The sequence below is a fragment of the Rhinolophus hipposideros genome (genome assembly GCF_964194185.1).
Source record: "Rhinolophus hipposideros genome assembly, chromosome: X".
NCBI classification, from domain to species: Eukaryota; Metazoa; Chordata; class Mammalia; order Chiroptera; family Rhinolophidae; genus Rhinolophus; species Rhinolophus hipposideros.
The window spans coordinates 117,868,808-117,940,896 of NC_138046.1; the positions used below are offsets into that span (position 1 = coordinate 117,868,808).

Consider the following 72,089-nt stretch of genomic DNA (forward strand, 5'->3'; position numbering starts at 1 on the left):
GTGCCTTTGTTTCCTGATCCAAACAAATTCTTGTTTTGTACTGTGCTAGAGTTACTGCATGAGACAAGTGAATACATCTATTAACTGTTGTGTATGTGAAGTATGTAATTACACTTTATCTCGTGAGCTATTTTAAGAGAAATTTGAATTTTGATTTCCTTTACAGAAACCGAGCTTCTCCCACCCCTTTTGTTGGAAGCAGCAGAAAGAATCACCTACATTGGTATGTTCCGATTTCTTTTTTGCTTTTTTTTTAAGATTTTTTTTTGGGGGGGAAGGGGAAAAGGACTTTATTGGGGAACAGTGTGTGCTTCCGGGACTTTTTCCAAGTCAAGTTGTTGTCCTTTTCAATCTTAGTTGTGGAAGGCACAGCTCAGCTCCAGGTCCAGTCGCCGTTGTTAGTTCCATGGGGCACAGCCCAGGGAATCAAACCAGCAATCTTGTGGTTGAGAGCCGGCCCTCCAGCCAACTGAGCCACCCGGGAGCTGAGAGGAAGCTCACTGACTTCATTCTAGTTGTGGAGGGCGCAGCTCGCTGGCCCATGTGGGAATTGAACCGGCAGCCCCATTGCCAAGAGCTTGTGCTCCAACCAGCTGAGCCACCCGTCCGCCCTGTTCTGATTTCTTACACCGAAACTTGTTTATGGCAAAGTCAAGGTATCATGGATCTGTGTTCACTTTTTAAAATTTATTTATTTTTTATTTTAAGGGTTTTATAAAATATAGCTAATACACAATATTATATTAGTTTCACGTGTACATTGTAGTTATTTAACAGTACCCACCTGGCAATGTAGATAGTTATTACCATATTATTGATTATATTCCCTATGCTAAAGAAGTGATCACCATAAGTCCAGCAACCATCTGACACTGTACACGCTGTCACAGTATTAGTGACTATATTTCCTATGCTGTACGTTACATCACCATGACTTGTTTGTTTTATATCTGGAATTTTGAACCTCTTATTCCCCTTTATCTTTTCACCCCCCCCTTTTTAAAATTAGTTTCAGGTGTACAAAACAATGTAATAGTTAGACGTTTATCATTTATATCCCTCACACTGTGTCAACCCCCCTTCCCCATCCACTATCCCTCTGACATTGCACAGAGCCATTGCATTTCCACTGTCTCTATTCCTAATGCTGTACTCCGCTTCTTGTAACCATATATATATATAAAAAAAACTTGTAGTTGACATTCATTATTGTTTAGCTTCAGCTTCAGGTCACTTTTGTGAAGTATTTTTAAAGGCTTCTCTATCCTTCTCTGCATTCCCAAAAGAATCTGGCTAGGTGTTACCATATTGTATCATCCTGTGGCTGGATTTTTTAAATACGAAATTCTGAAAACTGAATTCTATACAGAATTTGATTTCTATTCAACAGTACTTTGGGGAGTTGATTTTTCTTTATCCTTTCTGTTTGGCTATGGCTCAATGGTCAACTGGATGTGGGGTGTGTGTGTGAAAGGGGTGGCGATGTTTTGCCCGTTCGGACATGTGGCAGTGTCTGGAGACATTTCTGGTTGTTGCAACAGGATGGGAGTGAGGCATTGGCATTGAGTGTGTTGAGGTCAGGGATGTTGCTAGATATCCTACAGTGCTTTCAGACAGCCCCCCCACCACAGAGAATTATCTGGCTCAAAATGTCAATAGTTCTGAGGCTGAGTGACCCTGGTGCTGTAGATGATTTCATCTCTTGTAAAAGATACTGTGAATTAACTCCTTGCGTAGCTTTTTACATGCATCTCAGATGTAAAGATGGTCTCTCAGAGGTAGTATAGACATCCATTTGAAGCTTGAAAAAGTTGAGCGGCTCATGGCCAACTTTTCTGGTCTGTAAAGCAAAGTACAGCCAAGCCCTGTTTTAAATGAAAATCAAAGCCAAAACAAGATTGAATAATGTGATAATGATGCAGTGTACATCACCAGGCTGACATGAATAAATGATTGCCTTCTTAGAGTACAGTTGAAGAAAGAGACATGAAAAGAGCTAAAATACTTGTGTTCGTCCATGTATTTTCATACATTGGCACTCTACTAGGTAATCTCAACTTGGTAAAGTCAACCCTATATGTTAATATTTGTTCTTGAGAATGGAAATGACACGAGATCTTTATGGTTCTGTGACACTGAAATGATCTGCTGTGTATTGTGATTCAAAGCTGTATTCTCACGCATCAGCCTTTTAGCAGAGTATAGGTAAACAGTTCTTCTGTAGGTACTCATTCTAATTTGAGTGCTAGGAGAAGCTCCCATATTTTTGCATAAAGCAATTATTAAAGAAGATTTATTTAGTCTGCTCTTATAATTTTAATTTGGCTTGTCTTTTCTAACAGATTGTAGAAATTTAGAAAATCTCATAGAACGAAAAGAGGAAACCTAGTTTGCCTCCCTTAATTTTCCAAGGTGAGGAAAATTCAACATAAATTATTCTCACTTGTATTGGCCAGCTTGTTGAACAGTTAGGGTCACATCTAAGCAACTAGGGAAGGAATTGATGAATAGAATCTTCGGGCACTTCACCCAGAACCTAGGGTATCTTCTTCATCCATTTCATTATTACTCCCCCATGATCAAGGCTAGCCCACATTTTCCAGAAAGAGGCACCACCTTTCCTGACACTTGAAATGGGAAGTGAGCGATCAGGAGCTTTGCTGGGGACCTTGTCATGGATGAAATTATTACAGTAAGTGGTCGAATGCTTCTAGTCTGACACTTCTACTTGGAGAGGCTTCCAAGATGGGCCTTCTATTAAGCACTGCCTTCCTTCGAGTAAATGGTCTTTTTTAACTGGTAATATTTGAGATTTGGGTTTTGTCTCTCATAAACCTCCGAATGATGAAAAAATGAAATGTTCCAGGGGGTAGACTTCCCATCAGGAGCATAGGATGTATTTGTACCGATTTGTGTGAACTTCAGATAGCTTGTTTTGTCCCCATGGGATCTGAGACGTTTCCTCTTTCCAATCCTGCCTTCCAACATAACATAGCCAAAATTGGGATTCAGGAATAATAAAGGTTTGGATTTGAATCCCGTTTGTTAGATAGCACTGAGGAATGTAGGTCTAGGATTATTGGGTGTTTCTGGTTAGAAGGAAGTTTCTTTCGTTCATTTAACCTTGCTGTGAATGTCAGCAGCACATGCAGTCTCCAAATCCCAGTTAGCTTAGAACCTACACACTGAGTTCTCCGGAACAGGAGCCCTGAGAGCTAGAAGGTTTAAAATAGATGTCATATGATACCAATTATAACTCAGTGAAATTTTGCGGTCCCGAGAACCTGTACAGAGTACAAGCCAAAATGGAAGATGGTCCTGTTTTCTATGGCTTTAAAAACATTTTTATTACAATGTTTGCTACTTTTCTTTTCTTCAAGCTTTTAATTAAAGTTTTTTTGGCTCTCTTAACACATTTCTATATCGTCAAAGGAAATAGAAAAGAAGCGGCAAGGATAGCAGAAGAGATCTATGGTGGAATTTCAGGTAAAAATACATGAAGTTGTTCCCAATACATTTTTTTTAAAACCTCCTGGATAATTCATGTGAATATTTCTAGAAGGCAGATTTTATATATACTTTGGCTTTGAGTGGGTGGTTTAAAAAAAATTATTTAAAGTAGCAAATGGTATTGACTGCACCAATTTGTGAAGGATTTTCAGCCTTATTTTTTTTTTGCAAGTTAGTAGTTCTGTTAACATTTAAGAAGTAAATAAAGAAGTGGCTTTCTGAGACTATTCTGAGAAACCTCATTTTAGCTAACCAAAATATTACTTATGTAGGATTATTGTCTTTTACAATTTTTAATCAAATTTGAACAGTGCATTCTAACAAGACTGAGAATATCCTCAGGAAATAGAATGGCCAGTACATTTAATTTAAAGCAGCACACGTGGCATGCTATATTTATTTTTGTGCTGTCATTTGCAATTCAAATTGATTAGCCGCTTGTCACTGTTAGGAAAAACCCTTCACTAAACCCATTTGTACATGGCACCATGCAAAGCACTGCAAACAAAGGTTATTGTAATAAGAAATGCCAGCATTTGGGTAAAACATTTTAAAGTCTTATGCTTTGTAAATTTAGTCTCCATTTCTTTCAAGAAATGATTCACCTTAATTGCGGTGAGATGCTGCAAAACGAATTGAGTCAGATATCCTTGTCACTGCTGGGATTGTCACTTAATAGAGGAGTATTTATTCATAAACAGTTCAGAATTTCCCGATGTGTTTTTAATGTTCATAGTTGCTCCAGGATTACATCATTCTTTATCTGGTATCCATTTCAATTTGCATCCAGGATTCTCTTTCAAAATAAACTGATGCTATGTGATTCGAACACACTAGACGACTTTGAAGACACTAGATAACAGCAGTCTTATCCAAGGAAGTAAGACCTCCAAAGACGAAGCATCAGAATGCTTCAATTAACTGGGGAAAATGAGAAGAATCTTGACGTTTCAGGAAGTGTCAGAAGGCCCGGAGTGTGGAAAGAGGTTTCTTTTGGGGATTACATTTGTCACACATTTCAGGGAGGTATGTTGCTTAGACTGGTTAAAAAAACAAACAAACAACTTTTTTTTTAGTGTCAAGTTAAGCATGATCTGAAAAGCTGTTTTCTAATTTAATTTATAAATCTGGGCAGGGGCTTTTAAATGTTTCAGTAACACAGTTTTGTTGTTCTCATAGATACATTATGCTCATGGTTTATATTAGGTAAAGTCCAACAAACTCTATGTTGGCAAGAGTGTTAAAATGTTTTCTGTTGCTCGTGTGCATTATTTTTGTCTCTGTGGCCCTTAAGTTAAATACACTCTTAAAAAGGTTTTATAGTAGTCAAAATCCATGGTTTAAGTCTGGAGCCATAATACAAATCTCTTAAATGGAGCATTCATTCTTTAGCTCAAATATCTTTATTTGTTTATGCTCCTAGGATAATATTCATTTAATTTGCAAGTAGCATGGTATAATAAAGTAAAAAATGTGTTTTTCAGTTATTAACAGGAGGCAGCAGGGAGAATAGTGCATGTAATTTCTCAGTTTCATTTCCTTCCTATATATATGCACGTGTGTGTGTGTGTGTGTGTGTGTGCGTGTGTGCGGGTGTGTGTGTGTGTGTGTATTTGATATATAGGGCTTTCTGTAATAATGTAGGAAGTAACATGCCAGAAACAGTGGTTTTCACATGATTCTAGCAGTGTGTTTTCTTGTGATACTGTTAGGAGTTAGATACTATATACTTAAAGCCAGATGTATTAAAAATCAAGAACAAAATTTTGTGTAAGTGTTCAACTTAAACCAGAAATTACCTTTGCTGTTCATTGGTCAAATGTTTGTTGGGAAAATATGTGGCATTTAACCAGTAAGTTAGCTAATTGGCTTAGAAAAGTCTTAGCTCAAGGTTAAGTTTCTTGATTCCAATAACATATTATGTTCCTGTAAACTATCGTCAGCACTGTCCAAGACAAGGGGAGGGCAGTAAAAACTGACCCAAAGCAGAGTTTAGCCTGTCATTGGTCGTGGCATTGTTTCTTTTGGAAGCAGCACTTAGCATCTTATCCCTTATTAAGTATCATTTTCTGCCTGTAAAATCTTTTGGGAAAGATTTTTTTTTTCTGGGATTTCATATTCTGGAATGTATCATTCAATATGTGTTTGTGGTTTAAATTACTGCATTTGTAGAGAGCTCATCGGAATTGAGTTAAGCTGTGGTTGGCTTATTGTTATTTTGATTTTTTTCAGGCTGGTCTGTGTGGTTTGTCAATATTACACATGTATATTTTTAAGTTTGAAACATTGTTATTGGCCCTTGGCATTACATCTAGAGCACCCGACCGATCACTGGATCCCACCTTCAGCCCATAGATTTTTATGCAGGCGCTATCTCTCCTGAGAGATGTGGTGTGTGATTTTTCGACCTTTGCTAATTGGGCCAGAATTGGAGCTGTATTCAGTACAGTGACTTGGTTATCAAACGTGATAAAAATAAAGTGTAGCGACAGGTTGATAATCTGCTTTCACAACCCTTGGACCAGATGTGTTTCAGGATTCCGGAATTTGGGGGGATAGTAGTAAGATTACACAGGGTATATACTGTATATTACATTGCACTCCCAGCAGGACCCAGAGCTGCCTCCCAGAATCAAACATTTTGACATTTCTGTAGTGAACATAGAAATATTCACACTAAGCAAAAATACAAATTAAAAATAATAAATTGCTTAACCAGAATCCTGGCCATGGTTTGCTGCCAAAGGGGTTTGCATCAACCTTGGTGAAAAACTTGGTTTTCAGAATTTGGGGGATTTTACAATGGCAGATAGGAGATTGTGGAACTATTGTACCCCTCCCCACTTTTCTTTTTTCAAAAGGGCTATTTTAAGCTAAGTCTAAAAGATTGATTCTATTCTGAGTGTTATGCTTAAAATCCGTTGTCCTTGTTGCTCTGAATTCAAAGGACTGACCTTGATTTGATGGCCCCACCTCTGCCTGACTCATTGTCCTGACTCATTTTTCCTATCCTGCCCTTTTGGACAGATTTTCCTGCCTTTGGTACATTCTTGCCTAATCTTCTACCTAGCCTTCTACTCTTGTGCAGTTTTGCTGGTCGTTTCCTCAGCCTTGGCCCAACCATCCTCTGAGTGGTTACATATCAAAGGTGCCAGCTGGCTTTCCCGGGTTGGGACAACCACTCCTTAGTAGGGGCCCCATCTGTCACCTAGCTCAGCTCTCCTGCTCCTGATGGGTTCAAAGGAACCTTCTTTTTAATACATTACAAAAAGATGTTCATTGACTAGGTGGGGTTCATCTGACCAGAGCTGGGTGTTCTAGGGAGTATACATTTTAACTCAATTTTATTATAATATTTTAGATATCTCGGGAAATGGATTATAATGCGGTGTTTTACAATTACCTTTGTTGCTTAAAATATCATTAATTCTGCTAGACCCTTGATGGTGTTTTGGTTCAAAATTGAAATTCCTTTTGAATTTTCTTTTCTTTGATACGTGCTTCAAGAGAAGATATTGCTTTATATGATTTTAGAACTTGACTAAAGAGAATAACGATTGTTCCATGTGTACTAGAGATTAAAACCAGTTAGGTTGTTTTAAAAATAATAATAAACCTGTAATCTCGAATACTTGTTGGAATTAGGAAGGATAAAAATTGCAAAACAATTTAAAAATAATAATTGATTTTTATCTTGAATACTTGAAATTCAGACAGCTGTATTCCATCTGAACCAGTTTTGTTATTGAAATCTATGGTTTTCTAAGTTGTCATGAAATTGTTATTCAGAGATTCTGAGAAGTAGAGATATAAATCGTATTCTGAGAAAAAGTCAAAGGTGGGAATGAAAAAATACTTGAACATTTTCCGTACACCTCATCAGGAACAAGTAAACATATTTGTAGAGTAAACTATCTTTATAATGTGCTCGCGGCCCTGTGACACAGGCAGTCTGCCAAATAACTAAAAATAGACAGCCTTGGAAGAGACCGACTGATTCCTACTTAAGCATTCATTTATTTGGAGAGCTTGGTTGCATATTTCTTGAAAGAAATGGAAAAACTCCCTAGCTGCCAAATAACTTTTATCCTTAATTTCTCATAATTAGCTCCAATTTGCAAAACGAGAATGATAAAAGTGAGAGACTGCGTGTCAGGAATAAGAGTAGAAAAACAGGAGAGCCCACCTTCGCAGTTTTCTGGGAAAGGGTTTTGTGTGAAAGCTCTTCAAGGTCCTTCAAAGCAAGTTCTGGAAAACAGTGTGACTAGAAACAGTGTGACTCCTTCAGAGTGGTTTTGTTTCCAGTTGGGAAACAAAAATGATTTCTACATTTAAGGCGATACAATAGATTCATTTCACATTATCTATAGAGAGAAGGTAGATATAGCAAAGCACTCCAGACAAGTAAATCTAGCGTGAGGACCGGCAGAATTTAAACACCAGTAGTGCTTAAAACCAGAACAGCATGTGTTCTGAGGTCTCAAACCTTGGATTTCAGTTTTTTTCTGCCACGTCCTAGAAGTGAGATCTCTTCTTGTGGGGCGAGGGGGTTGTCATGCATTTGGGGGTATTCCAATTCATGAAGCAAGGCTCTTCCCCCTTCTCTTCAAAGCCAAGGGATGGGGGCTCCAGGAGAAATGCAAGTTTAGATAAGGGGCGCCTGAAAGGAGGGGACCCGGGATATTTCATTCTCACATTGGAAGCCTGCTTAGGCAACTTGCTGAACTGCCCCCTGCGCTACTCAGATAGAAAAGAGAATTGGAAAGCAGTGGGGTGGTGAGTGAGAGGCCCAGGACAACCCACCATTTCCTCTTTCTTGGCGGAATGGAAGATGGCCCCACAGGCTTGCTGCGACTTTAGAAGCATGGGGTGGGAGTAGGGGGCATCAGAGGATGCTGCATTGATGGGAGACACGAGGACAGGTGGTGAAATGCCAGTGCATAGGAAAGGGGCCCCGGAGTGACCCTGGTGTGAAGGGCAAGGCCACAGACCAGGAGGGAGATCTGCTGTGGAGCCGGACTGGTCTCCTTTCAGTTAACTGGGGAGACATCTTCCCTTTCCTCTCACTTCTCCCCACTCCCAAGGCACCAGAGGAGCTGGCACCTAGAAGGAAGTGGGGACATGTGTAAGAACACACCGCACTCCAGCCTCTAGCCACTCGGGTGGCAGAGAGGCCCCTACCCTGCCCTGGGAGTGGGCAGAGGAGTATAGATTACAGCTTTAAAGTGGACTGCCCAGCAGGCTACTAGTGTTTAAATCTCTGTATTGAAATCGGACGTAAACACAGACAAGTGCACACATCCTAAGCAACAGCTGGATTAATTTTCACAAAGCAGACACAGTCAGCTACCAGCTCCCAAGAAACTGCACGTTATCAGCATGGCCCCCACTGGGCCCCCTGCCAGTGAGCCCCTGCCCTTCCTCCAGGTACTTTGGACTCCTGACACCCAGTGTGAATTTGGGCCTTTTTGTACTTTATAGAAAGGAATCAGCACACACTCTTGTGCCTGGCTTCCTTCTCTCCACATTAGGTTGTGAGATCTCTCCAGGTTGTGTGTACAGAGCAGATCTTATGGGACTGATGAGTGATAGGAAATTACTAGGAAAAGGATGGAGATGTGGTTCCTGCTTCCCAGAAGGAAAGGGGACGTCACAGCTTACTTGGAGGCAAGTTAATTCTAAGTTCATAGCAAGTTACCACTTAAAGCTTTTTTTTTTTTTCTTTTTTTTTTTTTTTTTTTTTTTTTGTTGAGAGCCCACTGGCCCATGTGGGAATCGAACCGGCAGCCTTCGGAGTTAGGAGCATGGAGCTCTAACCGCCTGCGCCACCGGGCCGGCCCCAAAGCTTATATTTTTGAACGAAATACTTACAGTACCTTTAGGTGACTTGGAATGACTGGCTATTGTCAGAACAAAAGAATAACAAAGCCACGTTTGTGGGTTTGCTTCTTACGTTGATCAGGATGCTGAGTTGCCGTCTGTGGGTGAAGTCCGTCCTCGCAACCTGGGTACCTGCGTCCATTTCCAGGAGCAATTAGGCGAGACAGCAACATATGTGATGCAGGCTTCATATTAAATGAGATGGAGATGCACTGGAAGAAAACCAAAGCTGACGAGGACCACATGTATACATTATCTCATTATGCAAATTATAAATATCCAAGAGATTTACAAATACTCCACTCGCCAGCTTGTAACTGACTCAGGGACAAGTGGAGATACAAACACAGTGTACTTTCATCTTAAAGATTTTATCTGTTTCTCTTATAAAAGCATTGCACATTCATATTAGGAGGATGAAAACACTGGTGAAAACACGCATACAGTTTTTTATTTTGAAACTAATTTCACAATGACAGAAAAGTTACAAGAGTGGTACAAAGAATTCCTACTTCTCTTTGCCCACAGACTCTATTCATGTTTACCCAGCTGTCCTAATAATTTCCTTGATAGCAAAGGGATCCAATCCAGGGGCTCATGTTGCCTTTAGATGGTGTGTCTTGTCAGCTTCCTTCAGTCTGAAACAGTTCCTCAGTCCCTCTTTGAACTGGTTATAGGACAGTTATTTTGTGGAGGGGCCCTCAGCTTGAATTGGTTTGCAGTATCCTGATGACTAGATTCAGGTTATGCATTGTGAGCAGGAATATGACAGAAGCGATGGCGTGTTCTTTCCATTGCATTTCCGCCAATGGTACATGGTATTGCTCATGTATTCCATTAGATGGCACTCTGCCAGTTTGTTTCCATCACTTCTGATGTTATCTTTGATCCCCTGGGTAAGGTGGTGTCTACAATTTTGTTCCACTGTAAAATTACCTGTGTTCCCTTGATAACTAGTAATTATTTCGTGGGGAGATAATTTGAGTCAGATTCTATTTCTACATTTCTAAGTTGGAGTTCTACTCTAAGGAAGAGCTTTCTCTTCTCCCAGTTTATATAATATATTCATTTATATCAGTGAGGACTTTTATTTAATAGGAATTAAATTATTTAATCTCTTACCATCATTTATGTTGATGCTCAGATTGTCCCATATATGGCCAATGGAAACCCCTTCAAGCCAGCTTCCCTGTCTTTTTGATATTGCCCATCATTGTCCATCATTCATTGAACATTTCCTTACTTTCTGGCAAGGTGTTTGAGGCCCATCTTGTATTTTTCCTGGCCTAGTCCTGAAATCAGGCATTTCTCCAAGGAGCCCTGGTTTAGGTTTTCTCAGTGCACTCTGTGTGTGTGTGTGTTTGTGTGTGTGTATGTATGTATACGAGGAGTTCCAAAAAATGTACACGTTTTAAGAGATGTTATGTATGTATTACTTTTCGAAGTTGAATCAAATTACAGTAGCAATGTGTAACATGACGTTCAAAACTGAGTTTCAGTGTAAGAAGACAGCTTACTGAAATGTTTGTAGCCCTGGTTCTTATTAGTTGGGAAACTTCACACTCTCCTTGAGGCTTCAGGCTATTTCAAATCCACCTAATTCCATCTTTGGTGGGACTGTTTTTGCCAAGGTTGCGGTATGGGGACAACTGAATTCTTAATAACATCAGGATCACCTAAAAAAGGTTGGTTGTGTTAAATTCCAACTGTAGTACATGCTATTCAGTGTGTGAAGAGCACAGTTATAATTTGAAGAATGCTCAGATTTTGCAAACCAGAGTAGGTTTTCTTCCAAAATGGATGATTACCGTTTGGTGTGTTTGATAGAGGGTTACTTCTGAAATGTCCATTTAAGCTGGTTAGTCTTGTTTGCTGATGAGCATCTACAAGAAAAAATATGTTCCTAAGGCAATTCTGAGGTTGCTCCCTGGAACGCGCATAGACTTACTAAATGTACTTATTATTACACTTAATTGTATTGTACACCTACCATCATGGATGCGTTTTATTGGCCTCCTTAGAGACCCAAGCACTTGCTAAATACTAGATTGCTACTCTCTCATTTTGCAGATCAGGAAATTGAAGTTTAAGTAATTTTAGTAACTTGCCCATTTTTTTCAGAGAAAGTGGTCAAGGTGGCACTCGAACCGAGGCAGTGTGGCTTCACTGGCCCCGGGCTTAGCCATCACACTCAACTGCCCCCAACAAAGCTGTTTAGGGAGAAGCTTTTGGAGGATAATACCGTCTGAAAAACGACATTCTGCGTTTTGATAATAGCTATGCTTCTTTACCAAATTGAAACAGAGGCAATTACGTAGGGAATTTAGAACAAAATCATTTTCCCTAACCTACTAGAATCTCCTCCATGGTGCATAGGATGTTGAGTCTTTAGGGTAGGGGTCAGGGTGAGCGGCAGGGGAAAAATGAAAGTAGGGATGCTCATTGTCCAGCTTTGCCCTTCATTTTGCTTTATGTAGAGCTATGGATTCAAGCACTGGGCAGTATTTATATGAACTGCATCTATTGCTCATTAAAACTGCTCCAAAAAGCCAGAGACAGTCTGTGTGCTCTCTCCTCACCTACCACCAAGCTAATGGACTGCATACTTAGTGACTTGTCACCCTGAAAGGGGCTGACAAGAGAGCCTGATGCTTGTTAAAAGCTTCTCTCCTCTTCTTCCAAACCATCTCTCACACTGTGTGGGCAGCATGACCGAGCTGCTGAAGAAGACTTCAGACCTTGGCTCTGAGCTTGATTTGTGTTTCAGACTGCTGGGCTGATCGATCCCCACTTCATGAAGCTGCGGCCCAGGGGCGCTTACTGGCCCTTAAAACTTTAATTGCACAGGTAAGAAAACGGAAGACTTGATCCTTCGTGTTCATGATATAATCAAGCATCCTTCTTTATTAGCTTTGCCTGTAGCAGAGGTCTTGCTTGCTGGGCCCCAGTACGGCCATTCTAGGTGTATGTGTCCTCTTACAGCTCACTATTTGTTTCTCCTGCCTCTCCTTTCTTGGGAGACTGGCTCATTTTCTGCCCAGTCCCATCCTTCCCCTTCTGGGCCTTCCTTTATTTCATAGATAGTTTCCCTGTGGGTGTGGTGGGGGGGCGCCCTCAAATTTGTGTTACACTAAGTCACCTTAGACTCTCCCAGTGTGCCTTAGGTGCAGCAATCAGCTATTGCGATGTAACAAATCACCTCAAAACCTAGTGGCTGAAACACAACAAACACTTAGATTCTCATGGTTTCTGTGGGCCAAGGAACAGGTTAGCTGGGTAGCTCCGAGTCTCTTGCAAGCTGTGAAGTAATCAGCCAGGGCTGCAGTCATCTCCTACCTCGACTGGGGGAGGATCTACTTCCAACCTCACCCATGTGGTTGTTGGTCAACTTCGGTTACTTGCTACACGGGCCTCTGCACAGGGTGGCGCCTGCATCGTGAGATGGCATTTCATCCCCCAGAGAGAGCGTGAGAGTACTTAAGAAGGAAGTCTTAGTATAACCTAATCTCCAAAGTGACATCACTTCTGCCATATTCTCTTCATTAGCTATGAGTCAGTAAATCCACTCAAGGGGAGAGGAGAATACAAGTGAGCCAATACCAGCAATCAGGGCTCACAGGGAACCATCTTAGAGGCTGCCTTCCCCACTGATACAATATTGCAAGAGTGAATATAGGCTGACAAACAAGTAACCTTACTCCTTTGGGAAGACTTATTAAAGTCTTAGTTACTTTATTTTAATTTATGACTGTATCCCTGGCAGCTTGAACGATGAATGGCGGCCAAGTAAATATTTGTGAAGGAATGAAAGTGTACACACTCCATTTACTTTGTTTTAAAATCTATGTGTGGATAGAAGAGGTGAGTCATTGTATCTTTTTTCCACATCCTAGCTACCAGACGCTGGCTGACTTACTAGTTTCAATTTAAACAGCTGGGCACACTGCTCTTTATTTGTGTAGGTGTGCCTTTATTTTCTCTCCTTTATGAATTGTTAGTTCTCAAGAAAGTACAAACAAAACAAAAACATTGCTGCCAGACATTATCAAATAGGTTTTATCACTTGCTTATTTGTTTGTAAGCACTTTACATTTGTTTGGATTGTTTTCATATGTAATATATTCACATAATTCAAAAATTAAAATGATATAAAAAGGTCCACAGTGAAAAGTCTTGCTTCCACCTTCTCCCTCTCAGCCTCTCACCTCAGTCCTTTTATTAGTATTTTTAATAGGATTTTAATTTTGGAATGATTTTAAAGAAATGTTGTACAGATAGTACAGACTTCCCGTATACCCTTCACTCAGCTTCTCATAGTGTTAACATCTTACATAACTGCAGTTCTTCAGTCAAAAATAAGCAATTAACACTGGTACAATGCCATTAGCTAACCTCCAGACGATTGGGATTACACCAGTTTTCCCACTAGCCTCCATTTTCTCGTCCAGGGTTCAGTCCAGCGTTACACACATTACAGTGAGCACGTCTTTATTTTTAACTCTACTTCATATGCACACTGGTTTCTATAGTGTGCTTCAATGTATAAGGGGCATTCTTCATACAGAAGTTCAACTTTCCCTAAGTACACCCTCACTTCTTTGCCCTGACACAGTAGTCAAATGTATTCTATTTTATTGTTTACTTTGTTTCACCTTAAGATGAGGTGGTGTGCTGAGTAAAACATTACACTGAGGACCAGGAGCTCCTGATTATCACGCTACCTGTCACCGCCCCCTGGGGAGCCTCCAGTCTTATTAATAATTGGAATTTTCTGCTTCTCTGTTTTCTCACGCAACGTGAAGGGGATTCACTGTAGATGGCCTTTCAGGCTTGTGCAGCATCACATTTCTAAAATTCCAGGTATTCTGAAAGTTTGCGCGAATGGGTTTTTTCCCTAGCACAGTACTGCCATCTTGTGGACTAGCCCGTTTTTCTTTTCTTGAAAAGAAAATCAGATATGGGAAAAGAAAAACGGAAAGACTTTTCTGATTGTATTAGATATGCAACTTGAAATATATAGCACCGCTCTAGAGTAACGATGCCATATTCAGGACACGAAAATGGACAGAACTGAGGAGGCACAGAGAGACCCTAAGATGAAGGGACAGGGAACACCTCGAAGGTCTGGCAGGAGATGGTGGGTTACTTAGGTCGGAGTTTGGAGTTCCGGGTCATGCATTAGGTTTGGGAAGTTTCAGCAGGTGAATTACAAGGCAGGAATCAAAAACAACTCAGCTGGGAAGGATCAACCAGGGACCTAATCCCTTTCATAGATAGGAAGTGGAAATCATGGGGCAAAATGGTAAGGGCCGGGTTGTTAAAATCAGGGCATGAAGTCAGACATGGCCAGCAGCTGGGCTGCTCCTGTTGTCTGCCACCTGGACTCTAAGATGAGAAAGGTGGAGCACGGCAGTGTGGGGAGGGGGAGTGTGTTACTGTGTTTCCCTCGAAAATAAGGCCTAGCCGGACCATCAGCTCTAATGCGTCTTTTGGAGCAAAAATTAATATAAGACCCGGTATTACATTATATAAGACCTCGTGTTATATAATACAAGAGCGGGTATAATATTATATAGTACAATACAATATAACGTATAATATAAAATATAATACTGGGCCTGATATTAATTTTTGCTCCAAAAGACACATTACAGCTGATGATCCGGTTAGGTCTTATTTTCGGGGAAACATAGTAGCACTGGGCCCTGCTGCACCTGGGTAAGGAGATAGGGTTAGGAGAAGCCCCTGGTCCCAGACCCTGGTATGCAGACACCTCTGCACACAGTGGAGTTGTGGCCGACATCAACTCTGGGAGCACAACCTACTTTACTTTCTTCTCTTAAGCCTGGGGCGGGGAGGGGGTCATCCTTTTGTTCCCAATCTGATTACAGTACTTTAAATGTATTTTCTCTTATGATTTCCTTAATAACATTTTCTCTAGCTTACTGTATTGTAAGAATACAGTACGTAATACATGTAACATACAAAATATGTTAATTGACTGTTTATGTTATCAGTAAGGCTTCCCGTCAACAGTAGGCTGTTATGGTTAAGTTTTGGAGGAGTCCAAAGTTATAGATGGATTTTTGACTGCGTGGAGGGGGGGGCTTGGGGTCCCTAACCCCTGTATTGTTCAAGGTTTAACTGTACTTTTTTTTGCTTTACTAGCCTGACATTTTGTATGCTTTAGGCCTTAGCTAAATACTACCTCATTTGTGAAGTTTTTTCTTACTACCCAAGCCAGATTCAAGGATACCCCACGCTCCCAACTGAAATTTGAATATGTATAGGAGTATATTCCAGTATAGCAATGTATTCATGCTGTTCCCCTCCCGCCCCTCCCCCCCCCCCCCCCCCCCCGTTTCTGTTTCCCCACTAGGTTCTTAGAGGAGAGAGACCTATGTCATAAGCTTTGAAGACCCAAGTACTAACATTGCCTGGCCCAGAATGCTGAATAAGCATTTGGTAAATACATGAATTCAAGGCTCCCCACACCATATTTAGATTCCCCGGTCGTGGTCACTACTTTCTATGCGATTCCCACAGGCCGACAGGAACAGCTCGAACAGCGTTGCTTTCATTGATATTGTTAATGCAGTCTTTACCTTTAACTGACTTCTCTCCAAATTGTAGGGTGTCAATGTGAACCTCGTGACAATTAACCGGGTCTCTTCTCTCCATGAGGCATGCCTTGGAGGTCACGTGGCCTGCGCTAAAGCCTTGTTGGAAAATGGTGCACACGTGAGTACCGCCCCTGACCTGCAGGTCTGTCTGCCCAAGTGCAGCTGCTACCATCTAGAGAGACATGATCTTCCAGACTGGTTGCGTGCTGTAGGTAACACAGGTCTGGCCCCATCCACGTCCACATTCCTGAATGGTCTGGAAGACACTGCTGCTTGCTCCTCCCTGCAGGCTCCATGCCCACTTGTGAACATTCAGATGAGGTAATGCACAGAAATCTTTCAAAATTGTGATGCTAACTTTAAAAAAATCAGTTGAACTAAAGTAATTTGAAAACTGATCTTGGAAATTTTATTGTAAAACGTTAGAAAGAACACATTCTGAAAGAACAAAAAAACACTCTTAATTGAAAACCCAAAATGAAGAACTCTTTCTATTGAGCAAATTATTAAAGCAAATGAGCTTCTAATAAATAATTTTTATTATTTATTATTTGCTTAAATTATTAAAGCAAATGAGCTTCTAATTAATAACTTTGCAAAAACCTACAAAATTAACTTCATCTTATTTTTAAATTCTCTCCTTCAAGGAGTGACTGAGGTGCTGTATGTAATCAGATATCAGAATAACTTATAAAATTAAAACTTTTGAAAATCTCAATGACATTTATTTAGTTGCCAGATACTGTTTTGTTGCTAATTTTTTTCCCTCTCTCCCCCAACTCCGATTCAAGCCTCACACTGCAGCTCATACAGTCCTCTAGCTGCCCAGCTCCAGGTTGAGCCATTGTTCACAATCTTAGCTATAGAGGGCGCAGCTCATTGGCCCATGTGGGACTCGAACCCGTGGCCTTCTGCGTTAGGAGCACGGCACTCCAACCACCTGAGCCACTGAGCCGCTGTTTTTAAACTCAGTCTTTGCATTCTTTGTTTCATGAGCTACAGGGTATTTAAGGGCTTAATGAAGATTTTCTTTGCATTTTATATGGAAGTTGGGTTTCTACGTGTTGGACTGAATATCAGTCTTCTGTGGGCAAAGTGATTTTCCCGATGCCATCGTGGTTGTGTATTTTCATTAGGCAGTGCTTATTTAAGTTACAACTTAGTCAACTCACATGTAATGATGAGAGCAAGGTTGGGGGAGCGCCAATTCCTTTGGGGGGAGCACCATTTCCTTTCAAGCTAGATGACTGGAGTCACAGGCAGACTGTGAGTGGGAAATATCAGACAACATCAGGTTGTAGAGGAGTGTGCTGGTACAACTCTGGGACGTTTTCTGGGTACAAAGAGTGAGACATGGTCCCTTGTCTTTGGCAATTTTATGAGGGAACAGTCGATACATACGATATTATTTAACATTTACCTCAGAATGAGAGAAGAAACAAGAGGAAAGTTGGTCAATCAGTAGAACATTCCTCAAAATTGACGGTCTCATGGATACCTCAAACCCAGTGCATCCAAAACCGTGCTTATCATATTCTTCCCTCTGGGACTCCCAGCTCCTCTTGGATTCCCAGTCTCAGAAACCAGGTGAAACAGATTCCTGGTTTCCGAAACCCCAAACCTGGGATCATCCTATTTCTTCCATCTCCTCACCTAATTAATCACAACATTCTGCTAATTTTACTTCCTAAATGTTTCTTAAGTCTGTGCTCTCCTTTGGCCTGTTCCTATAGTGATCTAAAACATTTATTGTTATATCAAAATGATCTCTTCTTCTGTTTGTCTTTTCTGGTGGAATTCAACCTATTTAACCTATTCCATATGATTTCCTTAACATTTTCTTTCCTCTAGCTTTCTTTATTGTAAGAATACAGTGCATAATACATGTAACACACAAAATATGTGAATTGACTATTTGTTATCAGTGAGGCTTCCAGTCAACAGTAGGCTATTAGTAGTTAAGTTTTTGGGGAGTCCAAAGTTATAGATGGATTTTTGTTTGCCTGGGGGTTGTCTTATCCATCTTTGTTTGCAAAATTGGCACCTAATAGATGCTGAATAATGCTGAACTGAAGTGACAGAGAAACTTACAGGAAATCAAATTAGAAGACTTCCTGGACTGAGGAAGAGGATAATACTTAGTAAAAACAAATCAAACCAGTTCCACCAAATATTTTTTATGGCAAATATTTTATGGAAATAGGTTAGAAATCCCTAGAATGTATACATTTACACACATTTTTCCCTGTCCTTTCTGTCTCTGCCATCTTAGCATCTCATCTTTAGCTTTCCAATTTAATGGGGCTATCCTGGCACTGTGGAGAAATATCTTTTTCGTCTCTGAAAGAAGGAAATTTGGGGTCCTGATTATCACAAGCATATATCCTTAGTTGCTGAGGTGACACAGTTTGACATCAGGCCCAAATTGTCCCACATTTCAATCCAATCAGAACCTCCCCCCCAGAATGCCTTGTTCCTCCAACGTTCTTTCCAATCTATTGATAGTACTCAACGATGCCTCCCAGCCAGGCTTGTTCCTATAGCCTCTCATAGCCCTAGAAGGCACTGAGGATGGTTGGAGATACCATGTTGCTAACTGTTTTCTTTGTGCCTTTGGCTTGGTCACGATCTCTTTAGGAGTCACTGCTGGCATATGTAATTTGTATGGATTATAATAGTCCAGAAAGGAAATTTGTATCAAGAAAGGCAGAACATGGGGAACTGCCAAGGAAATTGTCTTCTAAGCACAGATTTGGGGACCTTAAGCTAGCTGGTTTCTCTAATACTTTTGGTTTCTGCCATGTTTGTTCATGATTGAGAGGGGCAGTCAGCTCCATATTAATGGAAATAATTGTTGCTCTAAATGTTTCTTGAGTGTCTACTGGGCACCAGGCAATGTTCTAAGTGTTTAACATATAGTAAAACACTTGATCCACTCAATAACCTCACAAGGTACATACATTCTTTTATGATCCTCACTTTACAGATATGGAAACCAAGGCACAAAGTTAGTATCCTAACCAAGATCTCTGAACAAATAAAAGAGAACGAGAGCTGGATTTGAATCCAAGCTAATGATTCCATAGGCCATGTTCTTAACCACCATAGAGGACTGCTCGTCAATGATTAGGAGGCTCCTAAGAAGCTCTGGAATACCCATGAATGCATTTGAAAAGCTTTGTCCGATTTTGCCCCATTTGAAATGTCATTTATAGGTGAGAGTTGATAGGCTACTGGTGCCCAAATAACATGGTGCTGTAATGATGTAGCGTTTCCTTGCTCATTCACCAGCATGGGAAATTTCTCCAGGCAGATATACAGGAATGCAACTTGGAGATGGTGACAAAGAATTAGCAAATCCTCTGCGTCTGTCTTTGCCCATCATTAGGTCAATGGAGTGACGGTTCATGGAGCCACGCCCCTCTTCAACGCTTGCTGCAGTGGCAGTGCAGCGTGTGTCAACGTGCTGCTGGAGTTTGGAGCCAAGGCCCAGCTCGAGGTGCACCTGGCTTCCCCCATCCATGAGGCAGTGAAGAGAGGTAAATGAGCCATGACATTACACAGAACGCTGGGGGACTCTCTCCAATCTGCATGAATCAGCGATACAGTGTTCACCATGCAAGGATCGCCCAGACCTTCTTCACCAGTAGACTACTGTGTGTGCCTTAGAAATCCCACAGCAGCAACTTCAGTTTGCCTAAATCTTCAGGAAATACCACTGGGGCACGAAACACCTCTTTCCATAACCTGGGAACGGCTTTGTGTCTCAGCTGTCCCATTTCCTGGGACAGTCTCTCAGCAGGCCGTTGTTGAGGCTCTTTGATGGTGTTTTGGTGGCAGCTGGTGCAGTCAAGACTGCAGAGGTGACTTCTATGAGTTGCACTGTGCTTATGTCACTGTCCTTACTAGAAAAGAATAGCTCATCCCCAAGCCCATAAAATATCAACCACTAACATAAAAATAAATTATGAAAATGTCTGAAAGCGAAGGCTGATAGTCTCTCTAATGAAAGATTAAACATAATTGTCCATAACAGGCAGTACACTCTAGATGAGCTGATGACTTCAGGGTCATTACATAGTTATTGGAAAAAAAAAAGGTGCAAATTTAAAAAGCATGGCACTGGAAACCTTGAAATTGACTCTAGTTTCCTGTGTTCTCAGTTACTTTTGAAATGAGGGAAAAGAGTAACATTAAGGAATTTAAAAATTATATGCATAGACTAGACATGAACAAGAAGGTGCCATTGCAAGGCCAAGGCCATTTGTCAAAGGTCATGCCTAAAGAGCAACATTTCTGTGTTACCCAGCTGGTATAATTGGGGATGAAAGTCTTTTTTTCAGAAGGCAATAGTGAAAGATTTGCCCCAGGTTATTAAACATGTCACTTGGTAATTTTTTTGGAATGGATTGCTTTAGACCCAAATCTCAATGTATCTATGGTTTTGATGTCTTATACATATTTAATAAACAATTATTGATTAATAACTGATGTTGGCCATTTCCCAAACTTCAAGTAAGTCTTTTAAGTTGTAGGGAAACAATCTACTTTGGAAATGATATAAAAGTCTTTAAAATTGTTTTAATATGGATTTGAAGTAATAATGAATCTATTATTTGCATTTCACCTGAACATTTAAAAATGGATGAATATTGGGAATGGCTTGAATTACCTGAGTAATTCTGTAGTGCTTGGATGGTTATATATGGAGTATTTGGTATCTGTGTGCCTACTATATATGTGTGTGTGTGTGTGTGTGTGTGTGTGTGTGTGTGTGTGTATGCACTTATCATAAACACATGAATTCGTGTGTCATTTCACATTTTTTTCTGTATCATCAAAGTGTGTTAGGGACCAGATATCACAGAATGGAAGTATGAATAGCAAATTCATTATTTTACATATTGTTACATTAGTGCTAATCATTTGACTTTTATATATTCTTTTTTAATTTTTAAAAATTTTATTTATTTTTTATATTAGTTTCAGGTATATATTCATTTTTTAAACTTCCTGAGAATACTTAAATTTAACTCAAACTAGGCTCAGTTTCTTCTGCCAAAAAGAAAAAAAGACAGGAGTTACTCACAAATATTTATTAGATACCTGTATTTGCTAGGAAGTTTTAGGTACTGATTAGATATTATTTCTAGATTCGTACAGCTTTCAACCTCTATGAGTAACCTGGGTCAGTCTGATCAATACTTTGACATATCGATGCTAAATCCAGGTAGAACATTTACTTATGTGAGCAAATAGTTTGAATCCACAGAATCCTTATTTGTACATTTTAATCAGAATTTGTGATAAATCAAGCAGGTTTGAGATGAAGCTTACTTTTATGCTGTCTATAAAGAAATGATTGGTTAAGTTCATCAGAAATGATAAGGTTTTTTTAAGGAAACATTTAAATCTTCAAAGAGAACAAACTCTTTACAAGCTCCCATTGATACCTCAAGCATTTGCTCCTGAACAAAATCATTCATATGCTGCAAATTAACCATGTCTATCTATTCATTGGGCAAACTCTCTAAGGAGAATACTTGTTGCACAGTTCTTGTTAGCTGTTAAATTTGAAAGTACATTTAAATATATTCTATACTTGAGAAATTTAACTAATTCTCATAGGTATCTTCCAGGTTAACCAAAATAAGGAGGTTTTACTGCCTGGTGCGGCCATACACCCAATCTTGTATGCATGGGCGAAGAAGAGAATGAGAGATTTGTAATGAGGGGGATCAGGGCTGGGCTTTGGATTTGAGCACTGGCTTTTCAGAGTAATACCGTGTTTCCCCGAAAATAAGACCTAGCCGGACAATCAGCTCTAATGTGGTTTTTGGAGCAAAAATTAATATAAGATCCAGTCTTATTTTACTATAAGACCGGGTATAATATAATATAATGTAATGTAATGTAATATAATATAATACCGGGTCTTATATTAATTTTTGCTCCAAAAGATGCATTAGAGCTGATTGTCTGGCTAGGTCTGATTTTCGGGGAAACACAGTAATAGGATGAGTCATTTACCCCCTAGGTCTTGAAGCTTCCATTTGTAAACTAGAGGATTTCAGCTGTGCTCCTCAGAGCCCTTAATTTAGTTGGAGGTACCTCAAAGGCTCCAAAGAGGAATTTAAGTGGGGAAAGCATGGGCGTGCTTCCCTTTCTAATGGTTTTATTTTATAGATTTCTAAGATTAAAAAAAAAAAAAAAATATATATATATATATATATATATATATATATATATATATATATATATATATATATATATATTTTCTGTTTAAAAAAAGTCTATTGGCCATCTGTATGTCCTCTTTGGAGAAGTGTCTCTTCAGGTCCTCTGCCCATTTTTCAATTGGGCTGTTTGTTTTTATTATTGTTGAGTTGCATGAGTTCCTTGTATATTTTGGATATTAGCCCCTTACCAGAGGCATTGTTTGCAAAAATCTTCTCCTTTTCAGTTCGTTGCCTCTTCTTTTTGTGCATGGTTTCTTTTGCTGTGCAGAAGCTTTTTAGTTTGATATAGTCCCATTCATTTATTTTAGCTTTTACTTCCCTTACCTTTGAGGTCAAATTTATAAAATCCTCTTTGAACTCAAGGTCCGTAAGTTTAGTACCTATGTTTTCTTTTATGCAGTTTATTGTTTCAGGTCTTATATTTAGGTCTATGGAAGGCAGTGTGGAGGTTCCTCAAAAAAATTAAGAATAGAATTACCATATGACCTAGCAATCCCTCTCCTGGGTATCTACCCCCCCAAAAATCTGAAAACATTTATACATCAAGACACGTGTGCTCCAATGTTCATTGCAGCTTTGTTTACGGTGGCCAAGACATGGAAACAACCAAAATGTCCTTCGATAGATGATTGGATAAAGAGGATGTGGTATATATACACAATGGAATACTAAATACTATTGCGCCATAAGAAAAGATGAAAGAAGGGGGATCAAATATATGGTGATGGAAGGAGAACTGACTCTGGGTGGTGAACACACAATGGGATTTATAGATGATGTAATACAGAATTGTACACCTGAAATCTGTGTAACTTTACTAACAATTGTCACCCCAATAAATTTAAAAAAAAAAGAAAAGATGAAAAAGTACCATTTGCGACAATGTGGCTGAATCTTGAGATTATTTTACTAAGCGAAATAAGTCAGAAAAAGTCAAGAATCATATGATTTCACTGATGTGTGGTATATAAAACTAAAAACAACAAAGGAACAAGACAAACGAAGAAACAAAAACTCCTAGGCACACACATTAGTTTAGTGGTTACCAGAGGGTAAGGGGGGAGGAGGGTAGTAGATGAGGGTAAGGGGGATCAAATAGATGATGATGGAAGGAGAACTGACTTTGGGTGGTGAACACACAATGGGATTTATAGATGATGTAATACAGAATTGTACACCTGAAACCTATGTAACTTTACTAACCATTGTCACCCCAATAAACTTTAATTTAAAAAAAAAGTCTTATTTCTAAAGCCCATTCCAGATAAGCAATCGTATAATTCTGTGAATAGTCAATATTTCCCTTATTTGACTCGGATTATCTTGTGTTCCACCAGGTCATAGAGAGTGCATGGAGATTCTGTTGGCAAATAACGTTAACATTGACCAAGAAGTGCCTCAGCTTGGAACTCCCCTATATGTGGCCTGCACCCACCAAAGGGTAGACTGTGTGAAGAAACTTCTAGAATTAGGTAACTTCCAGAAATCTTGTCATAAGAAGAACCTATTGCCCTTGTTGGTTTTCCATGGCTTCAAAGATGAAATTCTCGTCAGGCTGGACAAAATTCTGACAGCATTTGATGCTTGAATGCTTAAAACAGAAGTTCTCCAGGGAATGAGTGTGTATATATTTCAGTTCTGCTTCCTTTGATATTGGCTCCATTTACTTGGTATGGGTCTCCTTGGTGGTCTCCAGGGAGAGCAAGAGTCTCTTTCCCATAAGTCCTAGGGGAAAAAAACAATTGTATTTCCTTGGCTCTTTTTGAGTCACATGCTCACGTCTGACCAATCATGGTGGCCAAGGGAATACATTGCACTAATTGGCTTAGGCCTAGATTTCAGTCTACACTGCAGCTGTTGGGCTTCACTGGAAACACATGAACTGGGAATCACAGGGGATGGTTCCCCAGAGGAAATCTAGATGTGGTTACCAGGAAGATGCTGGATAGTAAAAACAACAGACGTTTGCCATAGACTACTTTAGATCAATCCTGCTAAGTTATTTAGTAATTTTTTTTTTTTAATTCTAAAAGGCATGTATTGAAACAGAGTCCAGGGAAAGGTGAAATGTCTTGAAACTATTGTTTAAAGATTCCCCCAAATTAGCCACTGGCATAAAGGTGGAGATTATAGTAAGAACCTTTAAATAAGAATTTTTATCTCCAAGATTTTTCTTGCTTTTTCAATCTGCCATCATATACTACTCTCTGTAGTAATTCAGAAATCTTTTTTTGTGAGCCCTGAATAATATAAATACTAAATAAACTTTATCCTAATACTAAATACTAAGTAGCTTTATCCTTTGCCAAAAAATAAAATAACTGTGTAAAAAGAGCTGCAAATACCTAATTTTGTATGTCACAAAGTTCATATGGGAAAGGAAGTAAAGTATTTCAAATGACTAAAATATTTTTTATTTACTTTTCTTGCAAAATATTTTGAAATTGTCTTAATGGACATTGCTGAGGTTCAAAACTTACGTCACATTTTCAGATATTTGTCAAATATGTCATGGCATTTAAGATATCTTTATCTACAGCTACTAGATTTTAAGTTCACTATGTTTCTACGTTTAACATTTGGTGTTGAATTGTGGCCATCTGCTTTGTTAAGGAGCCAGTGTTGAGCACGGCCAGTGGCTAGACACCCCCCTCCATGCTGCAGCCAGGCAGTCCAGTGGGGAAGTCATCCACCTTCTAACAGACTACGGGGCTAACTTGAAGTGCAGAAACGCTCAGGGCAAAAGTGCACTTGATCTGGCGGCCCCGAAAAGCAGCGTTGAGCAGGCGCTCCTGCTCCGGGAAGGTAAGGAAGGACTGGGTGGTCATGTCTTTTCCATAAGCACATCTGCTCTCTCTTCTTTCTGTCTTGTCTCTGGACTTTCTCACCTTTTTCCTTTTCTCTTTGTAATTGGAACTGACAGGAGGTGGCAAGTCCTAGCATCACTGAGATGGGATTTTCTATGCTGTATATATTCACTTATAACCAAAGGGTATTTACGTACAACTGCTATGTTGCTTTGTATTTTCCATAACAAGAAAATAATCAGAGAACTTTGTTTTTACCATGAAAATGTTGAACTGCCACATCTCTTCTGGCCTAAGCATACAATTGAACATTCCAAACTCTGCTTTGTAATAGCTGGAGGCGATTCAGGGGAAGTTAGAAATACTTGAGTGAGATGATAAAGTGGATGCGAGTGTGTATTTCAGAAAGTAGACTAAATGGTGAAGTTGCCCGTTGTCTCCAAAATGCTCTGTATTCCAAATTCAAAAGAGAGCCATGTTATGACCATACAGAAAGAGAACATTATCAGAGCGTATATTGATCATTTGTACACTCGGGAGAATATTAATGATAATAGTAATTATTCATCTTTACGTGTGTCAGGCACTGGAGGGCGCAGCTCACAGTGACCCATGTGGGGATTGAACCGGCAACATTGGTGTTAGTAGCACCACGCTCTAAACAACTGAGCTAACTGGGCGCCCCTCCTTGAATTGTTAAAACGTTAAGGCAGCAAGAACTTTACAGTAGCTGGTGCTATCCCAGTTAATGGGAAAAGAGAAACATGAAGAGATGGGCTTGCAGAAGGTCACATGGCCTCTGAGCAGCAGAACCAGGATCCTAACCAAGCATTCTGATCCCAGAATATTATCATGGCCTAATCCTGAATCTTCTGAAACAGTTTCTAGTGGAAAAATGTTTTCTTTAATTCACCAGTTCCATTTTGTGAAACCACCCCCATGTCTCACATACCTTCCGAGTGGAATGCTTGGTTCAGTGCTTTTCAGAATACTCTCTAGGTCAGTGCTTCTTAAGCTTCAAGGAGCACAGGAATCACCAGGGGATCTCATTAAAATGCAGATTCTGATTCAGATTCTGATTCTGCATGTCCATCATGTTCCCAGGTGTTGCTGATGCTGCTGGTCTGAGGTCACACTTTGAGTTCCACTGGTCTAGATTATTTCCAGTAGCCTGTCATTCATGATTGTTCTTGTATTTGAACCTCCACTTAAAGAATCAGGATCTTTCTTACCAGTCCACAGCTTGGAAATACATACCAGGTACTTTCCAACTATTACCTGAGAATATGGTTTATAGCAGTTGTCACATGTCCTCTTCCATCAAAGCACCCAAATAAATTAAACAAAACAAAACAAAACAAACAAACAAACCAAAAAAAATGTTTCCAGGTCCAGGATTTGTATTACTTATAAGCAAGTTCCTCTGTCTTCATACATAACAGCCGCTTGCTCTAGAAGGATGAATACCAGCTGTGTCAGAGTTCACTCTGGTGTCTGAACTAGTCTAGGCAAACTGAACAATTTGCTGCATTACTGTTTCCAGAGGAGCTTTAGTTGGGTGACAGGTAGGGATGCTTTCCATTCTTGCTTCCCAGGATTTTAACTAAGGGCGATTGTTTGTTCCTCCAGGTAGCTTTCTATCACACGGATGCTCCTTGGAAATATCAATACGTGTGTTATCTGGCTGTTTGTACATGCAGTCCACCATTTCTCATGGGGTGCAAGATGCTGTTACAGTAGGATATTCTTGAAAAGGAAAGCTTTGTATAGTCCAGTAATTACACGGGTCTACTTGAAGAGATCTTTACAGATAGAGTCAGGTTTGGAAATAGTAGGACATTACAAATATCCTGTATAGCGTAGTCCAGCCCAAAGCTCATTCATCCTACTCCCTCATATTTTGGCCTCTTGTTAGTTTACTTTCCTTTAGGGCTTAAAGCCACTCAAAGCCGTGGGTATGATGACTCTGTGAGACTCCATGAGATGGAGGTTCAGGATATAATGGGGTCTAAGTGAATTGGGTCCTTTCTCCAGATCCTCTATTGAGCTGGGATCCTTGAGAGAATGGAGGGCCCTCCGAGTGCGAGTCGGGACCCAGCCAGCACTGCCTCCTGGGCAGCTAGAGCCAGGCAGTCCAGGAGGACCCTGAGGCCTGAGTGCCAGGCCCCCCGCCCCCATCTCTCGTGGCACTGCCTCTGATCACATAGGCCGGGCTTCCTGCTGACACTCTGTTGCCAGTTGTCCCTCCCTCTGCAGCTCTATCTTGGGGTCCTGCATGTCCAGTGCTCCATTTGTGTTTTCTTTTCAGTCAGTGTATCACCTCCATTGGCATATGTGGTACATGAATAAAGTGCATTCCCTTTAGACCTCACACTTCATTTCTAATGTGCCTCTGGTTGGCATCATTCTTCAATATCAATGCAATACTATTGGAGACTCAACGAAAGAAACATGTCGCCGTCCAAGAGGCAAACCGGGATCCCTGTGTGTATTGCGTGTCTCTACCTGACTCTCTAATTCCTATACAGATCTATCTTAAGTTTTTAGAAAGTTTCAACCTCTTCCAGTCCTCAGGTCTCCCCTTCACCCCCTCAAACCCTCCCCACTGTCATGAGGTTCACGCCATTTTAATTCCTTCCTCAGGCCCGCCTGCTCTTGCCCAGCTCTGCCGCCTGTGTGTCCGGAAGTGTTTGGGTCGAACATGTCATCAAACCATCCACAAGCTACATCTGCCAGAGCCACTGCAAAGATTCCTCCTCTACCGGTAGTCCCAACTGTCCATGGGAAGTTCTTGGAAATAATCAGGTTGTTGCCTGCTGTACCTGGCGTACCTAGTGTAGACACTCAACAGCTACACTCTCAGTATCTTCAAATGAGCTAAGCCAGTTAGAGTAAATTCCTGATGAATCGTTATACTTGGGGAGTGAAAACTCCTGGTTAGTTTAATGTTCTCAGAAACATTTCCTTTTTAGCTCTCAGTGTTAAGAAACTTTTTAAAACTGTTAGTAGAGTGAAAACAAGTTATTTTTAAAGGCTCATGACCTTCAGTTATTTAAGGGTCACCATTCTGAACAGCATGCAGACACATGTAAATCTGGGTGAATAAGATTATGATGAATCTAAGTATTTCAAGATTTGTTTCTGATTTAGTTCCTCCCTCCTTCCCCCTTTCTTTCCTCCTATGAATAAATCTCTGCTGTAATTGTGATTTCCTTGCCTTTTTTATATATATAAAAATGCTAAATACTTTAAAAACATCACAGTCGAGATATCCGGTTACTGACGTTCTGGTTGATAAGAGAGATGTTGGAAGAAATTAGCTCACCTGGAGGGTGGGGTCTGTCGCTCATCACTTTCGATATTAGATGCTGTTCTTTGAAGTAGACCCTGGGCACTCCCCCAGGCACGGTTTGATAGAACCCAAGCATCTGTCAATTTATTTGCAAAGTCAAGAGTCCCAGGGTTTTTCAAATAATTACATGTTTATGCCAATCACCGAGATGGGCTCAATGCTGGGTCAATATTATTTCTGTGAGTAGGAGCCCAAAATAAGCACAAAGGTATACTCGATAAACAGCCTTCCTCTCCTTCTTTTTTCTCTTCTCCTACCTCTCCTTTTTCTTCTTCCCAGCCCCTTCCCCTTCTGCAATCCCTTCTCCTCCTTTTTGTGAATTTGGGACATGAAAATTGGATAGACTTTTAATTATTGTAAGTACTTCTGTCATGGTTTAGTGACTATAGTGATATTAGCTTCTAAAAAGAACACTTTCTCTCAGATGATCCTATGATTTGTTCCAAACATGTATTATTTTTCCAGTTTTTGTAGACTTTTGATTCTCAACTGGGGACAGTTGTACCCTACCTCCACCCCCCTCAGGTACATTTGGCAAAGTCTGGAGCCCTTTTGGTTGCAACAACTAAGGGACGGGTGCTACTGACATGCAGTGTGTGGAGGTCAGAGGTGCAGCTGATCATTTTAGAAGGCACGGGGCAGCTCCCTATAGCAAAGAATTGTCAGGTCCAAATGTCTGTAGTGCTGAGAGAGAGAACTGCTCTAAACCTGTGCTGTTCAATATGGAAGCCACTCACCACATGTGGCTACTGAGCAGTTGAAATGTGGCTAGGATGAATGGAGATGTGCTGTGAGTCTAAAATACACACCACGTGTAGATTCAGTACAAAAAATATGAATTATTTTATTATTTTCGTGTTGATTACACATTGAAATGACAATATTTTGAATGTATTAGGTTAACTAAAATGTATTATTAAAATTATTTCCCCATTTTACTTTTGAAATGTGACTACAATACAATTTGAAATTATACATGTCGGTAGCATCATATTTCTGTTAGCACTATTCTAGACCTTTTTCTCATTTTCACAACTTTGGAACTTCAAATAAGTTAACCTTAATTAGTTAACTATTTGGGGAAAAGGTTAAATTCTTATTTTACATCATATTTCAAAAACAAATCTAGTTTTTTAAATGTTAAAAGTTTTTAAACGATGCTATAAATACTAGAATAAAATGTTCAGAATATACCTGAAAGGGAAGGTGTTTTCGAAGCATGATATCAAAGGCAGTCACTTTAAAGGAAAATACTGATAAATTCAAACGCATATTATAGAACGTTCAAGAATTGGAGGCTATCTATCTTCAAAGTGTTCTGCTGAGGGCATTTTTTTGGTCATCCTGCATCTTGCTGAATGTCTGAGCTCTCTGTTAAGCCCCAGGATGTCCTATGATACTCAGTCTGCCTGTAGGCCCAAGGAACTTGGGAATCCTGCTGTTTCCTCCTCTTCCTGAAACTGCCGACTATGGATTTCACAAATGCTTCGTATGGACCCCACCAGTCTGGTAAGAATGTGTGTGTGTGTGTGTTTGGGGGGGAGGGTGTTCTTTAATCCTGAACTGAGTCCCAGAACCGATCCTTTTCGTTCCAGAAGGATGTGGATACAGAACAGGTCTCAATCCCTGCATCTTGGAGTTACTGCGATGTTTCATGATTTATGAATGTAGAGATTGGACAGGAGCTAGTCTTTCACTTCCCTGTGAGTCCCACATCTCATCAAACTAGAATTAGACCATCAGACGAATCATCTGGTTTATATGAGATTATAATTGCTTGCTTTTGGGGATTCTTGACACTATTATAGATTATTTCATTTTTCACAAAAAGTGGGATGGTTTATTCCCCAAATGGTATGCTTTTTTTAATAATGTCAATCATATTTGAAGTGCTCTTGGATAACTTCTCAATTAATTTGTTCAACATGTTTTTACTCAGCTTCTATTATGTGCCAGACACTGATTGAGGCTGTGAAAAGGATAAACATAGTCCTTGCCCTAGTAAAGCTTATGTGTTAGTGTTGGCAGCAGGAAATAAGCAAAACATACATACGTATAATCATGTCAGGAAATGATAAGAAAAATGAAGCAGATTGGGGTAAACAGTGACGGCGAGAACTACTATTTTAGATAAGGTGATTAGGCAAGGTCCCTGGTGGGGTGACTGCATTTTAAAAGAACTATTCATGTATGTAATATTTATTAATTTTTACTGTTAAGGTATTAGTGACTTTCCAGTACATTGTGGTTTTGTTTTGTTTTGGTTTTGGTTTCTTTTCTTGATTTAACATAGCGATCCTATTATAAAACTGTTTTTGATTTCTGTTCTTCCCACAAACCATACTATAATGATTTTCTAAGTTTCAAACCCTGTTACAGTATCCTTTTAAATGGTTGTATCATATTCCTTAGCTATTTCCATGTTGCTGGATACTTAGATTATTTCTAATTTCTTGTTATAAATAATACTAGTGTGAACTTCATTTTTTAATAAATCTTTTTAAATGTTTGAAGTATTTCTTATAAATTTGAAGTGGTATTTACTGATTAAGGAGACTATTTAAAATAATAGTTTAAAATAATTTGAAACATATACACAATCATTTTAAGGGAAATACATTTTAATAACCAAATACCCAATATTACCTATCCATATGCCATCTGTCTATATACAGACATTTAATATATCTATCTACCATGTGTCTGTCTATCATCTATCCATTATTTATCTGTATATTTATCTTTATATAGAAGACTGTATCCATCATCTGCCTTGACCCGTTATTTAAAAAAAAATAAGCTTGCCTGTGTCTCTTGAAGATTTAAGCCTCAACTCTTTCAAAATTCTTTAAATTATTTAAAAGGTTGAATATGTCATCGACATCTCTAAGTTTTTAATATTTTATTAAGTAACTTTTTCCCCAAGTAATTCTTCTTCCTGATATTTGTAATAATGCCATGTCAAATCTACCTGAGGTTTACAGGTGAGTTTTTTTTTAGTAACAATGTTCATTGCTAGGATTTTATACACTTAACACAAAGAAAACAGCTGATGCTTCAGAGACATTGCCTGAAGCTGTCATGGTGAGGGATGAATTGTTGAATAATCACAGCTTGTCAGGGGAAAATACTCTGAACCTCATGTTTTCCTGTCACAAATCATTGCCAGGGGCTGCTCCCGCATGGACATTCGCATGCGGAATATATCATCATCTTCCTTTAGCAGAGTGTGCACTAGGACGAATACACGGTCACACTCAGAATAACAGCTTCAAATTTTAATGTGAGTTTAACCTATAAAAAAAGGATGTCAGGTTTTCATTTTCATTTATTAATTTTTCTTCCTCCACCATTGTTATTTCTTTTTTAACCTTTCTTTAAATTAAAATTTATTGGGGTAACAATGGTTAGTAAAATTATATAGGTTTTTGTATCTTGAAAATTTTCCAGCTTACAGAAAAAATTGCAAGAATAATACAATGAATATTTGTACATCCATCATCTCAGTTCACCAATTGTTAGCATTTTGCAACATTTGCCTATCTCTCTATGTATGTGTATATGTACATATGTTTGTATGTATATGTACATATACCATGTTTCCCTGAAAATAAGACCTAGCTGGACCATCAGCTCTAATGCGTCTTTTGGAGCAAAAATTAATATAAGACCTGATCTTATTTTACTATAAGACTGGATATAATATAATATAATATAATATAATATATAATATATAATATGGGGTAATATATAATATCTAATAAAGACTGGGTGTTATACTATAAGGCTGGGTATAATATAATATAATACTGTCTTTAATATAATAAAATATAATGTAATATAATATAATACCTGGTCTTATATTAATTTTTGCTCCAAAAGACGCATTAGAGCTGATGGTCCGGCTAGGTCTTATTTTCGGGGAAATGCGGTACATATGTGTATGCATGTGTATACACATACCTATATAATATATACATATATATAATATATATATCCATGTATAATTAGTACACATACAACATTTTCTAAATGAACCATTTGTGAGTAAACCATGGACACCAAGATTCTTCACCAGGGCTAGGATTAGGATGAGGCAATGTAAGGAGGCATTGAAAAACTCAGTCATCAGATAAATATTTTAATGCTGGATTTTAAAAATTCAATGTTAAAGAAAAAAGCCCATGATAACTAAAACATCAACAAAGTTTAATACAATCTCATTTGTTTTATGACCCTGTATATTTGTGCAATGAGAACAGCATTTCTAATCAGCCTGAGGTTCTGGGACATGTGGCTGTTGGGCTTCTGAGGAATGACAATAGCTTGTGAACAGATTGAGCAATGCGGGCTTCGTATATATACACTCGTGTTTTGACTATAGAACTTGCATTAACTTTTTCTCTTTGATGCAAAATGTGTACATTTCTCCCTTTGCATCACGCTCCCATATGGCTCTGCTCTAAGCACCTCAGCGTGCATCTCCCAGGAACACAGAGATCCTTCTACGTAACGTGGTGCAGTGATCACATGCAGGAGGTTTGACATTAATGCAGGTGCTTATCTGATATAAATTCATATTTAAGTTGCCATGATGGTGGCACTGAGGTCTTTTTTGTCCTGTTCCCCCCATAAGGATCCAGTCAAGGATCATGCGTCACATTTAGTTATCAAGTCTTTTCATCTGGAAAGACTACCCCCACCTTTTGTGCTTTGTGCCATTGGCATTTTTGAAGAACCCAGTCCCATTGTTATATAGACTGTCTCAATTTTAATTTGCCTGTTTCCTTAAGAATACTGTATTATGCCAGATTTTTAAACATACATCCTTGTTGGAATGTTATTGTACTCCTAGATGGGGTAGGAATGAGTGACTGCTTTCTAAAGTACCATGTTTTCCCCCAAATTAGACTGGGTCTTATATTAAGGTTTGTTCCAAAAGACGCATTGGGGCTTATGTTCGTGGGATATCATCCTGAAAAAGCATGCTAGGGCTTATTTTCTGGTTAGGTCTTATTTTCAGGGAAACACGGTAGCAACCTCAGATAGCCCAGCATGCAGGGCCAGTTATGCAAGAACAACTGAAACAGATATGCAGGGAAAGCAGATCATTCCAAATTTTCAGAGAAGGTGTGTTCCTTTTAGGTTTTAAATGTTTTGTGCTAGAAAAAAGTGCTAACTGGAATGACAAGAGGTTTCAGCTCCTGGGCCCATTTTGACTGATGGGAGGTGACTTTCAGGGCTCCCCAAGGCCTCAGGAGGAAAGAGTCATAATCCATGTGTGATGTCAACAATGGACAGCTAGGTGAGGGGTGGGGTAGAGGCTGGCTGGTGTTAAGACTGCACTTGAACAGGAGTGGCTGGCCTTACAGCAGCTGCAGGCCATAATTCTTACCTACTCTGGGCCAAGTTTCCTGAACATACACACAAGGACTGTCTACAAGTGGTAAGATTGTTTTTGTCTTATGACTCACCATAAGTCAAACGATTTCTCTATAATCATAGCTCATACACATGTAATTTCAGCTTTATCCTCATACAGATCCTTAAAAATGCATGAGCTTCTCTTGTAATGGTTTTCTAATTCCTGACTAGAACTGTTGCTAAACAATTTGAAAAAAATCAGTTCCCATTTTCCAATATTCACAAGTGTTGATCAGCATTATAAATATAATGAGAAGATTAAAAGCTGATTAATTCCCTACTAGGTACTAAGGCAACAGCCTGGAAATCTTTATTGTCATTTTGGACAATAAACTTAAATTTGAATATGGAAAAGGCTTATCTTCTTGGAATTTAATTAAAGGTAAATAAATAAGCTGTACTATGAAGACTTTACTCTAAAAGAATGGTGATGGATTCCAGCTTCCAGGAACCATTGTGCCCTTCTGTTAACTCCTTGTCATCCAGTCTAGTTGGGAGTAAATTCCTTCCTCTCTGCCAAATACATGTTTTATTGGTTTTCAAATCTTTCCTGATGGAGTAGTGAACAATGTGTGTGCTCATGGCTTTCTCGGTTAATTGTGCAAATAGGGTGGGAGGGCAATTTGAGAGTGTTTATCTCAATTTCGAGTGAACAACCCCTTTTTCAAACTGAAATTTATTTTGAGATAATTGTAGGTTCACATGTAATTGTAAGAAATAATACAGAACCATATGATTTCACTGATATGTGGTATATAAAACGGACAACAACAAAGGACAAGACAAACAAATGAGAAACAAAACCTCATAGGCACAGACAATAGTTTAGTGGTTACCAAAGGGTAAGGGGATGGGGGGAGGGAGATGAGGGTAAAGGGGATCAAATATATGGTGATGGAAGGAGAACTGACTCTGGGTGGTGAACACACAATGGGATTTATAGCTGATGTAATACAGAATTGTACATCTGAAACCTATGTAACTTTACTAACAATTGTCACCACCAATAAACTTGAATTAAAAAAAGAAATAATACAGAGATCCCCTATCGCTTTGCCCAGTTTCCCCCAATAACTTTGTAAAACTGTAGTATAATATCAGGCAGGAAATCGTCATCGATGCAATGTACTAAACTCATACTAAACTCATTCAGAATTTTTCATTTTGACTTTTACTCCATTCTGTCTTTAGTTCTAGAGAAATTACCATGTGTATGAGCATTTTCACCCTTAGAATCTGCCCTCCAGAAATATTTGCACGTGTGCACAAAGCCATATGTACAAAAATATTGAGTGCAGTATTTTTGTAGTCGTAAAAGAAATGGTAACATTCTGCCTATGTCATGGGAAAATAATGAAATATTTGCAGTAGTGACTAACGAAAGCTATATATGCTTGAAATGGAAAGATCCCCAAGACAAATAAGTGTAAAAAGCATAGAACAATATAACATAATTACAATTATGTGACAAATGTTAGGGGATAAATGTGTATACATATGTACCACACGGAGATACAGTATAAAATGTGAAGGACTCTCCTCAAACTGTTAACAATTGTTACTATGTCTTTCAACTGAGGATCCATAAATCTGAAACAGTGAGGCTATATCTTGGGCATTTAAAAACAGTGTGCCATTTCACAGCCAGACTGTGCTTAAGACTCACTCAGTGCCTTCCCAAACGGGGAAGAAAAATCCCCTGTCACCTGGAAGAGAGAAGTAGCCGGAGTCTAAGAGTGACAGGCAGTCTGAACCAGCACCCAGGGGTGAGGGGAAATGGTGTATCTGCAAAGACACATGTGCAAAGCCCCAAATGTGTTGTAAAGGTAAAGCCTTCACAAAGTAAAACTTTTTATATTTAACAAAGATGATAGGTCTCTTCCATGCCCCCATGCCAGCCAGCAATCCGTTTTTCCAATAACAACCATTAATTATTTACTTAGAAGTTAAAATATAATGTGTGGAGGAAGGGTGAAGCAGGGCATTTAATAAAATCCTTGCAGTTAGAAGAAAGAAAACAAGTGCTTTCCAAACCTGCATGTTTGTAACGTATACATTTCCCCATACGAAACTCCCAGAAAAATTGGAACCACATGTGTAGATGGCCAGGGCGTGCTGGGCATGTTGCGGAGTGAGCAGTTCAGCAGGGCTGCAGCAACACCAGCTTTCTCTGCTCTTGGGTTCTGGGGCTTGTCTGCACAAGAAGCCCCCAAATACCGCAGGGATCCTGGGACAGGGGAACAAGGCTGCAGTAAGGAGCAAGGTTTCCTATACTCCCACCCTGTTCCTTCACTCTCCAAAATTTACAAACTGTTTCCTTCCTGAAAACCCCAAGGCTTCCTTACTGATTGGTCTCAGTTTTGGAAAGGACATGACATCAGCTACTTTGTAGACTTGGGGCCATCAGCTACTTTGTAGACTTGGGGCTGGGGGGCTGTCGTTGGCTTTGGCCAGCCTCCAGCCAGCTAGGTGGAGCCTGCGTGTGCGTGCGTGTGCGTGCGTGCGTGTGTGTGTGTGTGTGTGTCTGACCACAAGTAGTACTTGGATTATCCTGCCTGTTCTGTTCTCTGTTGCAGACGGTTGTTCTCTACCGTCTGACCAGGACGGTGCAGCTCAGCCGGCCGCAGTGCTGCTGGAATTTCTCAGGAGCCGAAGCATGGAATTGAAACTTTTCACAAGCCATTGAAATGGAACGCAGAGCTTGTTCAGCCCAGGACAGCACCAGGGATGGTGCACCACAGGACAGGACCGGCAGGAAGCCCCTGAAGAAGCCAAGAGGCCCTCCTAACACCAGACACCTTGCGAATCCATTGATGGGCCGTGAGTCTAGGGGCTGTGGAATCAGAGTGCTGGGGAGAGGTTGTTTAACGGAGAGAGAATAGGGCTGGACAATTTCAGTGGCTCCATCTGAGATGAGTCCATGGGGCACTTATTGGACCGATGTCCATAGCTTGTGAGCGTATATCCTTTACACGGTTGTTCAAAAATGTGTACACCTCTATGTGCAGAGTCCTATAGACCATAGAAAGTCAACTGTCACAGTTTATTCTCCAGTAAAAACTTCAGCTCTAAAGCTCAAATGTATCACTTACATTACATTGGAGGTTTAAAAGTTACTTATAAATAGGAACATTTGTGCAGGCTGCTAAAACTTTGATTCAAAAGGTTTTAGGTATTTGGCATTTAGGTGGGGCTGGGTTTATGAAGCATGTTCAAACATGATCGATTCACTTTAAAAGGAGCCTTTTTTTTAACCTTTGGAGAAGTGTCTTACAGGCATGAGTCTCACCTGTCAGGTGCTGTCTTTGCTAATGTATATTCACACCTCCAGGCAACAGCCCTTTCCTGTGAGAATTCAGCAGGTGGCTGCTAACTGAAAGTATTCTGAAAACTGGGTGTAGGCATTAGAGGGGAGATTGTTATATTCAGCACCCTGGTAGGGTGCCCCGAACACTTGCAATTAAAGGGACTTATGCAGGGACCCTGCAGTCAGCTAGGGCTTATTAATTTCCTACTGTATGGAGGCTGAAATGGGGGAAAATATAAGGAATAAAATACTACACAGTGCCTTTCCTTGGACTTACTAAATAGGTAAGACTGCTCATTCATTCATTTATCCCATTTTGCTTGTAAAATGAGCAGAGCAGTGAATAGGATTTGGATCTGAAAAGGCAGAACTGGATTATTGAGCATAGACTTGGAGCAGTAGAAAAGAGAGTGGCACACGAAATCACTTTTTAAAATGAATTTCATAAATATATTTTTAAAGCAGTGAACCAATCAATTGGGGAAAGAATCAGCAATTTGCTTGACTTCCGCATGATTTTTTTACAGCTAAGTATTATGTTGATGTTCACTAGGGTTTCTAGAGGTCCTAAGACAACTCTGGTTGCACACATTTTTTTTGGCACTCCCATTATATGTGGTACATAAAAAGTGAACACACGGTCACAGCTAGAATGCAGAGTGTCTTAGGGAGTCTAGTAAAAAGTTTGGAGAGATGAAACGTGATAATGAGCCTTCAAAAGCTGGGTGGCAGAATTTAACCTTCATGAGGCAGGGAATTTGGAGCCATCGATAATTCTAGAGCAGAGACCTGGCAATCATGAAGACTGTAAGTAAATTAAACTGGTAGCCACAGTCAGGATGGATTGTGGAGGGGTCATGGGAAATTCCAGCACTAACTCACAGGTTCTCAAACTCTCATGTGCATCAGCTTCGCCTGGAAGGGTTTGATAAAATGCAGACGGCTAGGCCCCACCCTCAGAGTCCCTGACACAGTTGTAGTTCTGGGATGAGGCTGGGCATCTGCATTTACAACAAGCTCCCAGGTGATGCTGACGGTGCCGTTTGGGGGCCACACTTTGATAACCACTGCACTAATCCAAGCATGAACCTTGCATTTGGACCAAACTTGGAAATGACAGAGAAAGCACAAATAAGTGATAATTTCAAAAGAAAGAAAACTCAGGCTATGTTGGAGCTAAAGGAGAGAAATCAGCCAAAACTGTAAAGTTTTTAAGCCTAAATTAATGTCAGATATGCAGTCTAGATAAGACAGAAGTTGGGCAGAGGAGCTGGCTTGGGAGCAGAGTGAGGAAGGAAGGATAAGGAGTTCTATTTTGAACATGAAAGTGCCAATGGCCAACACACAGCCTGATGACTTGGGACTGAGGCGGGGGGATGAATACAGGTTGGGAGTCAGAGACCTCAGATAGGCTGGGCTCATTCCTACCCTATCATGTCCCAAAGACTGAAAACAAATGCTTCCGCCATCTCACAGAAACCCAACCTCTCTTTTTTACCCCTTGACCTTGCAAAATGTTTCCCAAGATAGATAGATTTATGCTACGGCCCAGCATTCACTGGGGGCTCGATGGCCCCGTTAGTAGATCTTTTTAGAATGTACCAATTAGTGCATTTTCAATCTCTTCTGAAATAATGAAAATTTTAAAAATCATTCCAGAAATTGCAATAAAAAGGAAATGGCAGCTTTCCTAATGTGTTGTAAGTTTGATGGAGACTCAATTTAAAAGAAAAGTTAAGTTTAATGGCACTAATTGGTGGACTTATGGAGCGGTTTCATTAGATCTCCCTGGCCCCATTTAGCCATGAGTTACTGATTGCCATTGACCTCATGTAGTATCTATGTTTTGGTAGTAAAACCAATAGACCCTGACTGAACAGTGTTGGGGAAGAATCTTTCATATATACCAAGGGCTTGGATAATATGTTATATACAGATTATGGCCCTTGAGTTTCAAAGACTTTGGTGGGGTCAGTAGAAAGGGGATTGTGACCTTGACTCTCCCCTTCATAGTCTCCTACGGTGAGCATCATCCGTGTTCTGGTAGGAAAAGGTCTCCTTTCCATTGATTGTGCTCTCTCCAGTTATCAGCAGAAAGGCAGGCAAAGCTGCTTCTGGGTGTAACTCACACGTGTTGAGCCTGTAGCTCATTGCCTGCTTGGGGGGGTGGGCTCTGGAAAACCCTGGGGAGACATCTCCTGGATATCTCCTCAGTGTTCTCAAGAGCTAAAGAAAGTGTGTGGACTAATCCATGTTGCAAATTATGGTGTTTGCTAAACTGTATGTGTATATATGTATATGTACACATACACATGTACATACTCACATATATATATACACACATGCATAGTTCATGCTCTCAATGCTAGGAAAAATGTCAACCATTCATTGTCACAATTTTAAGTCTGTACACAATCACTCAATTGTTCAGAGACGTGTTGAGGTTAAAGTCCTTGTATAAATTTGAGATAAATTTTGGTTTTACAAGGGCCCAAGTTTTTCTTCTGGGCAAGAATATAAGCACACTGTGATAGCCTTACCAAGCCCTAGTCTAAACTGACTTTCAATCAGGAAGAAAAGTCTCATGCACTGCTGGTGGGAATATCGAGTGGTCCAGCCACAGTTCCACAGAAGGCTCAACACTGGGTTACCATATTATACAAGCAGTTCTACTCCTAGGTTGTATACCCAACAGAACTGAAAACATACATCTACTCAAAAATGTGTACATGAACGTGCATAGCAGCATTATTAATAATAGCCAAGAAGTAGAAACAGCACTAATGTCCATCAACTAATGCATTAATAAATTGGGGTCTATCTATGCAATGGATATTATTTGGCCATAAAAAGGGATGAAGTGCTGATACATACTACAGTGTGCATGAACCTTGAAATAGTGTGCCCAGTGAAAGAAGCCAGGCACACAGGACCACATATGGTATGGTTCTATTTATATGAAAAGTCCAGAATGGGAAAATCCAGAGAGACAGAAAGTGGATCAGTGTTTTCCAGTGGTTGAAGGTACTAGAAATGGGGAGTGACTGCTAATGGGTACGGGGTTTCTTTTGGGGGTGATGAAATGTTCTGAAATTGATTGTGGTGATGGTTGCCCAACTCCATCAGTATACCAAAACCCACTGAATTATAGACTTTAAGTGGGTGAGTTGTATAGTATCTCAGTTATAACTCAATAAAGTTGTTAGACAGATAGATATTGTCAGCCATCTACCAGGACAACACCCTGTGCTTCTCCAAGACAGAGTCTGCTCTGTAAATGCTACTTTCTGAAGCAGACCTCAGGTAGCCTTTTTTTTTCCCTCAGAGAAGTACATAATTCTTTATTTACCCTAAATAGGAGTAATGGTTCCATGACAACTGAATAGAAAGTACAGTCCATTTTTGCCTACACTTGATGATATAATTGCATCATTTTAATGAAACCTGAACAGACTTACTATTTAGGGCCCAAATTACCTGCCTGGACTGTTGAGGCTGTCACCTCTAATGATCTGAGGTAGCTTCAAGAAAGGTTGAGGAATGTAGCAGCTCTATTTCTTAGCAGCTGAGCCCATGGTTGGAAAAATAGATTAATCATCACACACACGGTGATCCATAAGGGTACATTTGCAAATCTATTTACGACTGATTTTCAAAACCTTTTCCAATTTTCGGCTCTTTCTTCTCACTCAAGATTCTGTGTGGATGGTATTTTGCATTAGCACCAACAGGATAGAATTAATTGTCCTTTTAATACTAATTTCGAGGGAAATCTTTCTGAATCTGCAGTCTGGATTGCAGGCTGTGAGTGCTAGAGACAGCAGTGCTTTTCCTGAGAGAATTTGGAACCTCAGAGAATGCTTTGAGGACACTGAGTTTGTACTGAGCATAAGGTTTTGGAGGTAGGAAAAGCCACTTGACCTAAGGTGCCTCAAGTACCTTAGTGAGACCAGAAGGAAAGCATTGGATGGGCAGTGAGTGGGCGGGTTCATCCAGCTTCCCCTTACCTATTACATGCTTCATAAATCCATCTGGAAGGATGGTAATTGGCTCACTGGGACAGATTTTCCGGGACATTGCTAACTCCATGGAGCAGGCCGACCTCAGCCAACACATGTTAAGTACAAAGTGCTCTCACCTCCTCCTTTAGGGCCTTTCAAAGTTGTCCAGGTCTTCTCAGCTTTTAGGACATATGAGTTCCTTTAAAAGGCGTGGCTAGTATCAGACCATTCTGTCTTGTTTGTGTGTAGTGGTGTTTACTTAAGCAGGCAGAGCTGGAGCTCAAGCAAGCTCAGAGGAGCCTCCTCCCATTCTGACTTCCTGTGTTTGTTCTGGAAACTAGACGCAGTTTGAGATGAGAAAAATTCAGGTCTACACCTCATTCGGATTACATCCATACTCAATTAGAAAGAGAGAGGAAAACATTTAATGTGTTCAGATACAGTTTACAGGCTTCCTTCCTAAGAATGTGTGTTCCTTCCATATAGTTGTGGAACAAATTTGCTATTTTAAATAGCAATGATTATGGAATGTAATCAAGACTATCTGTTTAGCATTCGGGAAGGAAAATAATAGTAACTAACAGGTATTAAGCCATGGGTAAGTATATTGCTGTCCTCACTTTGCAGAGAAGGAAACTGAAGCTTAGGGCCTGTCCAGGAACCCACAGCTCAGAAGACAAGAGGGTCTGAATTCAGAGCTTTCCCTTAACCACGTCCCCATGCTGCCTTTGGGGGGTAAATAATGTCCCTGTTAACAAGGTCAGACTGAACTCTAATTTGCACTTGATTCTGGAACAGGAGGTAATCCATAAATAGATATGGTTCTGTTTAGATTTGATTCCAAGCCTAATGGTGTATGTAATTACTTGATTACTACTATTAGTCTATGGCACTGTTTGCTGTGATGCCAAAGTTTGTATTTCACGCGGGAAACTAGACTGGCAACCACAGCGTAACACATTAATGCTGGTAATTAGTGAAGCTCTCACTTAACTAAATGGACCATTTGCCTTTGAAATCAGTGTGTAAGTAGAAGTACAGTAACCCATCTGTCATCCCAATCTCCCTCTTTTGTCCTTAATTTGGACACTGGCTGCAGTTATTTCTTTAGCCCCTTAGACATTTCAAATAAACCATGTACAGGAAACGTTAATGGAGGGGAGAAATGCTGAAGTCCTGATGAGAGTTTGTTTGATTGACTCCAACGTCTCCATCCAATAAGTCCCATTAGACTTTTATTGGTGGATGGGCAAGGATGAGCCTTTGGGTCTAAAGTACATTCGAAGGATGTAACCCCTTCCTCCCTTTCCACAGATATTGTGTCTGATCGGACTCCTGTGCATGACGCTGCCATCCATGGGAGTCTGCTGTCTTTGAGGAAACTCATAAGCCAGGTAGGTAGCTTTTTGCAAAAGAAAATAAGATAAATATTAAGCACATCCTATTGCTCACCACGTTTAGAAAAAAAAATCACAGTCTGATATTAAGATACAAATTCATCTTCAGCAAAGTGAGGTGAATCTCGTCCTATCCAACTATATTTTATATATGGAGGCTGGCCTACTACTAGAATTTAGCAGAATTCTATGCACATAGTAGGTGCTGTATTAAATATCTATTGAATGAATAATGGGCAAATGAGTGCATTCGAGTTGCCTTCATTTTATTTGATAAACTATGTTCCTAAAAATTATCATGTGATGTTGGTTCTCAACTGGAGTGATTTTGCCCCTTTGGGGACATTTGACAATGTGTGGAGACACTTTTGGTTGTCACAACTGGGATGGGGGTGAGGGGTTGATGCTGGTATCTAGTAGATAGAGAGACACGTAGAGACCACGGATGTTACTAAACATACTACATTGCATAGGACATCAAAAAATTACCCATCCCAAAATGTCCGTGGTGCTGGGGTTGCAAACCCCTGATATAAAAAAAAAACATGCTTGAAAATGTCTTTTTAAATATGTCATCTTATAATTTCTGAGACATTTTCAGTTCTATTGAATCTCCAATTGATAGTGGCTCTGCCCAGTTTGATATTAATTTCTCTGCCCCTCAGGTGTAATTTCAAGTACACATTAATTTGAGTTTTGCTGGTTTTGAAATTTTGGTGGATCTTAAGCAAAGGCACTTCTAAGAAAGCAGTTAAGATCATCCTTCAACATTCTAAAAAAGTTTTTGTTCAGGATGTTCTGTTCTCTGAAAAGATAATAGATCTTTTAAGTTAGGAGCGCTTGGCCCTTTCTGTACCATAGACCCCTTTGGTATTCTGGCAACGTCTATGAACCCATTGTTAGACTAATGTTTTAAATACATAAAACAAAACACAAAGGAAACCTATCAAAATATTAAACGACAAGTGTGTGACAGAGTAATATATGAACTTCTTTAGTAATGAACTAAATATGATTTCGTGGTGATTCTAATGACTAACCATAATTGCTAAGTAGCATGAACATATATTTTGGATATTTTAAATATCTGTAACAAGTGTAATAAAAATATCTGTAATTCCTCTCCATGATAGTCCTGTATAGTGCTACAGCACTTGGTTTGCTGTCTACATTCATAATTCAATGCACAATTGAAGGACATGATAATTTTCAGGCAGTGGTTAGTGAAAATAAATATGCTTTTTAAAAAAATTCCAATTTCCTCGACCTTTCTAGACTAAGTAATCCTCCTATAAGAAAACAATTTCTAGAGAAAAATGTCAGACTACCCCAAGCCACTATCTTAAGCTGTTTTTGATAGCAACAGCCTATTATAAGTAGAAATACAGATAGTAGCACAAAACTCTAGCTAAAAGAAGTTAAGCTGCTTCTCAGATAAAATGAAACATTTACCTTATTTTGATAGGACAAAAATGATCATTGCATCTTTCATATGTCACTTACTAAATTGGACGGATCCTGATTTATATTCAGTATTTATATGGTTACTGAACATCACCCGGAACCATGTGTTTATCTAAGCTCTATCACATTATTTCAGCAAGTTCTCTTCCTGGAACCTCAATTTCTGCCTTCATAGAATGAGCATTCCAACACCTACCTGCATTAGTAAGCTCTTCCTGTGTACCAACCACTCCAAACCCAGTGATATCGTGCAATAAACGTTTCTCGCTAACGAGTCTGCGTCAGCTAATCTAGGCTGGGCTTGGCTTCGAGCTGTTCCCATCCTTCTTTGACGAGTGGTTACATGAGAAATTTTCTCCTCATGGCTGAAGGCTGGAGCATAACAGGCTCAGCCCAACCATGCAGGGATACATGCAAGAATAGTTCCTTGTCATGGTCCTCATCAAAACAATAAGCCAACAAGTGAGAGGACAAGAGGGTGAGAGCAAAATGCAAGTCAGTTTTGAGTCAAATTGCTGGGTAACAGGTATGTGTAGCATCAATTCTAATATGGTACATACTATCGAACTGTTTTCCTAAGTGGTTGTATAATATTATACTCCCACCAGCAGAATGAAACATCCTTCTTTTATTCATGTTTTTCTACATCATTATCAATACCTTAGTGTACTGTCAGATTTTAGGCCAGGTTAACTTTTAAAAGAATTGTCGTCGTACTGCATTTGTGGCTGAAATCCAACCCTATGGAACTGATGTTTTGCACCCGTTACTCTGCCCATGTCCTCTCTCCCAGGGGTGGCCTGTGAACCTCATCACAGCAGATCATGTGTCCCCACTCCATGAAGCCTGTCTTGGAGGTCACCCCTCTTGTGCCAACATTTTATTGAAGCATGGAGCTCAGGTAAGTACAGCTCAAATAACATCTTAATAACAATGAATGAAAAATGACTATTTCTATCCCTTCAGAATAATTTGCAGCATTTTTTTTAGCCTTATATGAAATATGAAGAGGGGTATTTTTCAAAAGCATTGTGTCCTTCCAGCTTATTTGCTTTAGCAATAGATGAAATACTGAATTTTCAGCTAGAAAGTAATGGTTCGAGTCTGTATCATTTTCTTTAATAGTCACTACTAATAATTAGCTGTTCGATTTCTGTCTTCATTCCTATGGCCTTGAAGGTAGTGAAATATTGTAGAAAACACAGAACATTTGGCTCGACACCTAAATAATGGTCCCAGAGCATTTCTACCATTTACTAACATTGGAAACTCAGACGAGTGCCTTATTCTTTGAGCTTTAGCGTCTCCATGTGAAAAATGGGGGAAATACCAAAAATAGTTGTGTAACTTACTGTGGTATTGCAAGGATTGACAGACAAAAAGGTATATGATTATTTGGAGAATGAGAATCGGGATTGCCATGAGAGACCCTAGAGGAAGAGAGCCACAGAATCATTGAATTTGAAAGTAGGTACCAGTACATCTTCCATTCACTAAGTCTCCTCATGCTCAAAAGTGACGGGAAAATCTGATCAGAAAATTACATACGAGGTTCTCATATTCTCTCAACCAGTATTTACTGAGCATTTATTATATGCCTAACTCTGGATAAAGACTTTCAGGAACTTATAAATTGAATGAGGAGACAGCCAGATAAACAGGTTTTTTACTGACTGCAACACTAGCTGCTTCAGTATATAAGCCCTGAAGTCTCAGTAGCCTAATACAATGAAAGTGTATTTCTTGCTCAATGACATTCCAGTGTGGGTGTTGCCAGTTAGGTGACTCTTTTCCATGGGTGATTCAGGAATACAGGCTTCTTCCATCCTGCTCCACAATTTTCAGTAAGTGATCTCCACGTGTGCTCTAGAGGTAGCCTCCATTCCAGGTGGCTGGAAGGGGAAAAGATGTGGAGGATTGTGCACAGAAAACTTAAGGACCGGTCCAGGTAGTAACATATATCACTTTGCCCACATCTCATTTGTCAGATCTCCCGCCACACTCAACTGCTAGAGAAGTTGGGTAACACAGTATGGTTATATGCCTAAGAGAGAGGGAATAGGTTTGTTGAATGCATAGCATCTCAGCCACAGCAGGCAGTTACAATACACTGTTTTCATCCATTAGTTTTTACTGGGTAGCAAACCACCCTAACTTAATGGCTTAAGACAGCAACCATTTATTTATCTCCCAATTCGTTGCATTGGCTGGACAGCATTTCTGGTCTGGGCTGGTTCAGCTGACCTCAGCTAGGCTTACTTATGTACTTGAGGGTAGCTGATAGGTTGGTTGGAGCTGGCTGCTTCGTGATGACCTTGACTCGTATGGCCGAGATGTCTGGGGAGCCAGAAAATCTCTATGTGGTCTCTCATCCTTTTGCAGGCTGCCTGGACTTATTTACGTGGTAGCAGGGATTCCAAGAGCCACAAAAGAGGGCAAGCTCTCTGCTTGGAACACATTTGTTACTGTCCCATCCATTGGCCAAAGCAAGTCACATGGGCAAGCCCAGCTTCAAGTATTGAAAAAATAGTCTTCATCTTATGAAGAATTGCAAAGCTGCATTACATGCGGTGCAGAAACTCTGGCCATTTTTACAAATGTCCACAATGTAATAAGTATTAATAGTAAGGGTTGTTGGGAGCACATAGAAATGTTCCTCACCCATTTATTTCTGATGGGGAGGGAGGCAGTCAAACTAGGCTTCGTATAGGAAGTGATGTCTAAGCTGAAACCTCAAGGACCTGTTGGAGTTAGTCAGCTAAAGGGGGGGGGGGAATATGAACTGCCTACCCACTAGGGACACCAAATGCAAAGGCCTGGAAGTGAAAGTGAGAATATTTTTGTGACTTCAAGTCATTCCTTATAGCGGGAGAGTAGAGTGGGTGAGAGGGATAAGAATACAAACATCATCAGGTTTCTATTTTGGTTAAGAAAACATACCCAACACTTGGAAACAGGGCTAGGGCTAAGGAAAGACGAGAGGTGCCCAGGGTGCAAACTTGAAAGAGCTGCTCACTCTCAGGGGCGTGCAGCACTCTCACAACCCTAGGAGGGAGTGTCTTCTTAAATTTTGCACCCCCTGGGCATCTTTTGTGCCAGGACTATGTTCTTGTTTAACAGGTTCACCAAAGAATTTCTTAACAATATAGAAAAATGCATCTGCATTTGGCTTTGCTCTTTCCTATTCAATTATAGCCCAAATCCTGTGAAGTTCAATGCAAACATGTAAGTTTCTGTCTGATTTCCAACATTAGGAAAGATAGCCCCAAAGATTATAGTTTTATGGCCCTATAAGGTATTAACCAATTTTGTGTTTAGTAGCAAATTTATTTCAGCATTCCATTGACTGACTATATACATTCTCCTTTGAGCCAGCCTTACCATCTTAGTGGTTAATGAATGAATTAAAAAAAAATCTTTGGCATGTGTTCAGTCTATATTTGTATAAAAATCATGTTTAAAATTTTTTTAAATGATACATTAACAATTTTAAAAAGTTACTCTGACTGCTCTGAAGAAACTGGATTTCTGTGGGATGGGTCTAGGATGAAATGTTTAAAATAAAGAGATTCGTTTGTAAGGTATGGAAATATCCTAACTGGTTTCAAAGTTCATGTTCCTGGGGAAGGCATGGAGCAGATAGAACATCCCGTTAACATTTTTGGTGCTTTACATTCCATGCCTCATTCAGTTTTTCACATCAACTTCATGGAGTTTGATATTTTTGTCCCCATTTTATAGCCATGGAATGTAAGGCTCACTGAAGTTAAATAACAGCTTGGGGGTGGTAGAGTGTAGATTTGAGCCCAGAACACCCCAGAGGCTGTCTTCATTGTGGAGCTTTTCTTTCCAGGTGAATGGCATCACCATGGACTGGCACACTCCCTTGTTTAATGCTTGTGTCAGCGGCAGCCAGGACTGCGTGAACTTGCTTCTGCAGCATGGAGCCAGCCTCTGCCCCGTGAGTGATCTGGCATCCCCTATCCACGAAGCTGCTAAGAGAGGTAAAGCTACTGGGAAGTTAAGTTTTCCAACCACTCCTTCAAGGGATCTTATTGTTGAGAGAAAGAAGGAAGAGGAGGTCTATTTTAGAGCAGTAGTTCTCACAGTGGGGTCCAGAGACCAGAAGCATCAGTGAGACCTAGCACACAAAAATGCAGATTCTTGGGCCTCATGGCAGACCCACTGAATCAGGAACTCTGGGGTCAGGGGTAGGGGGGCGATCCCGCCATCTGTGTTTTGCTTAACAAGCCTTACAGATGATTCTGATGCACAGTTTGTTTGAGAGCTACCTTTTGAAAGCATTTGGAATGTTCACTGCTGTATTTCGGAAACAAAGCCTGGCATATAGTAGACTATTCATCAATATTTGTTGAATATCTTATTCAATAGTGTTTGGGGATTTGGTTGGGTGTCCGAGGGGCATGTGTCCTGTTTGGGAGACCACCTCAGGGATGCTGTGGATGCCTGGTCATGGCATTGTACACCAGAAGCTGGACATTAATGAATGCCAACTATAATTTTATGTGTATAATGTGATGGCTCGGTGTGAGGTCGGGGTGGTGGTGGATGGGGGGAGGGGCGTTCACGGTGTGAGGGATGTAAAAATAAAACAAATAAAAAAAAATATTTGTTGAATATATTGTTAAACCCATGACTCCATAGAAATCAAATTATTTAATAAAACTAATTATATCCTTCTACTTAAAGGCCTTAAAGAATATTGTCTCAAGGCTACTTAAGTTTGCTAAGTGAAACAAACTTTCAAGTTTGGGGAATGTAAGTTGTTACATACGGTTTAGGGGAATTCTTTTTTCCTCCCCAGCTTTATTGAGGTAGGATTGCCAAATAAAATTGTATAACTTTAAGGTGTACAATGTGATTTAATATACATTGTGAAATGATCACCACAATGAACTTAATTAACACATCCATAACCTCACATAGTTACCTTTTTTTTTTGTGGTGAGAACACTTAAGATCTCTCTCAGCAAATTTCAAGTAGACAATACAGTATTGTTAACTATAGTCACCATGCTGTACATTACATCCCTATAACTTATTTATCTAGTGTAGACTTTTTTAAAGCCACGCTTTTTCTGATATTCTTAACTCTGAAACAAAAAATAAAAATGCAAGTTTTGCTTTTCTCCAATGCCACCGCCGCCCTCCTTCTCCTCCATCATCACCATCCCCATACCTTGCCAGAGGGCTTTCTGTTTTCCCAGTGGCTTTCACAAAATGGCTCCCCCTGATCCTTACAGCAGCCCTATTTGACTGGACCAACTATTATTATAATGATCTCCCAAAGCATTGACATGTATCCACTAAGAGACATACTAACTCATCATATTCACTGGATACATGAACCAAAACAAGAGAAATGCAAAGGGGCAATGTTTAAAGTATGACATTCTAGACCAAGGAAGAATGACTGATTCAGTTTCCCTGAACCTAGTTTGCCAGACTGGGCCCCGCTCATGTTGCATTTGGCAGCTTCTTCTAAGCTTTGCCTTTGCCCACTGTGGCCTGTCTCTCCCAGGGCCTGTCCTTGGTGAGGTTGTAAGTGAGCTCCCCTGTCCCATGACCCATGCTGTGCCCTATCTTCTCCAGGTCCATCTTCAGTCCCTGTTCTTCCATCCCTCTCTCCAACTCTCACTTCCGTTTGTATACTCAGACTGATTACGAAGCCCAAACAATGGGAAAAGGCGGATGGTTGCTGGTTGCTTACCATGGCCAGTAAACTCAACTGCTGTTCCACCCGGAGCTGCAGATATCATCCGTGGTCAACCTGTGAACTCATGGCAGTGCTTAAAATCATTCCCTGTTCAAAGCAAAAGAAACAGCTTTTGGTCCTTTGGATAAGTTGCTGGCTGATTTAAAAACACACACAAAAATGGGGAAGGTGTTGTTTTCCTAGCTGAGAGAGAGAACTTGTGCTGTAACTGTTTTCTCCTGCTTTGGGCTGCAGGCCACATGGAGTGCATCCAGTCTCTTGCAGTTTATGGGGGCGACCTTGACCATAACATCCGCCACCTGGGCACGCCCCTGTACCTGGCTTGTGAAAAGGAGCAGATAGGTTGTGTCAAGAAGCTGCTGGAGTCAGGTAAAACAAAAAGGGAAATGAAACAAAGAAAATGAAAAGTAAATTAAATGTATTTTAAAGCTCTTTCTATGTCCCAGAGTTCTTGTGGGCAGTGGAGTCCGACAAGGTGGGGATTCATATTGACTGTGTTCCCATGGGGACTTGTTTTAAACTGTTTCACTTTAGCTCTCTCACTTGTAATGAGGATAATGATGAGGATGATGGTAATATCTCCTCCCAGGGTTGTCCTTGATGATGGTTACTTTCTCCTCCCTTTCCTCTGCCTCTCTCCTTCCTATCATATTATTAGGCCCTGGGTAACTCCCAAAGTTGCCTGACTAAGGCTGAGTCTTCCTACTTGGGGCCTTCTTCACTAGTTCTCTTTGTTTTGGAAATTGCACTTGCCTCATTTTTAGCCCATTGTAAACATTATCTTTGAAAAAGCTTGTGTAGCATCATTCTTTCTCACCTGCCTGCTGTTGTCCGGTCCCCTCTTCAAAACTTGGAACACCATGTCATCACCTCTTTAATTATTTGAGTCCTGTTTATTCTTTAAAACTCCAGTAATCTTTCCTCCCCTGAATGTTCTTATAGTTCTTACTGCCTTCTACTCATCTAGTAGCCATTGCCATGAATTAGGAGATTCATATTCATTCATTCATATTAATTCTCATTCTCATTCTCATTCTCCCTCCTCTCTCTCTCTCTCTCTCTCTCTCTCTCTCTCTCTCTCTCTTTCTCTCTCTCTCTTCTCTCTCTCTGCCTGGCTCCCTCCCTCACTTCCTCCTTCTTTCCCTCCCTCCTTCCCTCCCTTTCCTTCTCCCTTCTCCCTCTTTCTTCTTCCCTCCTTTCTCCTCTCTCTCGCTCTCTCTTTCTTTTTGTCTCGTCCGGGTGTGACATCCCTCACAAAGCCAAGAACAATGCAGTTAACATTTATTGAATGGACATAGATGCCCATTTTACTAGAGGGACAGCAACTGAGGAAAAGCCACATGTCCCCATATGTCAGAGTGGGAGCCAGCATCCAGCCTGGGGTAGGGATTTGTTGAAAGTGTAGGCATAGAATTGGCTGGCATAGTTCTAGAAATCCACTTTGCTGCCAAAGAGGAGGACTTTGCGACTTTCCCTGTGACCTTGGGATTTCACCATCTAGCCTCACTTCAGGTCTGTACTGGCTAATATTCGGGCCCTGTTAAAAATGGGCAGCTGTCACGCCACCATGATTTTTCTTGTATGTATCACACCTATGTATTGCACTCACAGGTGAGGTTTTAAACCTCATACACTTCACAGCTCATGCTGTACATTCAGTGACATTGTCAAATGGCATGAACCCCATGTTTTAAATGGAATCAAGCCACCTTCCATTTTCTCAGGAGAATTCTTATCCTCACTGTGGATGCCCTTTTGTTAGGGAATTTTGAGGCACAGTGCTTTGAGAAGGGGGAGGCTTGGACTTTGCTCCTCAGCTGACTCTCTGTTTTTCTCGTGACTGTTTAGGAGTGAGCGTAAACCAAGGCCGAGGTCTGGACTCTCCTCTTCACGCAGTGGCCAGAACATCCTGTGTGCTGCTGGCACGTATACTCATGGATTTTGGAGCAGACACCCAGGCCAAGAATGCCGAAGGCAAACGTCCCTTAGAGCTGGTGTCTCCAGAGAGCCCTCTGTTACAGCTGTTCTTGCAGAGAGAAGGTGCTTCTCCTTTGCCCGAACCTAAACCCTAACCCATAGAAACTCCTGCGGGTTCTAGCAGGAGGCAGGTACTGACTGGGTTCTGACTTCTGGTCCTATAAAAAGGATCGTTGTCTGCCATCACCCACTGTGGTGGCTGATGTAATTTAGTATTCAACAAGGGACAGTACTGGTGATGGAGTAAAGAACCATCCTGCTGTTTGGCATGTGGGAGACAGGCTATCTTGGGTAATCTAATATTCACAGATGAGATAGGCCAGTTTTCAAAGAATGAAGATATTGTTTTAAAATTTTCATATTAATGTTGGCTAAAACATGCTTTATTTAGAATGATGTAGCAGAAGTCTCTCTGGGTCTGTATAATGTCCTCACGATGTTTTACTGTACTACAGATGGGCCCAACTACTGGGCATTTGGTTTCTGGGGGTAAGAATGTAACTAACTGAGCGTGATAAGGTATGACTTTAATGATTCACAGCAATCTGGAAACGTTTACGATGAAAGTTAATCAACAATAAGGCCACATTCCTCCATAAATAAGAACTGATACTTCTGACCTTGTGGTTGAGCAGTTGCAAGGGGTTAGGGGCAGTTCCCTGGGCTGTGAGGTCGGAGGTGGGCTGGGGTGGGGAGCAAAGATCCCTCAGACTGAATTCTTAGTTGTCCCTAGAGGAAGAGAGCAGCCAGCTTAGGACCTGCTTTGTTTACCACAGTGTGGACTTGAAGTTTTAGGGCTTGTGGGACTTTGCAGCAGGCTTCCTAGCAGAAGGATTCTCATGTCGTAATCGGTTTATTTTCTCCCCACATGCCGAGCACTGGGGCTGGCTCTGGGCACCATTGTGAAGTAGCCATGGAATCCTTTCTCCTCTTCCTCCCACTACTCCAGGGTACTTGCAGCCAAATCCCAGCCTTGGGGCCCCCAAACAAGGCCTGTACTTCCCAAGCCATGCCAGCTGGGCTAGGGAACACTGACCATAGGTGCAAGAAACAGTCCAATAAAAGCCCTTTATATTAAGCGGTGGGATAAATACCAGGCAACTGGACCTGCAGTTTGAAGATTTCTTGTTTTCAAAAAATTCTGTCTATATATACAGGGCCGATTTCTCCAGCAGGCATAGACAGCACAATACTTGGGGCCCACAGAAATGTTTTAATTCCTTTTAAAATTGGAAGGAAAAATGAATAAAACTCAACGTGGATTATATTCATCTTTACACCAACACAGTTTCAAAATATCATATATATATTTTTAGTTGGGAAAGAGCTCCACTAAGGCATAAGTGCCTCGGAGCTCCTAAAGTAATAAAGTGACACACACTCGCGCACGCACACACACAATGTTCAGATTGCCTCCACTGAGTCTTCCCTTCTACTTTATTTCCCAAAGTTATTGTTAGACACCTGTGTTGTCTTTAATTCCTTTATTTATATTTCGGTGACAGTGTGGCCAATGATCCCACTGGTTTATAAAATGCCATTTGCTATTGGAGAGAATCGCCACTTCTTTTGCGTCCATGAGTCATTTTTGGGCTTCTGGTAAAGTCACCTCTCAGCAGGCAGAACACCCATGGGAAATGGGGACAGAAAGCCAGATCTGTGGATTTAACACAGTCATTTCTGTCTCTGAGTGTCCCCGGAAAGGAGTTCAAGAATATGACCCAACCACCTTGAGAAGCATCTAAAGCAGTGTGTACTTGTGACAAACACTGAAAACTGAAAATGACTCTTTTTCATCCCAGCTCCACAGGAGCCACTCCTGAATGCGCTTTGGCCGTAAAGCATCTTGAGTGTTGCTGAGGGAAAAAAAGAAGTGAAGACCTAAAGCAACATGTCAATTCAGAAACATAGAATGAGCTGATTTTATTATTGAGTGTGGCAAATGGCTACGAAGCTGTAGTGGGTTTTCAGGTCAATTTATATGGGATTAAGGTGACAGTTGTACATCATCATCCTTGTCGTAAACAGCAGATACTCAGTTTGCATCGGTAGCTGCACCGAGTTTGCTCGGATGTTCTGCTTTTCCGGATTCCCCGTTGGGCTTGCTCTGATGTCTTGTTCTTCGTAATTCTTTGTCAGTACCTCCTACACTTGTCCCTCATGGTGTATCTAGCACAGATGATTAGTCGTATCCTTCAGCGTTCCTTAGCGAGATGAGATGAAGTTGTTTCCCCACAGCATACCTTTTGCAACGTGTTAATATATGTTTTGAGTGCACTGAATATAATCTGCAAGTTATCCTAAATTCCAACAGGGACCTTCTGAAGGTGCTATGAGGGCCTGATTGAAAATATTGCATTGATTTCTCTGATTGTATGTATTGTTTCCCCCTCTCCTTGTTCTCCACCATCTGAGAAATATGCAATCCACTTTATCCTGTAGCTTTTGGTGACATTGTAGGAAATTAGAAGCCACTGTGTCCTTTGATTGTATTCTCAATCCTGGTGGCACAATCCGATCCCCTGGGGCATGTGCCTTGAACAAATCCAGATGCATGGTCCTCACTTAACAATAATTGAAGCAACATCTCTGGGGCGGGGCCCAACATCATGTAGTTTAAAGCCACCTTCCTCCTGTAGGTGATTCTAAAGTTCAGTCTGGATTGAGGACCACTGCCCTGTGGAGTTCTTGGAGCTATATAGCTTTGCTTTTCTAAAAAAGCGGTTTTAATAACCAAAAGAGAATCCCCATGACAATTGGGTGTAGGTGGTGGTGGGAGTCATTTTCCATCCTTTTACCCTATAGCAGCGTTTATCAGCGTCCGCATTGTTTTCATTTTGGGCCATTGGGGACTGTCCCATGCACTGTAGGATGTTAAGCAGCATCCCTGGCCTCTAGCCACTAGATGCCAGCAGCACCTTCCCCAAGTTGTGACAACCCAAAATGCCTCTAGACATTGCCAAGTGTCCCTGATGAGCAAAATATCCCTCCTTTCTCCCTACCCCCACTCCCGTTGAGAACCACTGTCCTAAAATGTAAACTCTTGGCTGGTTCCTTATGCAAGGTTTGTGCTAGTTCACTTTTCACCAATGAATTGAAACATTGGGCTAGCTCTGAATGCAGAATATAAAAACAATTATGATTTAAGATTACATATGCTTATGATTCACTGATAACTCATTGTGTTCAAATATCTTAAAATTGCTCAAATGTTAAAAATGTTTTCTTCTAGAAAAATGAGCTTATGGTTTTTAATGTAAAAGATAAAGAAAGCCGTTAAACATGAATTTTATTTTCATTATTGGAAATTCCTAAATTAGCTCCCTTAAGCCTCCATTAGTGAGACTAAGCTTTGAATTTTTTTCAGTCTGTTCTAAATAAAAACCTAACAAACTCATTTCATTTAGTCCAGAAAAGAGAAAACATGGCCGAAAAATGCCTCCTGTAAACCACAGAAAATGATCTTAAACAGTACCGTAATTATTTCCTATCACAATGTTGTATCTTGTATGCTTTAAAAGAAGGAATGGAAAAGTTGTCTTAGGTCACTGAAACCAACGTGTGGCTGTCTGATTTTTTTCCAGGGCCCCCTTCTTTGATGCAGTTATGCCGCCTTAGAATCCGGAAGTACTTCGGCATCCAGCTGCGTGGTAAAATCACTGGACTCTTCCTCCCCGAGGAGGTGAAACAGTTTCTCCTACACATTTAAATATGTCAAAGGAATGGAGTCACAAAACAACAGACAAAACTTATCGAGTGTTCTGGCCATTGGAATTTTAAAATAAAGTCAGGTTACAAAGCTTGGCTAGTTTTGTCAATGGGATGTTTGTTTTCAGTGGAAACACACTGGGTACTTTTGTATTATTGCTTGGAAGGCATGAAGACATTTCTCCCTCTGGCCTGGAAAAGGGTAGCTAAAAGAATAACTATTGTTTTGAATATGTACTACATGCCAAACGCCGAGCTAGGAACACTGTACGTCATCTAATTTAGCCCTCACATTAACCCCACCAGGTGGGTACTATCCCTGCCCTTCTCCAGGGGACACACTGAGATCAGGGGGGTCAGTTTGTCCAGTTACCCAAGTGAGGACAGGAAAACCAGAGTTGAGTATAGATTTTCTGATACTATCCGGGGAACTTTGGAGTGAGGCAGAATTTTCTAATACCACTATTCGGGCTCCATTTGTGTTACATGGGAAGACAGGTAAAGAAGAAAGAAGTTTCTTTATCTACATCTGACTTTTTTTTTCAGTTACAGTTGACATTCAGTATTACTTTATATTAGTTTCAGGTGTACAGCATAGTGGTTAGACATTTATATAATTTATGCAGTGATCCCCCGATTAGTCTAGTACCCACCTGGCACTATGCATAATTGCTGACTTTTTTTTAACCTTCCCTGTTATAATAAAACCACTACTGCTCTAGTATAGTATAGGGCCCAGTTCTTTTTCTGAACCCAAATATTTTATACATATTAGGCATATTCTAGAACCGTGCTGTCCAATACAGTAGCTACTAGCCCAGTTGCTCTCAACCAGGGGTGATTTTGCCCCCTAGAGGACATTTGGCAATATCTAAAGACTGTTTTGGTTGTTACAATGGGTGGGGTTACTACTGGCATCCAGTGGCTAGAGACCAGGGCTGTTGCTAAACATCCTACAATGCACGGGACAGCCCCGCCACAAAGAACGATCCAGTCCAAAATGTAAATAGTGCCAAGTTGAGAAACCCTACACTAGCCAGGCTATTTTTTTAAATGTAAATTAATTAAGATGAGATGAAATTAAAGCTCCAGTTCCTCAGTGTCATTAGCCACGCTTCAGGTGTTTAATAACCACACAGAGCTAGTGGCTATGATTGTATTGGACAGCACAGATACAGATCATTGCATAAAGTTCTGTGGATCCACTGTTGCAGAAGTTTCTTTTGGAGAAATTTCTTTTGGCCAGCATTCTTCAGATGCTCGACAAATGGATTTTCACTGCCTGTCAGTTTCTGATTTACATGAGACTTATGATATAATTTAGTAATGATGGCTGTAGCTTCAAGTCTTCTCTCTGAAAGATTAATTTGGGGTTCCATCCCATCAATAGAAAGAAAATATTGTACCTATTTAAGCCACATCTTTACCTGTAAGATGACATACGGCCTAGATGATCTCTAAAGATATTTCGGACATGATTTTCTGTGATTCTAAATTCAATTTGCCACATGAAAGACTAGAATCTTGTTCTAAAAGGTCCAACTAGTTACCCAGCAGATGGCGCTGCTGTCACATAGACACTAAAGCAAAAGGGTTGTGCTTCATAAATAACCCGTTGTAAGATGGTTTACCACATAGACTCTGGAAATTTCCATTCAGGAATGCAAACTTGGCACTGATAAATACCATTGACACCGGTTTCCTTGTTTTCCAATGTACCCCAAAATTCAAATGTGACTTGACAGAACCTCACCTCCCTGCTTCTTGTTTTTTCTTCTTAATCTGATCATGTTTACATTTACAACTACTCAGAATTTACATATAGCATCCTGCCACTTGCTAATTCATTTCATTTCATTAATTCGTTTACTCAGGAAATACTATGAGTGCCCGTGTCTGTGACAGATGCTATTCTAGGCGCTACGCTGGCCACAGTGAAGAAGATAGGCAAAGATATTGACTTTCTGGGTCTTACACTCCAGTCAGGGGAATCATTGGCTAAGTAGTAAAGAGCTATAGGCATTTTGCTATAATTTTCTTTTTGAAAACAGTAATTTAAAAGATAGCCTGGTTTCTCACAGGAAATGTATTGGACAGACTCGTATGTTAATCTTCCCTTGGCCAAATCCTCCGAGTTTAACCCTGGACGGTGCAGAATTACTAGAACAGCATTTTTCTTCCTAAATCTTCCAGATAATTAACCAATTTGCAAATCCAGATAATAGATGGTCATCTCTGCAAATGGGAAAAGCACCACCACCACCTCCCTCATTGCAATTTAGGAAAATTTGAAATTGCCTCATTTAGCAATACTCAGAAAGAAGATTCTATTAAAATAGAAAGTCTATTTTTATGAGTCTAGCTGTGGTTCTATTTATAAGTGGCATATACCTTTGAATGTTTTATTATCACAATCTGGCACAACTTCATAAATTCTATCATTAAAGCTGGTTCAGTGACATTTAATAGATTCCCACCTCCATGAAGGAGGGATATAAATTTTTAGCCTCATGCAACTATCTTTAAAAAATACTTCATTTTAGGGCGCAAACTTAGCACATATTTATTGTTGGCCCAGTCTCATATTGTCGGTTTACTACATTCCCTTGGTTTTATCCAGTGGAAACACGGACCAGTTTGTACACATCACTAGCACAATTCCTGTTATAATGAAGGAAGAAAGCAGAAGAGGCCAGGAAAGGAGAATTGATTTATTCTGGGTTTATATTGGGGCTGATTGACATAGTCTGATACTCCGTGTACCAGGCTGGAATGGTTAGTCATTAAGCAGACATTTGGGGCTCAGAAACAAGAAAAAAGATGTACTCAGCTGTCTATCCTGGGGCAGGGGGTTGGGCATTTATTATATGACGAGAGCCCAGCATTAGGGCTTGAGTATAAGACCCAGTCAGCTTCAACAGCAGCAAAACAACAGCTCCCATTTTAGAGGGCTTATTACTGGCCAGGCCCCAGGCATAAGTGATTTACAAGCCTTACCTCAAACCTTAACAACTCTGTCATCCCCATTTTACAGATGGGGATCCAGAGGGGTTAAGGAATTTGCAAGTCACACAGTAGGTGGTGAAGCCAGAGCTTACTGCAGAAGCCAGAGTTTACTGCAGAAACCCGAGCTCTTAACCATTATACTGTCTGCCTTCTATTTTATACAACTTCCAAAGCTCTGGTCCCAGGGTCCTAAAAACCCCTGCCTAATTTCCCAGGTTCTTGGAATTGGAGGTGGAGCCAAGTCTGTAGGTCAAAGGTCTCAGCATGATGTCAGGCGGCTGTGCCAGCTTTAGGTTGAATATTACCCAGCCCTTTCCCCAACCCATGAACCAGTCTGGGAGGCCCCAGACTGGCTGCCTCTTGGGGCAGGTGAGTCCCGTCTTGCCCTGCCAGTGATGCTGGTGAGTACAAAACAACACTTTCCCAGGGGACCAAGCCCAGCGTGGCAAATGAGATTTTTTTTTTCTGAACTGAGTATTTTGTACTGACTCCGTCAGTGACAAAAATCTTTATCTGTAATGTGACAGGGTGGAGGGCAAGCTGCCTGGGCTTTGAACAAAATCATCTGGCTGCTGATTTGCTAGTTGTGCATGTTGGTTTTTTCTTTTCTTTCTTGCTTCATTAGTCTTCTATTGCTACATAACACATGTTCACAAGCTTAGTGGCTTAAAGCAATACAAAGTTATTATCTCATAGTCTCTGTAGGTCAGAAGTCCAGGCACAGTGTGACTGGATTCTCTGCTCCGCTAAAATTGAGGTGTTGGCTAAGGTTGCAGTTGTCTTCTGGGGTCTAGGGGGTCTTCCTTCCAGGTAGCTGGTTGTTGGCAGAATTCAGTTCCTGACGGCTGCAGGACTCGGGTCCTTGTTTCCCTGCTAGCTGTCAGCTGAGGACTGCCCTCAACGTCTAGAGACCACCCGACCGGCCCTTGCCCTGTGGCGCTCTGCACAGGAAGTTTACAGCACGGACTCTGGCTTTCTTGCAGTCCAGGTGGGTGCATTGCCCTGACTGTCTATGCTGCAGTCTGCTGGAGGAAACTGTTTCGAAAGGGCTCACCGAATTAGGGCAGACCTACCTGCATTATCTGATTTGAGACCTTAATTACATCTGCAAAATCCCTTCAAATGATCACCTACATGGCGTTTAATTGAATACATGGCAGAAAGAATGTGGATACCAGAGGCCCAGAATCTTGGGGACCATCTTAGAATTCTGCCTACCTTACCTGCTAGTGGCTAACAAGCATCGATGTTGTATTGATTTTTCTAAAGCACAGACTTCATCTATCGCCGCAGGAGGTCTGTCTTGTCAGATGGCCCAGCAGCCTCGAAATGTCAGAGGCAGTCAACATCTGAGGCAGGATGAGGGGGCCTTCTGTTACATATAATCTGGAGGCTTGGTCTGTGTCTTATTCCAATCCCGTGTTGCTCCAATCCCCGCCTTCGGAGCGTTTGGGCTGGGACTGAGGAAGTCATGCTCAGGTTTGGGTTCCGCTGTGGGCTCATCTTGATGAGGAACAGGTGAAATCTTTAGCACAGACCTCTCAGTACAGAAAAGGATCCAACCTTCATGCTGTGCCCTCCATGATGTGATGGAGAACGTCCTACTGCCCAATACACCCTCCAAGACTTTTAGACTCCTTCAAGTGTATAAATTCTCACTGATTTGACAAGATTGATTTTCTACCCTTTACTTTGTAAAATCTATTGTAAAGCAGAGGCAAGTAAAATTGATTTCCACTCACTTTCCTCCCCACCCAAGGCCTCTTTGCTCACTTCTGGCGATATGTGATTTTTCAAATTTCTATGCCCTTTTGAAAAGCTTGCTCTTTTGGAGTACAGTGAAGTCAGGAGGTTCTACAGGCTCATGTGGGAATTTTAATGTGATGTTTTAGGTGTTTAAGCTTCATTAGCTTGGAAGATACCTCTGTTGGAAGTCTAAGTATTTACATTGTAAGCATTGGGCTATGATCATGAAAGCTGGGGGTGGTCCTACCCTGTTTTTCATCCAATTCACATTTCGTGTGTTTTACTTAAATAAGAAGGCACTTCAGGAAGCCACCAGTGGAAATTTATTCCTTTGAGTTGCATTGTAGCATCAAATGGAGTGGGCCCAATTAAATTCACTTTAGAGAACTAAAGGAAATGGGACATTCCTTACATCCTACATTGAAGAGTAAAATGCAGACCCACAACATTTGATAGTTACCGTCAACCTGGCTGGAAATTTGCCCTCAGTCACAATATGGACCCCTTTCAAGGGTTAAGCAGAGATCTCAAGGGTTACATTGTCCATAACGTGCAAGGAGGGCCTCCTGGTCTTAGGTCTAGGTGGGCACTGATGATGTTTGTTGTCCAGACCCATGTGGTTCCTTGAAAACAGGAGGCTCTGAGGCAACCATGTGACCAAATACTTGGGCTGGGGCTGGGAGACCTAGTGCCTGGGACCCAGCCTCCCTAGAGACACCCTGTAGCTGTTGTCTCTTAATGCTCTGCTACTTCCCCATGTTGTTGTGTGGGAAGAAGACACGAGCACCTACAATCCCCTCTCAATCTTGGGGAATTAAGTCTCCCTATGTTAGCAAATTCCACCCTCAGCCTCCAAGTGTTCTCTCCCTTGCAGTTCTGGGAAAACCTCAGTGAGTTTCAGAAACACAAACCAAGAAAGTGGGCACTTAACACAGAAAGTGCTTGCTTTCAGGGAACCCCAGCCTTCAACCCTGTATCGTAAATGTTCGTGAGCCCAGGGAAGTACGGGCTTGAGTATTTTCTATTTTCCCAATGAGACACAAAGAGTGAGTAGGAGGAGGTGATTTTGGAGATGAGAGGATGGAAAAGATGTAAAGCTATTGTCTCTGAGAGCAGAAAAGTTAACTCTACTGGAGAATCGTGGTAGGATTTTTAGGTGTGTGGAACGCCCACTTGAGATCCATGGTGTTTTTCCATGGATCCATGATGGTGTTTTTCCTCCAGCCACACTCAGTGTTCACGTGTAGCTGTGGCATGGGTGCAGAACTCAGAGAGGGGGACAAGGGAGTTAAGGGGAGTATACAAGGGTACAATTGCTGTCTAAACCGGGCAAGGAGGCATAGGAAGACATGGGAGGGCAGGGATGGTGGACAGTGACAAAGTGGTAGGGTCGATACATTGGAAATCCATTCACTGAATCAAAGAACTGTTGGTATCAAGAGTAAGTGGGTTAGAGCAAGAGGGATTGATTGTTAGTTTGAGGCTTGAAGTCAAGATTTTGGAAGTAGTTTGGTTATTGGAGGTAGACTCTAGAAGAATGTGGGTGGATTAAGGAAAAGATAATTAGAAGTGAAGCCTGCAAGGGACAGAGAAGTAAGGATGTGTGGTGACTTCTATTCTCCATGAGTGGAAAAGTTGCTGAGAACAATGACAAACATAAAAGATTAAGAGGAAGACAGAGAGCCAAATCTAAGAAGGAGACAGTTGATGATTATAACAAGGAGAGGTAGGAGACTGCATGCTCTGATGGTGTAATTTAAAAGGAGATAGAGGTTTGAAGAAGGAAGAAGAGAAGTGACCTAGAACAGAGGTGGGCAAACAGTGGTTAGCAGACCTAATTCATCTTGCCTTCTGTTTTTAATAAAGTTTTATTGGAACATAGCTACACTCATTCATTTACATATTATCTATATCTTCTTTGGCACTACACACTACATCAGAGTTGAATAGTTGTGACAGAGGCCATAAGGCCTGCAAAGCCTAAATTATTTACTATCTGGTACTTTACAGAAAAAGTTTGCTGACCCTTGATGTAGAATTAGCAATGAAGAACATTAACCTCACAGTAAAGAAGTAAGTATGATTAATATTACTTACCTGGCCACACAAATGTCAAGTCTTTCTGTTCCTTTCAGTCTGGGTCTACTCTAAGTCACAGAGCAACCATTTTGACTCAATAGATTTTTTTTTCGTGATCAACCCATTGAATGGCTGAAATGGGTTGAATGGCTGGCAGCTTTATCTTCGTGCATGGATATATTTTCCATGTAAGCCTGAGCCAGCATACATGATTGTAACACTCATACATGAAATTTACAGAAGTGATTTTGCTCATGTGTAAATCCATTCAAAAATCAACAATAGGCTCTGGCACTACTCGATGGCTTGTTAGGGCACTGAGTAAAGATGCTAGTGGATCTATCTTCCACAACTAATTTCCTGTTCTAACTTACCTTGTTCCTTGCTACTGATCTTAAGATTGGGACACTGTTGTACATGGTTTGCCCAGGATAATGAGACAGGCATGATCAGCATTCCCAGGGTAGTCAATCTGAGGCTAGTGGTCCCCCACATTCCTTCCCTGGAAAATTTGAATTAAGCAATATAAAAACTCAGACAATGGTGGTCAACTGCATCAACCCAATAGTGAGACACCAAAGTAAGTATTTAGGTTCTTGGTCATAAGTGAGTTCATTTTCTTGTCTCTTTTAGCATTTCAGATAAGATGTGTTCTCTGGGCCAATAGTTTTTTATGCCCTTTGTACAAGGAGAAAAGAATATGGAGGGAGTAGCACAAATGCAAATCAGTCTTTACTCTTGGGAAGACCATTGACAGCATGAACCCAACTGAAGCAGAGTCAGTAGGCACACTTTCTGTAACAGGTATACTTTTCTGGTCTTAACAGGAAGGACTGACACTCGAAGAGCAAAGAGCCACTGAGGTTATTTGCCACCCAAAGATAGCCTGAGGATTCTCTCAGATAAAGCAAAGAGTGAGCATTTGAGATGCAAATGGTTTCCTTGGAAGATGTTTATTAAGAAGCACATCACTTTGGCCATTTTCCTCCCTGCGTTTTCCAGAACTGACATTCACAGTGGTGTTTGTAGCAACGTATTTAAAATGCTGTTGTATCAGTTATGCTCTGGACCTGTCAGGCTGTAGTGATAGAAAAAAAATGTAAAAAAAATTCCTGCACAGCCCCTAGCTACCAACAGTTACTGATGGAAATAGGCCCTGTTATGCCCTTTAGCTCATTAATAAGTTCTTCTGATCCAGTCACTTCCTATGTTAGTTGGGTTTAGTGAAAATGCATTGTGCTGTTTGGGGATTTAGCAGCCGAAGAAAAACCAAACACATGTACTAGTATCAGCTACAGCAAAAACACTACACCAGATCTCTGTAAAGATAGTGACCAGTGAGACTCCTGATGTTTCGTGTTCCAAGGCTCTACGTGTATTCTTTCCCATGCCTGGTCAATGATGACTCCTTTCCCTCTGATTAATGAATAAGCAGTTCTCTGTTTTTAGTTCAGTAAACTGTGGATGGAAGGCAGCTGTTCTGCTGTGGATCCCACCAGTGGTGGTGATGCCAAATTGGTTGTTAAATGAGGCTGGCAGATACTTTTCCTCAGGCTGTGAATTTCTGTGTCTCATGTGATCTCCATTCTAGGTCAGGACCAGAGGCAGCTACTTGAGAAGGGAGAAAGACTTCAGTTTGATGTGACACTTTCCACTGTACTGTGTTGGAAGAAGTCATCGAAACAAATGCTTTTTTCTGTAAACCTTTATCTGGAAGTGGAGAGTGATGGACTAATTAGCTTCTCTGAATTAGTTTGATAGCCATAAAAAGAATGACTCAGAAATTGGTGAGGAGGCTTGTTTTCCCCTGATGTAGAATAACAGGACGATATTTGATATTTGGCTATACTCAATGTAGAGGACACACTTTCAAACTTTACCTGCCTAGTGAAGGCAAGATAATGACATTTTAGTTTTGTCTACTTTGTCATGGACAATAGGTTTTGAGTAGTGGTATGCTGGTAAATGTTTAACACCCAGGTCTCCAGAAAAAAAATACAAATTTCTAATTTGTAGTGTTTACCAGTTTCTGTGGTGTAAATATGCCCGCCATGGCCAATTTCAAGCCACCCGTATGACACTGTTGAATACAGAGTTGGGAAAACATGTGCACAATCAACTTTTAGGAGCTGGTACCAACTGGCTTCAGCCTTCTAGGAATGATTAGACCATATACAACAAGGCTGGCTCCTGTCTACTACTTCAGAAGGGTATTTGCTGGAAAGGAAAGATAAGGGATATGTTTTGATGATGTCAGTTTCAACTATGCCTCACCTTTGTGGCTTAAACACAAGCTGAGAAGAAGCTGTCTAACTAGATGTGATTCATTTGGCCACTATAGGTAAATTGTATGTTACCTCCGATTACTGCAGTTTTTCATTGCGGCAGTACGGAATTGTGGAAAGAACGTAGTAGTGGAGTGTGGGTGGGGCCCATTGGGGGAAAGATCTTGCTTCTATCTCCAGCTCTTCCAATCATTGACTGTTTCACTCTTGGAAAAATTGTATGTCACCTACCCTCTTTTCTGCCTCCCCAACAACTTATGAATAAAAACTAGGCACCAGCTTCTTCCCAACAAATTCAAAAGCAAACTTATAGGGCTGTGCATTTTACCCTTTTTCTTCTCTGCTCTCCGTCTGGAAGTTCAAACAATAGGACAATGAATGGAAGACAGAAACAAGATGTTAGCAAAGTCACAAAGCCCAGTGCAAACACACAGTCTCCTCTGAAAGGATTTCACCACTTTGACACTTAAAAATGTAATGTACAGCGTGATGACTAGAGTTAATAATACTGCATTGTATGTTTGAAAGTTGCTAAGAGAGGGAAGCTTAAAAGTTCTCATTACAAGAACAAATTGTAACTATGTGAGGTGACGGAAGTTAACTAGATTGAGGTGCACATTTCCATTATATACAAATGTCAAATCATTATGTTGTACACCTGAAACTAATACAATGTTATACATCAACTATATCTCAATACAACTGGGAAAAATTTTACAAATAGATTACTTGAAAGAAAATGAACATGAAAAAAAGGAGTTTTTCCCATATTTCAAAAGAAGTGACTATAATTTGCTCATTGAAATCACTAATCACTTTTTTTTAATTAATTTATTTATTTATTAGTTTCAGGTGTACAAAACAAGGTAATACTTAGACGTTCATCATTTATATCCCTCATACTGTGAACCCCCCTCCCCCCATCCACTATCCCTCCCACCTCACACTGAACCATCACATTATATATATAAAATTATAGTTGGCATTCATTAATCACTAATCACTTTTGAATTCACTAATTCTTTATAATACAATTCAGAGAAGATATTCCCCAACTATAAAATTGTACACAGAAGTTCTAAAAATACTGATTTCCCAGATCCCACCTCAGTCAGACCTGATGATTCAGAATGCCAGTTGGGGTGGGAAGTGGAGAAGAAGAAGAGACCCAGTATTTTAAAAAATTCCTCCGATGATTCGGATGCAGGTGAAGATTTGGAAATCACTGCTCTAGACCAAGGAAGGACTTTGTGATGGCTCAGTTAAGCAGCGCTCAAAGTTAAGCAGTTTTTTCTAGGTCAGCAGTCCATATGGGAGCTCAGAAAGACTGAAGCATTTACAGATTAATATTGCCAGTGTTAAGAAACCAAACCTCTGTATCAGTGGTCCATCAAAATGGCTCCCGTTTACCCTCATCTACCACTACCACTCTCCTCCCCCCTTACCTTCTGGTAACCACTAACCTATTGTCTGTGTCTATGATTTTTTTCTGTCTGGCTTATTTTGCTTAGCATAGTAATCCCAAGATCCATCCATGTTGTCGCAAATGGCCCTATTTCATCTTTACTTACGGCAGAATAGATGGAAGGAGAACTGACTCTGGGTGGTGAAAACACAATATGAAATATAGATGATGTATCACAGAATTGTACACCTGAAACTTCTGTACCTTTATTAACTATTGTCACCCCAATCAACATTAATTTTTTAAAAAATGGCTCCTCATCAAACTTACAGCTCCTGAAACTTCACTGCTAATGTAACTGACTGACAAGCACCCCGGGTGTTTTCCAGCTGCCAACTATTGTGTTCTCCCTCCCCTCCAAGTCCCTAAAACAAAGGTTTCTGAAAGTATTAAGGAAACTGACAGAGATGCCACGTCTGGGTGACTGATTGCCTTCAGAGGCTGGAATAGCTGTCAGAAAGAGAAGCTCTGAGCCACTTGTAGCCTTTCATGGGCATCAGTTTTTGGTGTTCGAGTCAATGTAGATCAGGTACATCAATTCCTATTGTAGCCGACTGTCAGTTAACATCTCTGTCCCTTTGGTAACTGACTCAAGTATAATCATCAGGTGAACACACTGTTTATCATTGTCCATTTTTCTAAGCTTCTGTGTATTGATTTTCAACCTCACAGCTGGGGCAAAACAGCCTTGAACTCTAAGTGATTTTTCTACTCTGCCTTTTTCTTCGGTTCATTCATTTATTCATCAAATAATAAATGTAGAAGATCTGCTATGGCCCAAAGATACAGCAGTTAAAAAAAAAAAAAAAAAAAAAAAGAAAAATTAGACCAGAAACCCTGCTCTCCTGGACTCTCCCTGTGGGAGGACAATAAAAAATCAAAAGCAAAGTAATAACTATGTTAATGTGGTGAACAAAATAAATAATATACATAGTATGTCAGATGGTGCTAAGTGCCACAGAGACAAGGAGGAGGGAGAGTTGGGGTAGGGATTGTGCGTTAATGGTGGCAAACAGGGTTTAATTGCTAAAGAAAACCCACAGGACTCTAATTGACAAAGCTTACAAATCTGAAGTTCATTATAGGAAAATGATATAATAGAGAAAGAGCATTAAAGTGGGGATATGCATGATAGCCAAAGACTGTCTCCTAACAAGGGATCTGGAGAGATCGAGGTGCGGATCTATTGTCCTTTCTAAGTGCTGTGGCAGGATGCACTTTTGCTTTCTGATCAAGAGCCAGAGATGTGTACATGGTACCCCTGGGAACCACGGAAACCAAAATGGAGTCTTGGCTAGAGTTTTTTTTATGCACTGCTGGTTATGTATGCACATTCCTGCCATGTAACTAGCCTTTACAGCAGAGACCTCTAAGGGTGTCAACCGGACCAGGTGCAGATCATCAGTGTCACCATTATCGATAAACAATGCTGACAAGCTGGTACAAATCTCATCAAACTCCTCAAGCCCATGGGTCCACTGCAGCACTATTAATAAATGGGTTTCATGCCGTGGCCAGGGATCAGTGTTATACAGATGGATTTTTTATTTCAACAGAAGTTTAGGCAAATACTAGGCATGCTGCAATGAACTCTCACAGCACAGACTGCAATTCTAAATATCAAGTCAGGGACAGCTTAACGAGAAGGTGACATTTAAGCCAAAATCTCAAGGTGATTAGCTACCTAGGTAGAAATCCGAAGGCAGCTTTTTTCCTCCTTTAAGGCAGGGAGATCAGCAAGTGCAAAGGCCCTGAGGCAAGATTGTATTCTTGTAGTGAAAGCAAACGGGTCTCTGAGGTCAAGGCTGAATGAATGCTGAGGAAACAGTGGATGATCTCAAAGAGGTCAGGAGCAGATGCTGGGTGGAGATCTGAATCACATGCTCTCTGAAATGTTCCTGGACTCTGCCTTGCTTTTCCCTACATGTTGCAATAGAATACGTCAGTCCATTAGAACAGGAATTTTCTTTTTAAATTAAAGTTTATTGGGGTGACAATTGCTACTAAAGTTACATAGATTTCAGGTGTACAATTCTGTAATACATTATCTATATCTCACATTGTGTGTTCACCACCCAGAGTCAGTTCTCTTTCCATCACCATATATTTGACCCCGTTTACCCTCTTCTAGAGTCCCCCCTCCCCCTTTACCCTCTGGTAACCACTAAACTATTATGTATGTCTATGAGTTTTTGTTCCTTCATTTGTTTGTCTTATTCTTTTGTTGGTTTCAGTTTTATATACCACATATCAGTAAAATCATATGCTTCTCTACTTTTTCTGTCTGACTTATTTTGCTTAGCATTATAATCTCAAGATCCATCCATCTTGTCACAAATGGTCCTATTTCATCTTTTCTTATGGCCGAATAGTATTCCATTGTGTATATATACCACAACTTCTTTATCCATTCATCTATCAAAGGACATTTTGTTTGTTTCCATGTCTCGGCCACCGTAAATAAAGCTGCAATGAACATTGGAGCACACTTGTCTTTATGGATAAATGTTTTCAGATTTATTTTGGTAGATATCCACGAGAGGTATTGCTGGGTCGTATGGTAATTCTATTCTTAATTTTTTGAGGAACCTCCATGCTGCCTTCCATAGCGGCTGCACCAATTTGCATTCCCACCAACGGTGTATGAGGGTTCCTTTTTCTCCACAGCCTCTCCAACACTTGTTACTATTTGTCTTGTTGATGATAGCCATTCTGACTGGGGTGAGGTGATATCTCATTGTGGTTTTTATTTGCATTTCTCTGATGATGATTAGTGATGTTCAGCATTTTTTATAACTCTATTTGCCATTTGTATGTCCTATTTGGGGAAACGTCTCTTCAAGTCCTCTGCCCATTTTTCAATTGGGTTGTTCGGTTTTTTTGTTGTTGTTGAGTTGCATGAGTTCCTTGTATAATTTGGATATTAGCACCTTATTGGAGGCACTGTTTGAAAAATCTTCTCCCATTCAGTTGGTTGCCTCTTTATTTTGTCGATGGTTTCTTTTGCTGTGCAGAAGCTTTTAAGTTTCATATAGTCCCATTCATTTATTTTAGCTTTTACTTCCCTTGCCTTTGTCAAATTCACAAAACGCTCTTTGAACCCAAGGTACCTAAGTTTAGTACCTGTTTTCTTCTATGCAGTTTATTGTGTCAGGTCTTATGCTTAAGTCTTTGATCCATTTTGAATTAATTTTGGTACATGGTGATAGATAGCAGTCCAGTTTCATTCCTTTGCACGTGGCTTTCCAATTCTCCAGTACCATTTATTGAAGAGGCTGTCTTTTCCCCATTGTATGTTTTTAGTTTCTTTGTCAAAAATTATCTGTCCATATTTATGTGGGTTTATTTCTGAGTTCTTTGTCCATTGGTCTTTGTGTCTGTTTTTCTGCGAATACCATGCTGTTTTGATTATTGTTGCCCAGTAGTACAAGCTAAAGTCAGGGAGTGTGATACCTCCAGTATTGTTCTTTTTTCATAAGATTGTTTTTGTTATCCAGGGTCTTTTGTGGTTGCATAGAAATCTGATGATTTTTTGTTCTATTTCTTTAAAAATGCCACTAGGATTTTGATGGGGATTGCATTAACTCTGTATATTGCTTTGGGTAATATGGCCATTTTAACTATGTTGATTCTTCCAGTCTATGAGCACAGAATGTCTTTCCATTTTTTTGTTTCTTCTTCAATTTCTTTTAAAAATCTCTTATACTTTTCAGCATATAGGTCATTCACATCCTTGGTTAAGTTTATTCCTAGGTATTTTATTCTTTTTGTTGCAATTACAAAAGGCTTTTTTTTAAATTTCTTTTTCTGAGATTTCACTGTTTGTATATAGGAATGCAATAGACTTTTGAACGTTGATTTTTGTAGCCAGCAACTTTACTGTATTCGTTGATTGTTTCTATTAGCTTTTTTTGTGGAGTCTTTAGGGTTTTCTATGTAGAGCATCAAGTCATCTACAAAAAGTGAGACTTTAACTTCTTCAGTCCCAATTTAGATGCCTTTTAGTTCTTTCTCTTGCCGATTGCTCTGGCGAGGACTTCCAACATTATGTAGAAAAGCAGAGGCGATGGGGAGAGAAGAGGAATTTTTACCCTCGGAATCTATGGATAGAATTCAAGAGGCCTGTAAATTAAAAATTTTTCAACTATATGCCACCAAATTCAATAACCTAGAAGAAATGGACAAGTTCTTAGAGACATACAGCCTTCCAAGGCTGAACCATGAAGAACTGGAAAATCTAAACAGACTGATCACCAGTAATGAATTTGAATCAGTCATCCAAAACCTTCCCAAAAGCAAAAGTCCAGGACCAGATGGCTTCACTAGTGAATTCTACCAAACCTTCAAACAGGATCTAATACCAGTCCTACTCAAACTCTTCCAAAAAATTGAAGAAGAGACAGTACTCCCTAACTCATTTTATGAGGCCAACATTACCCTGATACCAAAACCTGGTAAGGACAACACAAAAAAAGAAAACTACAGACCAATATCTCTTATGAATACAGATGCAAAAATCCTAAACAAAATTCTAGCAAATCGAATACAACAATGCATTAAAAAGATTATTCATCACGACCAAGTGGGGTTCATCCCTGGGGCACAAGGATGGTTCAACATCCGCAAATCCATCAATGTGATACATCACATAAACAAAATAAAGGACAAAAATCATGTGATTTTATCAATTGATGCAGAAAAAGCATTTGACAAGCTACAACATCCATTTATGATTAAAACACTTAATAAAATAGGTATAGAAGGAAAATACTTTAACATAGTAAAGGCCATCTATGACAAGCTCTCAGCTAATCTCATAATTAATGGTGAAAAACTGAACGTTTTCTCTACGTTCAGGAACATGACAGGGCTGTCCCCTATCACCTCTGCTTTTCAACATAGTGTTGGAAGTCCTTGCCAGAGCAGTCAGGCAAGAGAAAGAAATAAAAGGCATACAAATTGGGAATGAAGAAGTTAAATTATCACTCTTTGCAGATGACGTGATCCTATATGTAGAAAACCCTAAAGACTCCACCAAAAAGCTATTAGAAACAATCAACGAATACAGTAAAGTTGCTGGCTACAAAATCAACGTACAAAATTCCATTGCATTCCTATACACTAACAGTGAAATCTCAGAAAAAGAAATACAAAAAACAATTCCTTTTGCAATTGCAACAAAAAGAATAAAATACCAAGGAATAAACTTAACCAAGGATGTGAAGGACGTATATGCTGAAAAGTGGAAGAGATTTTTGAAAGAAATTGAAGAGCACAAAGAAATGGAAAGAGATTCCGTGCTCATGGATTGGAAGAATCAACATAATTAAAATTGGCCATATTACCCAAAGCAATATACAGATTTAATGCAATCCCCATCAAAATCCCAATGGCATTTTTCAAATAAATAGAACATAAAATCATCAGATTTGTTTAGAGCCAGAAAAGACCCCGAATAGCCAAAGCAATCTTAAGAAAAAAGAACAATACTGGAGGTATCACACTCCCTGACTTTAGCTTGTACTGCAGGGCTACAATAATCAAAACAGCATGGTATTGGCAGAAAAACAGACACATAGACCAATGGAATAGAATTGAGAAACCAGAAGTAAAACCACATAAATATGGACAGATAAATTTTGACAAAGAAGCTAAAAACATACAATGGAGGAAAAACAGCCTCTTCAATAAATAGTGCTGGGAGAATTGGATAGCTACGTGCAAAAGAATGAAACTGGACTGCTATCTGTCACCATGTACCAAAATTAATTCAAAATGGATCAAAGACTTAAGCATAAGACCTGACACAATAAACTGCATAGAAGAAAACATAGGTACTAAACTTATGGACCTTGGGTTCAAAGAGCATTTTATAAATTTAATTCTAAAGGCAAGGGAAGTAAAAGCTAAAATAAATGAGTCGGATTATATGAAACTTAAAAGCTTCTGCACAGCAAAAGAAACCATCGAGAAAATAAAGAGGCAACCAACTGAATGGGAGAAGATTTTTCAAACAGTGCCTCCGATAAGGTGCTAATATCCAAAATATACAAGGAACTCATGAAATTCAATGACAAAAAAC

At 40.2% G+C, this 72,089-nt stretch overlaps 2 protein-coding genes across 7 annotated transcripts; both read left to right on the top strand.

The window, feature by feature from the left end:
* Nucleotides 1–3,275: 3,275 nt before the first annotated feature.
* Nucleotides 3,276–30,114, top strand: ASB11 (ankyrin repeat and SOCS box containing 11). 4 transcript variants are annotated; one of them, XM_081043918.1, is made up of 8 exons: nt 3,276–3,486; nt 12,158–12,237; nt 16,024–16,131; nt 19,402–19,552; nt 23,590–23,724; nt 24,866–25,057; nt 27,703–29,920; nt 30,010–30,114. In XM_081043918.1, the coding sequence occupies exons 1-7, from the start codon at nt 3,306–3,308 to the stop codon at nt 27,825–27,827; spliced, it is 972 nt and encodes a 323-aa protein (XP_080900044.1). In that variant the 5' UTR covers nt 3,276–3,305; the 3' UTR covers nt 27,828–29,920; nt 30,010–30,114. The 4 variants fall into 4 exon arrangements, with proteins under 4 accessions (XP_080900044.1, XP_080900045.1, XP_080900046.1 ...); XM_081043919.1 differs by lacking the exon at nt 30,010–30,114 and having other exon boundaries at nt 3,295–3,486; nt 16,075–16,131; XM_081043920.1 differs by lacking the exons at nt 3,276–3,486; nt 30,010–30,114 and adding an exon at nt 4,317–4,536 and having other exon boundaries at nt 27,703–28,309.
* Nucleotides 27,972–55,534, top strand: ASB9 (ankyrin repeat and SOCS box containing 9). 3 transcript variants are annotated; one of them, XM_081043924.1, is made up of 9 exons: nt 28,729–29,920; nt 30,010–30,114; nt 36,412–36,655; nt 42,458–42,537; nt 44,798–44,905; nt 47,858–48,008; nt 49,976–50,110; nt 51,590–51,781; nt 55,303–55,534. In XM_081043924.1, exons 3-9 carry the CDS (start codon nt 36,523–36,525, stop codon nt 55,425–55,427), a joined length of 924 nt encoding a protein of 307 aa, XP_080900050.1. In that variant the 5' UTR covers nt 28,729–29,920; nt 30,010–30,114; nt 36,412–36,522; the 3' UTR covers nt 55,428–55,534. The 3 variants fall into 3 exon arrangements, with proteins under 3 accessions (XP_080900048.1, XP_080900050.1, XP_080900049.1); XM_081043923.1 differs by having other exon boundaries at nt 28,849–29,920; nt 30,007–30,114; XM_081043922.1 differs by lacking the exon at nt 30,010–30,114 and having other exon boundaries at nt 27,972–29,920.
* The last annotated feature ends 16,555 nt before the right edge of the window (nt 55,535–72,089 follow it).

Excerpts from the sequence above, each read along its gene's own strand:
- ASB11 (XM_081043918.1), top strand. The coding sequence starts at position 3,306 with ATGGAAGATGGTCCTGTTTTCTATGGCTTTAAAAACATTTTTATTACA. Across the intron at positions 3,487-12,157 it reads GATCTATGGTGGAATTTCAG|ACTGCTGGGCTGATCGATCC; the intron begins GTAAAAATACAT and ends TTTGTGTTTCAG. Across the intron at positions 25,058-27,702 it reads GGCGCTCCTGCTCCGGGAAG|GCCCGCCTGCTCTTGCCCAG; the intron begins GTAAGGAAGGAC and ends TTCCTTCCTCAG.
- ASB9 (XM_081043922.1), top strand. The coding sequence starts at position 36,523 with ATGGAACGCAGAGCTTGTTCAGCCCAGGACAGCACCAGGGATGGTGCA. Across the intron at positions 48,009-49,975 it reads CCACGAAGCTGCTAAGAGAG|GCCACATGGAGTGCATCCAG; the intron begins GTAAAGCTACTG and ends TTTGGGCTGCAG. Across the intron at positions 51,782-55,302 it reads GCTGTTCTTGCAGAGAGAAG|GGCCCCCTTCTTTGATGCAG; the intron begins GTGCTTCTCCTT and ends ATTTTTTTCCAG.